Source organism: Centroberyx affinis, unplaced genomic scaffold, assembly GCF_046629955.1.
Source record: "Centroberyx affinis isolate AG114_WGS23_722 - 3 ecotype Tasmania unplaced genomic scaffold, CSIRO-AGI_Caff_v1 ptg000612l_1, whole genome shotgun sequence".
Lineage (NCBI taxonomy): Eukaryota > Metazoa > Chordata > Actinopteri > Beryciformes > Berycidae > Centroberyx > Centroberyx affinis.
In genome coordinates, this window is record NW_027279242.1 from 224,710 (window position 1) to 296,798 (window position 72,089).

The 72,089-nt window shown below is 43.4% G+C and overlaps 6 protein-coding genes across 6 annotated transcripts in view; all 6 read left to right on the forward strand.

Moving 5' to 3' along the window:
- Positions 1-6,109: 6,109 nt before the first annotated feature.
- On the forward strand, positions 6,110-9,475 carry LOC139643454 (odorant receptor 131-2-like). The gene is made up of 2 exons (XM_071518601.1): positions 6,110-6,130; positions 8,540-9,475. The coding sequence occupies exons 1-2, from the start codon at positions 6,110-6,112 to the stop codon at positions 9,473-9,475; spliced, it is 957 nt and encodes a 318-aa protein (XP_071374702.1).
- Positions 9,476-16,971: 7,496 nt separating this feature from the next.
- On the forward strand, positions 16,972-17,925 carry LOC139643455 (odorant receptor 131-2-like). Its single transcript, XM_071518602.1, has one exon. The coding sequence runs from the start codon at positions 16,972-16,974 to the stop codon at positions 17,923-17,925; it is 954 nt and encodes a 317-aa protein (XP_071374703.1).
- A 12,346-nt stretch (positions 17,926-30,271) lies between these two features.
- LOC139643457 (odorant receptor 131-2-like) lies at positions 30,272-31,225 on the forward strand. Its single transcript, XM_071518603.1, has one exon. It carries the CDS (start codon positions 30,272-30,274, stop codon positions 31,223-31,225), a length of 954 nt encoding a protein of 317 aa, XP_071374704.1.
- A 7,465-nt stretch (positions 31,226-38,690) lies between these two features.
- Positions 38,691-39,644, forward strand: LOC139643458 (odorant receptor 131-2-like). The gene has a single exon (XM_071518604.1). The coding sequence runs from the start codon at positions 38,691-38,693 to the stop codon at positions 39,642-39,644; it is 954 nt and encodes a 317-aa protein (XP_071374705.1).
- A 13,008-nt stretch (positions 39,645-52,652) lies between these two features.
- On the forward strand, positions 52,653-53,606 carry LOC139643459 (odorant receptor 131-2-like). The gene has a single exon (XM_071518605.1). The coding sequence runs from the start codon at positions 52,653-52,655 to the stop codon at positions 53,604-53,606; it is 954 nt and encodes a 317-aa protein (XP_071374706.1).
- A 7,544-nt stretch (positions 53,607-61,150) lies between these two features.
- LOC139643462 (NACHT, LRR and PYD domains-containing protein 12-like) overlaps positions 61,151-72,089 on the forward strand; it is a 66,875-nt gene continuing 55,936 nt past the window's right edge. The window contains 6 exon segments of the mRNA XM_071518612.1: positions 61,151-61,311; positions 63,515-63,634; positions 67,257-67,293; positions 67,295-67,451; positions 67,549-69,355; positions 70,808-70,981. Coding sequence (XP_071374713.1) covers positions 61,181-61,311; positions 63,515-63,634; positions 67,257-67,293; positions 67,295-67,451; positions 67,549-69,355; positions 70,808-70,981 — 2,426 coding nt within the window. The 5' untranslated portion in view covers positions 61,151-61,180.

Genomic DNA, 72,089 nt, shown 5'->3' on the forward strand with positions numbered 1-72,089 from the left:
TTCCTGGATATGTTCCCATTGTGCCTTGTGTGAATGATGTTTTTGTTTGTAATAAACAAATTACTTCTTCCATAAAGAGCCTATTCCTACCACCCTGACTGCTGATTGCTCTCTGTCCTCCTCCCACGAGGGACACCGGCCAGAGCGACGATCGCAGTCATCATTTTGCTCTCTGCTCTCTTCCCACATCGGAAGTGCGTCGGACCAGCGATCAGTTCGGTGGTTCAGTAACCCCCTTCCCCCCCGGTCTTCGGGCTGAAATGGGGCGGCTGATGGTCTCAGTATCACCAACTCACCTTGCTGTCCCACGGAACAACATGAAGGAAGCCGGAAGGCTTTTACTGCTCTGCCTGTCTTCCACACGGAAAACACAGCAGAGCGGTGTGCGACTGATACGTTGCGTAACCACTCCCCGCTCTCCGGTCTTGTGAGTCGGTGAGCGTTGGAGGCTGGTATTGGCAATGTTGACCCACTCGATTGTGCTTCAGGACAACGGGATGCATCGGCAGGAGTTGCTCGGGTCTCTCCACCTTTTTTCCATGAAAGAACGGTGGATAAACAACAGACCGGCACGCCGTTTCTTCGGCCCACCTCACTTTGATGACGGCAGAGCGGCCTCTCAACCATTTGGCCAGATGGCAGATCCTTCGTGAAGCACGGGGAATCAGTCGCCCCCCCGCCTCTCGTCTCCGACGGCAGGTTTGATTTCTCCTAGACGCTAATACTCCGCTCCCCCCCTCATTGGACCGTTCTGCTGACGTCATCGTTGCCTCCCCTCATAGGCAAGCAGACGTGTGTGAGGACAGTCTTTCTCACACAGCGTTGTCACCGCCGTTTTCCCTCTCCGCCGCCTACTCCACCTCGAAGCAAATAGTGGATGTCAAAGGGGACTGTGTATTACAGTCTGTGGCGAGAACGCCGTCTGCTGATTCTAATGCCGTTTTTGTCACTGAGCAAATAGTGGCAGCATCAGACAACTGCTATGCGAGTGTGGAGGCGGGGCTTCAGATGCCGGCGGGCCATTCATTGGCTGCTGAGCCTCTCCAGCCCTTTTGCCTCCAGCCCCCCATGGACTGTTCTGCCCCTACCGGGCAGCTCGATGGCGGTGAGGGCCGAGGCTGCATACAGAGAATTTCTCTCCTCTGCTCCACAGCTGTCTGCTCGCCCCCTGACAGATTTTTAGCAGGAATGGCGAACCCAGTGTGTGTTGACAGAATGGATGGACAGGACGTTACAATTGGGCTATTCACTCCATTTTCATTGCATACCGCCCCCATTCACAGGAGTGAGATAGTCCATCATAACTTCTCAGGAAGGCATGAGCACCCTCTCCAGGGAGATACAGGAACTACTCCACAAGAGAGCAGTTTTTGTGAGGCCGCTCCCTTCAGGAACTACTCCAGAGGGAGTAGTTTCTGTGGTTCCCCAAGAAGACAGAGAGAGAGGTCTCTATTCCGGTTATTTCCTGGTCCCCAAGAAAACCGGAGATATGAGACCTATACTGGATCTCCGTCCGCTCAACACATGCATCACCCAGAGACCATTTCGCATGCTTACTGTGAAAAAGATGCTGGAATTGGTGCAGCCGGGCGATTGGTTCACCACAGTGGATTTGAAAAATGCTCACTTTCATGTCTCAGTGGTGCCAAGACACAGGAAATTCCTGCGTTTTCCCTTACAGGGGGTAGCTTACGGAAATACAACAGACCACTGTTCAGCTACTCCCTGGCCCCCCACACTTTTTCGAAGTGTGTGGACACAGCGCTCGCACCCTGCGCCGCCAGGGAATACGGGTCTTCTTTTATCTAGACGACCTGATTCTCATGGCCCACTTGAAAGAATGGGCTATTTTCCACACAGTGCAATTGGTGCGGCACTTAACCAGGTTAGGTATTGCCATCAATTGGAAAAAGAGCACACCCATACCAAGCCAACAGGCGGTGTATTTGGGAGTACAGCTGTACTCTGCCATACTACGGGCGTGTCTGTCAGATCCCAAACAGACGGCCGTGTTGGAGGCGGTTCGGCAGGCGAGACGGGGCGGAACAGTGACGGCTTTGACCATTATGCAGCTCCTGAGTCTCATGGCGGCGGCTCACCCTGTGATTCCACTGGGGCTGCTCCATATGAGACACCTTCAGAGATGGTTTGCCAGATTGCGTTTGGATCCACAACATCACAAACGTCACATGGTAACCATCCCCCCAACAGCCAGGGAGGACCTGGCATACTGGGGGACCCCCCAAATACTGGCAGAGGGAACACCACTGGGGAGAGTGACCTCCTACGTGTCGGTGTTCACAGACGCCTCCCTGACGGGTTGGGGAGGAACCTGCCTGGGGCAGTCAGGTGGTGTGTGGCCTTCAGGGACAAATCAGCACATCAGCCTACTACAATTACAATTACAATTTCACATTTGGCAGACGCTTTTATCCAAAGTGACTTACACATGAGATTTTCATACAACACAAGCAAGGTTCTAGTTAGGAGAGAGCAATGAGAGTAAGTGCTATAAAGCTAAGTTCTGGTCCAACAGGACATAGGTGCTATGAGGCAGTGCTATAAAGCTAAGTTCTGGTCCAACAGGACATAGGTACTACGAGGCAGTGCTACAAGGCAGTGCTATGAGGCAATGCATAGAGTGCATAGAAGCAATTTTTTTTTTTTTTTTTTTTGGTTACCCGGGCCATTAGGTGAGAAGGTATTCGCTAAAGAGCTGGGTCTTTAGCCTTTTCTTAAGGATAGAGAGGGGATAGAGAGTTTGGTAACTCGTTCCACCACCGGGGAACCACAGGAGAGAAGAGTCTGGCTAGAGACTTAGGGCCTTGCTGTGGTGGCAGCATCAGGCGCCGCTCCTTGGCAGAGCGTAGTGAGTGGGAGGGAGCATAGATCTGAATGAGGGAGTTCAGGTAGGTCGGAGCCATTTTGGTTATTGTTTTGTAGGCGAGCATCAAGGACTTGACATGTGCTCTTTTGGGCTGGTTGAAGACCAGACGCGCCGCCGCGTTCTGCATCATCTGCAAAGGTTTGAACGTACATACCGGGAGCCCTGCCAGTAAGGAGTTGCAGTAGTCAAGGCGTGATATTACAAGAGCCTGTACCAGGAGTTGTGCTGCATGCTCAGACAGGTAGGGTCTGATCTTCCTGATATTGTACAGAGCAAATCAGCATGACCGAGCAACAGAAGCCACATGCTCCTTGAAGGTTAGCTGGTCATCAATCATGACACCCAAGTTTCTGGCAGACTTTGTGGGCATGAGCTGAGTTGATTCGAGCTGGATACTGATCTGTTGTTGTACAGAGGGACTGGCTGGGATGACAAGGAACTCACTGCACCCAGTGAGGTGGTGTATATTGAAAAAGAGAAGGGGTCCAAGCACTGACCCTTGAGGTACCCCTGTGGACAAGCAGTGGGATTTAGACACTTCCCCTCTCCTAGACACTCTAAAGGATCTCCCTGAGAGGTAGGACTCAAACCAGCAGAGAGCAGATCCTGAGAAGCCAAGCTCAGTGAGTGTGGAGAGGAGGATTTGGTGGTTAACCGTGTTAAAGGCGGCCGATAGGTCAAGTAGCAGTAGGACAGAGGACTGACCGGCAGCTCTAGCTGATCGCAGTGTTTCCACTACAGACAAGAGCGCAGTCTCCGTAGAGTGTCTGCGTTTGAAGCCAGACTGGTTAGGATGACTGCAGTCATGCTGGTCCTACAGCACTTCCTGCCTCTTTTACAGGGGAAGGATGTGCTAGTGAGGACCGACAACCGTTCAACGGTGGCCTACATCAACAGACAGGGTGGAGTGCAATCCACACCGTTGTTGAAGGCTGCCAAAAACCTGTAGCGCTGGGCCACAGAGCACCTCCGTTCTCTCAAGGCACTGCATATTCCAGGCCTGGAGAACATGGGGGCCGACCTCATGTCGAGGGGCGGGCCCCTGAAGGATGAATGGAGATTACATCCCGACATAGTGGACCAGATTTGGTCCTGATTTGGGAGGGCGGAAGTGGACCTGTTCGCCACCCGGCAGAATGGCCACTGTCCCCTGTGGTTCTCTCTGTTTCCCCCGAGACGCTCCCCCATTGGTTGGGTGGACGCGTTCAGACACGCGCCATGGCCAGGAAAGCTGCTGTATGCGTTTTCTCCCCTCCGTCTCATTCCTCCCCTACTGGCGAGAAAGTGGAGAGACTGTCACTCATTCTGGTGGCCCCGGACTGTACAACGGCACCGTGGTACGCGGAGATGAGACAGCTGCTGGTGGCTCCGCCCTGGACAGTTCCCCAGTTTTGGGGGCATTGTGTCAGGCGAATGGAGCGATAGGCGCGATGCCCAGCCTGGGACAGCCTCTCAGGGTTTGGTTCCTGAGAGGGACAGACTGATGCGCACTGGACTGGCTGCGGATGTGGTGCAGACCATCCAGGGCGTGAGGGCTCAATCCACCATTGATAGCTACAAGGCTAAATGATTGGGCTTTCAGAAATGGTGCGGGGAGCGGAACATCGATCCTTTGAACTGTTCAATTGGATCTGTTCTCTCTTTCCTCCAGTGCCTGCTGGAAAGGGGGCTGGCGCACTCCACTATTAAAGTGTATGCGTCGGCAATCTCTTCCTTCCATGAGGGGTTTGGAGAGAGGTCGGTTTTCGGCCACCCCATCATGAAGCATTTTTTGCAGGGGGCTAGGAGAAAATGCCCAGTGGTGCGTTCCACCGCCCCCCAGTGGGAACTGCCTTTGGTCTTGGAGGCTCTGTCTGAGGACCTTTTGAACCAATTAGGCAGACTTCTCTTAAGCTGTTGTCGGTCAAGACGGCTCTGCTGCTTGCTTTGACCTCAGCTAAAAGAGTGAGTGACTTGTGCGCTCTTTCGGTCCATCCCAGCTGTTTGCTGATACAGGGGGACCTGAGTGGCACCACACTCAGACACCCAAGAACATCAATAGTTATTTTTGGTCTAGGACGATTCAGCTGGAGGCTTTCTATCCTCCTCCTCATGGTGAGGAGAGAGAGGAGAGGCTGCACCGTTTATGCCCCATGCGCCCGTTGGCATGTTATGTGGAACGCACAGCCATGGTGAGGAGCACACAGCAGTTTTTTGTGTGCTATGCAGACAGTGTGGCTGGCAAGCCCCTGTCAAAGCAGAGACTCGTCCACTGGCTCTGTGAGGGAATATCACAGGCTTATGTGCTGGCGGGTAGGGACCCTCCTGCAGTCATCCGCGTGCACTCAACATGGAGTGTAGCTGCGTCGACGGCACTTTTCAGGTTCTATCTGTTGGATGTGTCTGGGTCTTTCTCCAGTTCTGTACTCAGTACTGGTACATGAGACCTGTGAAGAAATGACCTACTAGGCCTAAGTCTCTCGTGTTGAAGCTTGATGGAGACCGGCCACTAGGTTGGCCAGTGTTACACCTTACTGTTTGTCAACATGATTAAGTGTAGCGTTGGTTTTTCACGCCCCCCATTCTATAGACATGGGTGTGAGCGGAACCATATCTGGCTGACCTATTGAATTGTTACAGTCTATCCAGGCTATGACACAGCATGTTGTTTGTGTTAGTGTCTTGGCAGGGAGTGAAGTCATCGGGCTTCGCCCCCTAAGCCAATAGAGCCTTGTTAGAGGGCGAAGCCTGTGTGAAATAGAACGATGGGTAAGTGTTGTAACTCTAGTTCTATGATCACAGGCGGAGCCCTCTAACAGCTCACCCTGCCGCTCCACGAGTCGCTGAAGACTTAGTGGATGCTGAATGAGGGGCCGCTCACCATTTATAGCGCAAGGCCCCATAGAGGGTGTATAGGCTCATCCTGATTGGCTGAGCACGTGCATGCAATTTCAGTGCGGTGAGGTGACTAGATGATCCACTGTGATCATAGAACTAGAGTTACAATATTTAACTATCGTTTTGTCTAGTGGTCTATAATCAAGTAAATGAATACCTCAAGGAAAACAAGGCTGGCTTCCAGTCTGGTTTCAGAGTGAACCACAGTACTGAGACCACACTGGTTAAAATAATTAACGACCTTAGACTTAGCGTTGATGCAGGTAATGTAGCAATCTTCATTCTGTTAGACTTAAGTGCCGCCTTCAACATAGAAGATTCAAACCTTGCCTTCCATCAGTGGTCATGGGGAACGTGAGATCGCTGGCCAAGAAGACGGACGGACTCTCAGCCCTGGTGAGCAGTCAACATCAGTACCGGGAGAGCAGTGTGTTGTGCTACCCGGAGACATGGCTGAATGGGAATATTCTGTTCTGGACAGTTCGGTCGAACTAGCCAGCTTCACACTGTGCGGGCAGACAGGGAGAAACAAAGCGGTAAGAAGAAAGGAGGAGGTCTAGCCATCTTTTTTAACTCCAGGTGGTGTAACCCAGGACACATTACCGTGAAGACACGTACTCCCGATATCGAGCTGTTGGCTGTGGGTCTGAGGTCATATTACTTGGCCCGGGAGTTTTCGTTGTTGTTGTTTACATCCCACTGTCAGCAGTGGTGGCGGAGGCAAGTGACATCATCCACTCTACAGTTGCGGGATTACAGACAAATCACACCAGTGCCTTCATGACAGTTAATAGAGATGTCAACCATGTCCCACTCTCCAGAATCCTGACCATCTTTACACAGTATGTGACCTGCAAAACAAGGGAGAACAAGACCTTGGACCTGCTGTATGCTAATGTGAAGGAAGCATACAGCTCCACTGCCCTCCCCCCTCTTGGAAGATCAGGTCACAACCTGATACACCTTGTACCGACATACAAGCCTTTTGTCAGGCAGCTGTCCGCCACCACCAGGACTGTGTTGGTGTGGTCTGAGGAAGCTGAGGAGGCCTTCCAGGACTGTTTCCAGACCACGCACTGGGAGCTGCTCCAGGAGGACTATAGGGAGGCCATCGAGGGTCTCTCCCATTGCATCACAGACTACAGCCGCTTCTATGAGAGCAGCGTCATTTCCTCCAAGAGGGTGCGCTGCTTTCCAAACAACCAGCCGAGGATTACAAAGGACATTAAAGCTCTCCTCAACAGGAAGAAGAGGGCTTTCATGGCTGGAGACAGGGAGGAAGTCAAGTCTGTCCAGAGGGAGCTGAAGACGGAACTGAGGGAGGCTAGGAACAGCTACAGGGAGAGATTGGAAGGAAAACTCCAGCAGAACAATGCTAAGAGAGTGTGGAAGGAAAATGATTACTGGCTACAAACAATCAGGTCCAGCCATGGTGGGGAACCAGGAATGTGCAAATGAGCTTAACCTGTTTTTGTAACCGGTTGATGTAGCAAAGACAGACATTTTATTTGTATTAAGGCAGAAATTAGTATTCCATTTCTCATGGTAACAAAAATCTAGCTGCTTTTTATTAGGTGTCTCTGAAAGCTGCATGGCTTTGAGTAAAGAACAAGACTAGGTCAAAACCGAGTATATGGCTGGACCATCTATGGGTATGCCACGTACCACGGCCGACCAATGGTGTAACTAACTCCGCTGTAGACTGTTATTATACAGAATAATAGTCCATACATCCATACTGATCTCCATTCCAGCGCATCCTGTCTCCTCTCTCCGCCACTGTCCTCTCCACCGCGCCCACGGCCCGCATTGATCCTCTCGATCCAAGCCCCAGTCGCTCTGGTACCCATCGGTGCCGAAAACGCCTTTTGCCGGACACCTGGTGACGCATTGACGTCGGGGCCCCCGCTGAAATCTCGGCTATATGGGAAATTCCAGGAAGCGTTGGCAGTAAGCCCTCGGCGCGCCAAAACCTCCATGCTTGTCTGTGTCTCTCCACCGACAGAACAGAGGGCTGTCAGCTGGACTGAGCTGATACAAGATATAATTGTATAGATTCTACTTTAGCTTCAGTTAGCTTCAGTTAGCTTCAGCTTACATGCATGATATTGGTCAGCCTGCTTACTGTGTGGGAGAAACGGGCTCCCGATCTCAGCAGAGAAACAAGATGGCGGAGAAAACGAAACTTACATGTCTGGCTCTGTGATTCTATGATGTGCCACATGCCACGGCCGCCCAATGGTGTAACTTCATCACTCAGTCAGTCAGTGAGTGACAGACATTTGCGTTTATAGGGCTGGCCCCGCTGTTGAGCTCCAGCCAAAAAAGAGATACCACATTCCTAAAAGTTCCTCAAAGTTGGAAGTTGCTGATCAATTCCCATGCTCACCATGGAAGAGATGATAACATCATTAACATATAAATTGGAGACATGTTGGTAGAGACATTACATCACCCATTTCTAATGTGGTGATCATGCTGACACATGATGGTGTCACGTGAAGGAGGCGTGAGGACAAAGCTCATATACAGGATGGGAGCTCAGGCAAACCCTCCAGACCAGCTCTGCCCTTCATCAGCTCAACCTCAAACCTACTAACTGTCTGCACTGGGAAAATCAATGGATGATTTTGTATTCTACAAAGATGATGGATCTTGACTGTTTTGGAAATACACACTGGAGAGGATTCTTTGTGCTTTGTGCTCCAATTACATCAATAGTTTAATATTTTTTTGTGTCTTTTCTGCTTCTCCAACATGTCAAATCAATCTCAGACCAACATCACTTTTGGAGCACAGTATCAAGGGTCATTGGAGAGAGCGTTGTTTTCCACTCTGACTACGTTGCCATGCTGCTTTTTCCTCTACATTAATGGGGTCATGCTGTACACCCTGAGGAGTAAGCCGGCGTTTCGTGAAACCTCCCGTTACATTCTGCTGTATAATCTCCTTTTTGCAGACACCCTTCAGCTGGCACTGAGCCAGTTACTTTACATACTGGCTGCTTGTAGAATAACAATGACATTTCCTGTGTGTGGTATTCTCATAATGCTCAACAATCTCATGACTCAAATCTCCCCTCTCACCCTGGTGGTGATGTCACTGGAGAGATATGTAGCTGTGTGCTACCCACTGAGGCACGCAGTCATCATCACCATCAGAAGCACAGGCATGTCCATCGCTGTGGTGTGGGCCTTCAGTTCTCTCGACATCCTCATTCGAGTTCTTATGATGTTAACTTTCCCCTTTGAAGACCTGGAGAGCCTGCAGATGAATGACTTTTGCTCCAAAGTAGCCATGTTTCTTGTGCCAATGTCTGATCATTATGACAAAGCGTATACTTGTTTTGTCTTTCTATCAGCTGGTGTGGTAATCATTTGCTCCTATATTGGTGTGACCATAGCAGCCAGGTCTGCCTCCACAGACAAAGTCTCTGCCAGCAAGGCTCGTAACACAGTGCTGCTGCATCTGATACAGCTGGGCCTGACTCTCTCCTCAACAATGCACTCCTTACTCCTCTTAGCTCTTGTGAGAATATTAAAGAGAATAGTATTTGTGCGCATCCAGACTGTTCTCTTTGTGTTTGTTTTCATCCTCCCCAGGTGTCTAAGCGCTCTCATCTATGGCCTCAGAGACCAAACCATCAGACCCATCCTCATGTATCACCTATGCTGCCGGCTGAAACTCTCAGTCGTGCCCGGCCGAAGCTGAGGTCTGGCCATAGGCTACATGGAATGTTTCAAGCATGTACATATGTGACATTTCAATAATAACAATAATAATAATAATAATAAAATGTATTTGTATAACACCTTTCATACAAGAAATGCAGCTCAAAGTGCTTTACAACAAAGATATTAAATGCACCAAGTGCTTCACATAAAACTTTATAATAATAATAAAAATAAGATAAAGATGAGAATAGAATACATACAATGCATCATCACATGAAAAAAGACATAGAATGAGCATAAAAACAGGGATATAATTAATGTAAAATAAGATGGAGAATAAAACCCACTTGATAATAATAGTAAAAATAAGATAAAAATGAGGAATGCATAACATAAAATGGAAAATAAAACCCACTGAATAATAATAATAAAAATAATGTAAAAAAAATAGAGTACATAGAATGCATAAAATCAAGTAAAATACAACATTTTAAAAGAAGTGCAGCAGCGCATGAGTGCGAAGCAAAGTGCAAAAAAAAGTCTAAGGCCTGTATCAGGAAAGTCATAGCTAGTTAAAGACTTAAGTGAGGAGATACGTTTTTAGCTTTCTTTTAAAAATATTTAGCGAGCTGGCTTCCCTGATATCTATAGGTAGTGTGTTCCATAGCTTTGGCGCGTAATTGACAAAGGCTGCATCCCCGACTTTAAAAAATTATTGCTCATCCATTTATTTATTGCCAAAAGACAGGTAGTAATGGAGTTTATAGCTGCAGCATCATTTGGTCCAGCAGAGATGTACAGTTGCGTGTCATCCGCATAACTATGGAAACATACATTGTGCTCTCTAATGATGTCACCAAGTGGCAGCATGTATAGTGAGAATAATAATGGACCAAGGCAACTCCCTTGTGCAACCCCAAAACAGATGTCATGTTTCTCAGACACATGATCTCCAAGACTGACGTAAAACTTTCTCCCTTTGATGTATGTTTTGAACCAGTTTAACACACAGTCAGAAAGACCAACCAACTTTTCAAGACGATTGATTAAGATATCATCGTCAATCGTATCAAACACTGCACTTAGGTCTAAGAGGACAAGAACTGAGACCTTATTTTCATCAGAATTTAGTCTGAGGTCGCTGATTATTTTAGTAAGAGCAGATTCAGTGCTGTGGTATGTTCTAAAGCCTGATTGAAATTTTTCCAGGATATTATTTTCTTTAAGAAAGGAGTTTATTTGCACTGAAACTACCTTTTCAAGTATCTTACTAATGAATGGAAGGTTATAGGCCTATAGCTGGTCAGTGCATTACCATCTATGTTGGGTTTCTTTAGTAAGGGTTTTACAACAGCTGTTTTCAAAACCCATGCAATTATCAGGCAGGCCTTAATAAGCAAGCACATCCAGTTTTACTGACTGAATGAGAAATACATTTCCAAAACAATGATAAACTCATCTGTAGTCAATATTCCTGAAATCCAGACTATAACCAGCCTATAAAACTGTTCTAATTTTGTCCACCAAGGACATAACTTAGCTACTAATTTGGAGAGTATGGAAATTTGATTTAATTTCATGCTATGTATAATTTTGTCAGAGTAGCTGTCACTTCTCCTCACTAGATGGATACATCAATTTGGAAGAAAACTCTTTATTTGTTTCAGTTTCAGGGAATGTAGAGGCAGAGCTAATGGGCTACTGCATTTCAGTTAAATTCAAGCTGGGTTTGCTGCACTTAATGATATGCATGATCATAGATATACATATATATATATATATATATGTGTGTGTATATATATATATACAGTATATATATATATATATATATATATCAATAAAATAACATAATGCGGCTTACTATTGGAGAAGTGACAGCTACTCCACAAGACTTGGGAACCTGAATCCCTGGATCAAATCGGAAGTAACAAGCCTGGGTGTTATCTTAAATTCTGATCTGAAGTTTTAATTCCCATATAAACAAGGTGACCAGAACAGCATTCTTTCATCTTAGAAATATTGTCAAGGTGCGGCCCTTCCAAACCCAGAAAGATGCTGAAAAGCTAACTCACGCGTTTGTTACAAGTAGACTGGACTACTGCAACGCCCTTTTTACCGGCCATCCTAAAAAGTCTGTTGAGAGGCTTCAGCTTATCCAGAACTCTGCAGCTAGACTTTTAACAAAAACAAGGAAGCGAGAGCATATCACTCTGTTTTTAGCTACATTGCACTGGCTCCCAGTGTCCTTTAGAATTTATTTTAAAGTTCTTTTACTTGTATACTAAGCTCTTAATGGCTTAGGACCGGCCTACATTACAGAATCCCTGCTGTTCTATATCCCATCAAGAGCCTCAGGTCTTCTACTGCTGGTTTGTTAGAAGTACAAAACTTCTTAATGCAATGCGTTGTGCTTGTTCTTTTATATGAATTTTATCTTTTTATCTGCCCTCTATTGATGTAAAGCACTTTGAGCTGCATGTTGTGTATGAAAGGTGCTATACAAATAAAGGTTATTATTATTATTATTATTGTAAATGTGCTATTGTACATTCCTGAATTATATATGGTCTAGTCTAGTCTTGTTTATTTATATATGGTCCTCACATACTTAAAATTGGTGCAACAGTAGAATAAGCTTCAATTCCCAGATCACCAACATTACAGGCAACCAATAGTTAGGAAGACCTGATCTGCAAACTTGTAACACAAATGCGCAAACTCTACTATGGTTTCAATTAGACCTACAAGAAATATGACCCCCGTCGACCTGCTGGTGGCGCTATAATTAAAAGTCAAAAATAAAAAGTTTAAAGGGGTGTATCTCCCACACCGTTTATCCGATTTACATGAAACTTGGTACACATGTCCAGCTGACCATACTCTACAAATTTGCCATAAGGACCCTCAAGGTTCGTCTGGAAAATCTTTGAGATATTTTGAATTTGAAAAACACATTTTTAACATCTCCTCCTACACCGTTTGACCAATTACCACCAAAATTGGTGGTAAATTTTGATCATAGATTGTTGCTATCTACTGTAGTTTTGAAGATATTAACTCTCAAAGTTGTGAAGGAGGCGTGGCCTATATGCTAAATTGTTATAACTTTGTGATAGATGGTCCAATCATCATGAAACCTGGACAACATGTTCACATATAATGAATGAACATGTGTGCAAAGCCATTCAAATATTGGCCACAAAGGCCAGAAAACTGTATCTCCTAATCCAATAGGTGAAATTGCATGAAATTAAGTACACATGCTCTAGGACCATGTCCTTGTCAAAATCTAAAGTTTGGTCATCATTAGTGAAAGTGGGCATGGCCTATGACATTTTGCTTAGAACTCAAACAGAATTTCACCAATCGCTATGAAACTTGGCAGTCATGTTCCAACCTTTATGTGGAACATGCACACCCATTTCCCTACAGATCCAACCAGATTTTGCCCAACAGCAGCATTTTGAGTGTACAGCTAAACACAGTAAATCCAATATGAAGTTGGATATTGACACCTTTTAACTTGCTATTACATTGTTCAGTATCAGAACTTGATAGCTTGGGGCCTGATGGCTCAACAGCCTAATATGACAAAACTGACAGTAATCTTAATGCAAACTTCCACGTTTCAGCTCTGGCTGCTGTACTGGCATGAACCCAGCCATCGCCGTTAGCGGCTATATTTAATTAGTTGAATATATTATTGAGTGTTAAAAAAATAGTTAAGGTACACACCCTTTATTATTGGGGAGACCATCCCTAGAGGATTATATCCATTCATTTTGGAGTGTTTAGGAGTAATAATAATATAATTAACTTTAGATTAGCCCAGAAGGATTTTTCTTTACTATTTGGCGAAATAAAAATAGTTGGGACATACAACCAATATAATTGGTAAGATTAACCCTGGAGTCTCACTGTGTGATTATTGAATGGTTATTTAATTACATTTGCCTTAATGGGGCCTTCGAGGATCGGGGAATTTCGGGGATATACCCTTGCTGTCGGCCCCCGACTGCATCCTAGTTTAGAAGATCTAGCCACACCCTTCTCTGTAACTAGTTCTGAGAAGGATACAAATCTGTTATTTTTAAGAAGATCTTGAATTGTTGTAATACCTTTTGCTTTCCAGCTAGTCCAATTCAGGGTTTTCTTATTAATTGATATATTTGGGTTGTTCCATAATGGTTGCCGTCCTGATGTCATCGGGCTAATAGATTTTCTGACTTGTTTTAATTATTTGAAACAATGTTTCAATTGGACTATTAGCAACTTCCTTTGCATTTGTTGATGTGAAATATAAACTGTTTGGCCCCATTTTCAAGCTTTCCATTACAGTATTTTCTGTTTGAATCCAATCTTTCTCAGGTGTTGCTTGATTAAGAAAATTCTGAGCTTGTAAACACCCAAAGGCTAGAAAATAATGATAAAAGACCAGCACCCCTCAGTGTTGACCTTGATAGTCTAGCATAGGAACACCTTGCCTTTTTTCCACTCCAGATAAATTTGGTTATTGTTTTATGAAGATGGTCAAACCAATTCTTAGGAATAAATAAGGACAACATTCTCAGGATATATTTTTGGCAGATTGTCATCTTAATAGCATTTATTCGTCCCCATGTCAGATTGGTAGGCATGATCATCTTGTGAGGTCACTCTTATTCATAATTTGTTTGAGATTGATATCTCTAGTTTGAATGGAATTGGGTGTTATTTTTAATCCTAAATAAGTAACTTCTGTTTGCTTCCATTTTATTTTAGTATTCTTTAAACACTGGCTGTTACAGGAATCATTTAAAGGCATAAGCTCTGACTTGGTCCAATTTACCTTATCCTGAGAATGTGCTAAAAGATGTTAAAGTACTACTCAAACAAGCAAGGGATGATGCAACATCTGTTAAATAAAGAATAATATCATCTGCATAGAGCGATAATTAATATGTATAATCTCCAATTGCCACACCCTTTATTTTAGTTGTTGATCGTATTTTCTGTTCTAAGGGTTCTATTGCTAAGTTGAATAATAAAGGAGAAAGAGGGCATCCTTGTTCCACGATGAAGTGTAAAGGACTTGGAAACCAAACCATTCGTTTTGACAGTTGTTTGGGGATGACAGTATAACATGCGTATCTATTGCCAATACCATATTCATTGAGTATGTTAGATAGTGCCATTTGACCCTATCGAATGCCTTTTCGGTATCTAATGTACATATACAGTAGCTGCAGATGGGTTGATATTCTTTGCCCATTTAATAATGTTAAATAATTTCCTGATATTGTCAGATGAATTATGTTTTTTCATAAAACCTGTTTGGTATATGTGGATCACCTTATTAAGGACTTGTGCTAGCCTTGATGCTAAGACTTTGGCAATAATTTCATTATCAAGGTTGGCTAAGGAAATTGGTTGATAATTACTGCATAAAAGAGGGTCTTTGTCTTTTTTATGAATTAATGTCATTTGTGATTGATTAAATTGGGGAGAGAAAGACCGACTAACAAATTATGTCTGATATGTTTCCAACAGTATTGGGGCAATAACTGGGCAAAACATTGGTAAAATTTGGCACTATAGCCATCTGGACCTGGAGATTTGTTTTTAGAAAAGGAAAGAATGGCACTTTATTTAACTCACTGTTATTGGTTTATCTAATTCAGCCTTTTACCGATCTGAGATAGCTGGTAATTTAGTGTCTACTAAAAAATCTTCTAATTGCAATGTAGTGTATGTATTATTGGAATTATAAAGATTCCCATAGAAAGATGCAAAGGTTGATCTCCTTATTAATTTGTTCCCAGTTATATTGTTTTGCGTCATTTGCTGTTTTAATCTTGCTGCCAGGAGCTTCCCTGATTTTTCCCTACCTTCATAAAAGATTATCCTTGCTTTATTTAACTCGTATTGAACTCTTCCCCTAATTATATAATCATATCTAATTTTCAATAAGCATAATTTATTCCATTGTTCATCTTCAAAATGCCTAGAAAGAGTTCTTTGGTTTGTATGAATTTCACTGGATAATACTTCAAGTTCTTCATTTTGTTTTTTCTTGTGATGACTAGCAATTTTAATAATTTCCACTCTAAGGGAGCATTTTAAAGCTTCCCAAACGGTTGAGAAATTAGACACAGAATCCCTGTTTAAGGCTATGAAATTCTTTATATATTCTGATATTTGTTCTCAGATTTTTTCATCGTCAAATAGAGAGTTATTGACTCTCCATTGTTTGGATCTAATGGATGGTGATGGTAAACTGAAAATGATTTGAATTGGGCTATGATCAGCAACTAATATTGGATGTATTGTACATTCCAGCATATTTTGAGTTAAATCTTGATCTACAAAAAATAATCTATCCTTGAATAAGTTTGATGTCTGTTTGAATAAAAAGTGTAATCCCTCACTGTGAAATATCCACCACACATCTACTAAATTATATGTCTGCATTAATTTTAACAAAGCAATTGCAGCTTATAAAATCCAAAGTGGGCACACTTGAGGTTTTAGACGTTTGGTGGTGCATACTATATATTTGTTTTTCTCTGTCGTTTGACATTCTGATATTTCACATTCTCTGTTTGACAACAATGAGGGAAAAAGTTTCTCTCTGCTTGAGTGAGGGACGGGAGGAGCCGCCTCCCTCCTCACAGACTGACAGGCAGTGGGCAGGGAAAAACAAGCCAAGAAAGGGAGAGAAACACACCGTGCAAAACGAAATTAATTCAGTAGCCTGCTACAATAATATTTTCTGAGATACGCATCGTATAGGGCTTTACCGATACAGAAACGCCCGTATTAATTTGTGATTTGCTCTCAACTTTTGACCGATACAAGCTGTTTGAATTGATGTACCCGTATCTTAAACATTTAGATTGGTGCATTGGTTGAAATCTGTGACGTGTTACACCCCTAGGAAAATACAAAGTCCAATGAAAGGTAGCGAAGCTAGCCTAAAATCAGCGAGCACAGCAGAGCTGTCAAACAGACACCTTCACAAGCAGGAGGAAGTGATGTGACAGCCCAGGTATAGTCTAATTGTGAAACTCTCAAAGAACTATGAGTAAAGAAAAAAAGATATCGCATTCTTAAAAGTTGCTCAAAGTTGGGAAGTTGCTGTTCCATTCCCATGCCCACCAGGGAAGAACTGATAACATCATAAACGTAGAAATTGGAGAGATGGTAGTAGAGACATTACATCACCCATTTCTAAAGTGGTGATCATGCTGACACATAATGGTGTCACGTGAAGGAGGCGTGAGGACAAAGCTCATATACAGGATGGGAGCTCAGGCAAACCCTCCAGACCAGCTCTGACCTTCATCAGCCCAACCTCAAACCTACTAACTGTCTGCACTGGGAAAATCAATGGATGATTTTGTATTCTACATGTGAATTCAATAGGTGTCACCTCTCGAAAGATGATGGATCTTGACTGTTTTGGAAATACACACTGGAGAGGATTCTTTGTGCTTTGTGCTCCAATTACATCAATAGTTTAATATTTTTTTGCGTCTTTTCTGCTTCTCCAACATGTCAAATCAATCTCAGACCAACATCACTTTTGGAGCACAGTATCAAGGGTCATTGGAGAGAGCGTTGTTTTCCACTCTGACTACGTTGCCATGCTGCTTTTTCCTCTACATTAATGGGGTCATGCTGTACACCCTGAGGAGTAAGCCGGCGTTTCGTGAAACCTCCCGTTACATTCTGCTGTATAATCTCCTTTTCGCAGACACCCTTCAGCTGGCACTGAGCCAGTTACTTTACATACTGGCTGCTTGTAGAATAACAATGACATTTCCTGTGTGTGGTATTCTCACTATGCTCACCAATCTTACAAATGAAATCTCCCCTCTCACCCTGGTGGTGATGTCACTGGAGAGATATGTAGCTGTGTGCTACCCACTGAGGCACGCAGCCATCATCACCATCAGAAGCACAGGCGTGTCCATCGCTGTGGTGTGGGCCTTCAGTTCTCTCAACATCCTCATTCGAGTTCTTATGATGTTAACTTTCCCCTTTGAAGACCTGGAGAGCCTGCAGATGAATGACTTTTGCACTAAAGTAGCTCTGTTTCTCGTGCCAATGTCTGATTATTATGACAGAGCCTATATTTGTTTTGTCTTTCTATCAGCTGGTGTGGCAATAATTTGCTCCTATATTGGTGTGACCGTAGCAGCCAGGTCTGCCTCCACAGACAAAGTCTCTGCCAGCAAGGCTCGTAACACAGTGCTGCTGCATCTGATACAGCTGGGCCTGACTCTCTCCTCAACAATGCACTCCTTACTCCTCTTAGCTCTCGTGAGAATATTAAAGAGAATAGTAATTGTGCGCATCCAGACTGTTCTCTTTGTGTTTGTTTTCATCCTCCCCAGGTGTCTAAGCGCTCTCATCTATGGCCTCAGAGACCAAACCATCAGACCCATCCTCATGTATCACCTATGCTGCCAGCTGAAACTCTCAGTCGTGCCCATCCGAAGCTGAGGTCTGGCCATAGGCTACATGGAATGTTTCAAGCATGTACATATGTGACATTTCAAAACCCATTCAATTATCAGGCATGCTTTAATAAGCAAGCACATACAGTTTTACTGACTGAATGAGAACTCAATTTCCAAAGCACTGATAAACTCATCTGTAGTTTACAGACTATAACCAGCCTATAAAAGTGTTTTAATTTTGTCAACCAAGGACATAAGTTAGCTACTCATTTGAAGAGTATGGAAAATTGTTTTAATTTCATGCTATATATAATGTAAGAGTCAATTGATGGATACATCAACTTGGAAGAAAACGTCATTTGTTTCAATTTCAGGGAATGTGGAGGGTGAGCAAATGGGCTACTGCATTTCAATTAAATTCGGTCAATAAAATAACTATTGTATATACAGTATATATAGCTTACTATTGTAAATGTGCTATTGTATATTCCTGCATTATATATGGTCCTCACATATTACATTTTTACTTAATGACACAGTAAAATATGCTTCAATTCCCAGATCACCAACATTACAGGCAACAAATAGTTAGGAAGGCCAGATCTGCAAACGTGTGATAGAAATGCACAATTGGGTGTGCTACTCCATCCACTCGATATAGTTTGCAAACCTTGATGCCTTCTGTAGTTGCAGCTATTTGTAACAGCTAGATGTTATGAGCTCTATATTTCCTTCTGTGAATCATTTAAAAAACAGAACAAAAAGCTGGCCCACTCAATTAAAAATTTAAGACATAATGGACATAATGAGTAAAAAAAGTTATGTCCCCACATGCTTATTAAAAGGGGAATGCCACCCTTTTTGAGAATTCACAGATGTTATTCTTGTGCCCCAGGACAGTTCATTCAATACTTGTGAACATGGAAAATTCTTTCCTAAAGCTAAAAACTGGAGAACTGACCATAGACCTCTACTCCATAGACAATGAGCAACTGCAGTGGCTTTAGTGCACCTCTTAACTGCACATAGGGCGACGCAAGACCTCAAGAACTGTGATTGGGAGCTTGGGTCGCTTCGTATTTCCTCCTATGTGTATGAGTTGATGTCCACCAATAGTGAAGACAAAATGGAGCAGATCGAAGAGAAACGAGCTTAGGAGATTCAGATATGTTCATTTGTACGACACCTCATCTCTGAATTATAAAGACTACTGATGTCACTGAATTTGTGGTGAAAAATATTCAGAACACGAGTTTCAGATAATAATAACTAGTTATACAGGAACTGAAAGTTTTGAGATACCCCAACCTTGGTAGAACAAAGACCAGCCCAAGTGGCCAAAACCACAGGTGAATTTTGAAGCCAATAAGGAAGTGGTTGAATGCTGCAATTCCTCTAACATCTGCTAGGGTCAGCTCCAAAAAGACTCTAAATCCCACCCAACTCCATTCATGCCGATGGGACCACAGCTCAACTCACTCAAAATATAAAGTCAATAATTTATTTCAACAAAAGATTATGGTCTCAGTAGCTAATTTCACTTCTTCTAATATGTGTCCGTATGGCGAGATAACAGGATATAACGGTTATAAAACGGGGTAGTTTTCCAAGTGATTGACAGGTCGCCTGTCCAGTGATCACGCAGGTCGCCGATCATGGACCAATAGCAGGCGGCGCCGAGGGAAACCCCCGGCTTCGCTCTGGCTGCTCCGTCTCCAAAAAATGTCAACATGGTGGCGCTCGTGAACCCCAACTTTTGGCTAAAAAACGGCCCTTCAGAAACCTATGGGTGACGTCACACTCACTACGTCCATCTTTTTTACAGTCTATGGACCAGCCATGATTTTCTACATCTGTGAAGTGTCCCCTTTAAGGTAAAGGATGAACAAAGTGGCACACCACAAAATTCTGAGGCTGCTCAAAACAATTGGAGGCAAGAGATAAGTTAGGACTGGATGCTTAGAACTGAATACAATTTGCACTCTACACTGTAGCGTCTATTGTGCATACTCTGAAAACACCACATTGTTACCTTTTTACAGTTATGAGTACAATTATAGTATTTATAGTAGTAGTAGTATTTTTTTGAGGATTTCTTGCATTACTAAATCTGACAATCTTGTTATTGGCCCTGAATTCAAGACAAATTCAGCTATCTTTTGGTTCTTTAACAAATACCACCAAGGCAGCATCTAAAAATGTAGGCATCGTTTTCAATCCAAGTTTAAAACCTTGAGTAACATTCCAAAAACCACTTGACCACGTCTAACCAAAGGGACCACATTATTAACAAATTATTAAATTAAGTGTCTGTCAGTTTTACAAATGTTCTGAGATGCTCCTAGCTACATCTCAGAACATGTAACCCTGTATGAGCCAGAGCGCAGCTTTAAGCTGTTCCCAAGTCTAGCCTACAGAGGAAAGATGACTGAACTGTCACTGTCAGGGTCTGATTGATCTAATGTAGTGTTGTGTTGCAAATTTAAACGGTGGTTTAGCGACACTGTGGGCTGTGTCTCCTTCACGTAACCGCATCCTGCTGGGAAAATGTAAAGTTAACATTCCACCAGCAATTTACTGTTAACAAGTCGTGTTCATTTGACGTTTTTGTGTGAGATCAGTCTGGGCTAGCGAAACAAAACTTACGTGATACTGGTGTGGGCCTATTCAGGCTTATTCTTAGTTATTGGTTGTGACAATTAAAGTGGATACAGACAACTTTTCAACTTTCCCTCCGTTGTCCCCCCTTAACGTTTCCAAGTGGTATTGTTGTTTGCGCCCCTGTCGCAAAGACAACCGGATCGCTTTCCATTAGAGCCTAGCTCAGTGCAACAGAACAAACCATCTGTCTGCTTATCAACTCTTTGATCATAACACAATATAGTAACTTTCACCACTGCTCATTTTAGAAAGGCCACTGCAAGGAAACGTGTTCTCTGTTTAGATTATCAAATGGACAATGGATCATTTGTTTGTTTCTGGCTGTCATTATTATTATGTCATTATTCTATAGCCATTACACTGTGCAATCAACATTTACTTCATAATGATAAGTTAAAGCAAAAAAGTTGTCTATAGGGTCTTTAAATACAAATAAATTGGTTTAAATCGATTTCTACATGTTTAAACTTTTGCAATTCTTTCAGAATTATGAGATCTTTTCTCAGAATTATGAGAAAAGATGTTATTAATTTGAAAAAAAAAAAACGGGCTGCATTTTCAGATGAATGCAATACATAAGAGACAGACATTTGGAGTTCAGACATCTGCTGCATGTCACTGCTGAGTTTGACCATGCACTGGATCAATTTCAGCTTTACTTGACATGTGCAGCATTGAGAAATATTCAATTTAAGAATGAAAATGACAAATAAAAAAAAATAAAAAAACTTGGTCGACCATGCAGGAGGAAGGAGCACTTTGAAGAAAAACGTGAAATGAACACAACTTGTTAAGCAAATTACGTGTTGGTCAGACATAAAGTGTTAAAGTTACGTATTCCCAGCACGAAATGGCTACGTGAAGGAGACATGACTATAAAAACGAAGTAGTGTCACATTGAAGTAGCATGGTGGACGGGCGTATGCGTTTGCCTTCGATGTGGCCAACCAGTGTTCTATTCCTAGCTTTTCAAAGGACATTTCACACGTAAATCAAGTTTTAATTTTTAACAAACATTTTTCTTATTTAACCATGACCGAGCCCTTTCCCTTCCCTTAACCAAGTTGTTTTAGTTGCCTAACCATAACCTTTGCCCTAACCTTAACCATGTTGTTTTACTTGTCTAAACTTAACCAAAGTTGTTTCACTTGCCTAAACTTAACCGTTAACCAATCTTTGGGATGTATTTAAATTTGTGGCAGAGGAACGTATTTAAATTTGTGGCAGAGGAACATATTTCAATTTGTTGCAGGGGAATGTAATTCAGTTTGTGGCAGAGAAACTTATTTTTGCAGAATACGTGTCCACAGCAGGTAAATCGGTGTGAGATCATGTTGCAATAGACACACCCTCTGAACAGGAGGCACAGCTGGAAGATTTTGGGTGGTCAGAGTCCATGTCCTTGGCAGAGGTCAGAAACCTCCTCAGTGGGAGTAATTCATCCTGAAATGCTGAAGGCTCTGGATATTGATGGGCTGTAGTGGCTGACACGTCTCTTTAATGTTGCGTAGACTTCGGGATTGGTGCGCTTGGATTGGCAGACAGGTGGAGAGCTGTGGTCGCATTCTTCACATTAAGTCAAGCACCTTCAAGGTGGGCTTTGTTCTCTCCGCTGTTTATGATATTTATGGACAGGATATCAAGGTGCAACCAAGGTCTGGAGAGAGTCCAGTTCTGTAACATTAGGGTGGCACATCTGCTGTTTGTGGATGATGTCGTCCTTCTGGCTTCATCAGATCATCATCATCTCTGATGTGCACTGAGTGTGATGTGGTCGGGATGAAGATCAGCAGATCCTGAGGCCATGGATCTCTCCCAGAAAAAGGTGGCCTGTCCTATCCAGATGAGGGAGGAGCAACTGTCCCAATTGGAGGTGTTCAGCTCTTATTCACAAGTGAAGGTAAGGAGGATTGTAAGATTGAGAGTGAACTACGCGCATGAACCAGGTCTGCACTCTTCTCTCACCACCAGTCTCCGCTCTAATGACCACCACCATTCCTCCAGCTGTTATTCTCACTACAGCCGTTGCTGTTCCTGCAGCCCACCTCCAGGACAGTGCTTCTGTTGCTTCCTCCATTCGTGCTCCTGAGACCAAATTCCTCCCCTGAGAAGTATACGGGTAACCCTGAGACCTGGCAACACTTCCTGGTACAGTGTAAACTAGCCTTTTCTGCCCAGCTGTCTTCGTTTTAGTCCTGAGACAAACAAGCAAAACTTTCACCTCAAAAACATCGCCTGTCTCTGTCCATCCCTCTCCTTCTCAGCCGCGGCCTGATTCATGCATTCATCACCTCTAGACTGGATTATTGCAACAGCATCCTTTATGGCACATCCTCAGAAAACTTCAACACATCCAGAACTCTGCAGCTCATCATCTCAGACACTCCTGTACCCGGGACCACATCACCCCCGTCCTGCAAAACTTCCACTGGCTCCCCGCTCCACAGCAAATTCATTTCAAACTCCTCCTCATCACCTAAAGCTCTCCACAACCTGGCTCCCCCTATCTGACTGAGCTCCTTCACCGGCACACTCCCACCCGCAGCCTCCGGGTCTGCCGACAGCAACCTCCTGGCCACCCCCATCAGGACCAAGTACCGGACCTGGAAACTCTCTTCCAAAGGACATCAGAGACTCATCCTCACTCTCCACATTAAAAAAATCCCTTAAAACACACCTTTTTAAAACTGCTTTTAATCTCTAGCTTTCTTTCGGCCCCCTGGCCTTTTTAACTTTCTTGTCTTTCTCCCTATCTGAAATGTTCTATTCTGTCTTATTCATTGATATTATCTGTTATGTGTTTTGTATCTCCTTTACTATGTAAAGCGTCTTTGAGTATTTAGAAAAGCGCTATACAAATAAAATGTATTATTATTATTATTATTATTATTATTATTATTGTTAAGATAGGGTTAATCATGAACCTCCTCATTGGCCAGCCCCTGGCCTGGGCAGTGGCTTATCTGGATTCCATTCCTCCAGACTCCCAGTCCTATTCTGCCTTCGCTGCCAAGTTTCTGACAGGATTTTCAGTATTGGACCCAAGCGCAGAGAACAGACAAGAGGCAGTGGAGCGGTTCAACAGGTTTATTAGAACCACAGGATGCACTGGAACAGGCAGGTAAGTTGAATACCTACCTAAACTAACAAAAATACTCAAAGAAAATAAAACTAAACCTGTAAACTTACCTATCTCTAACTGCCGTGATGGATGACAGTAAAAATAACCCCAGTGTCGGCTCCTAGTCCACGAAGAGAGGTGGCTGAAACCCCATCTGGCACTCAAAAGGAGACATACCTGTGGAGAAAGACTGGGGTGGTTATGGGATATCTCAGCCCATACCAGCTGGGAGCTCCAAGTAGTGGGGTTAGACTCAACGAGGCAGCGTAGTGTGGTCTCCAGCTCCTGGTTCACCTTCTTGGCCTGACTATTGGATTGTGGATGGAACCCTGACGAGAGGCTGGCGCAGGCGCCAATGAGGGAGCAGAACAACAAAAACGGGACATTAACTGGGGACCCCTGTCAGAAACCACATCCTGGGGGAAGCCATGGAGACGAAACACGTCCTGCAGTCGTAAAGCCACAGTGTCACGGGGTAACGCTTAGGCAGGGCGATGAAGTGAGCGGCTATTGAGAAGCAATCTACCACCACCAGGGTAGCAGTATTTCCCTCAGATGGGGGCAGGCCAATGACAAAGTCAATGGACACATGAGACCAGGGGCGGTGGGGCATCGGCAATGGGCAGAGTAGACCAGCTAGTTGGTGTGGGGACATGTCCGTGCACATCCTGGGCCATGGAAGGTCACCAGAACTGCCACTTGACAAATTCCAGTGTCCTCCGTATCCCTGGATGACCCATTAACCGGGAGGCACATGAGCACACAGGAGCGCAGTGGTGCTGGGACATAGAGATGATTGGGACGAGCACCATCAGGACCAGGATCCAGCTGCACTCCCCAAGACACAGAGGCGATGCAGGAAGAAGGCATCGATGGGCTCAGGATCCACATTCTCCTCGGAGATGTCAAACTGGGGGGAGAGCGTGTCAGCGTTGACATTCTTGCTGCCAGGTTGGTAGGAGACGTTGAAGTTAAACCTGGTGAAGAAGAGGGCCAATTGCCCTTGGCGGGAGTTGAGACATTTGGCCTCCGAGATGTAAGAGAGGTTTTTGTGGTCCGTCCATACCACAAAAGAATGCTCAGCCCCCTCCAACCAGTGACGCCATGCCTCCAATGCCTCCTTCACAGCCAGGAGTTCACAATTGCCCACATCATAATTGCGCTCGACCGGTGTCAAATGTCAGCAGAGGAAAACACAGGGCTGAAGACGAGCAGCCAGGAAGGGCTGGGAGTCCTCATGCCAACGTCCCGCTAGGGTGCTTGGCCCATTGCCGATACCCCACACAACCCTGGTCTCACCTCTCAGTTGACTTCATCACTGGCCTGCTCCCATCTGAGGGAAACACTGCTATCCTGGTGGTGGTAGATCGCTTCTCCAAGGCGACTCACTTCATCGCCCTGCCTAAGCTTCCCTCTGCCTGTGTGTCACGGATCTGAGAAGACTCATACGCAGAAACAGATGGAGGCAGGAATACAGTCCAAAGAGGTTTGATCAGCAGGCAGTCTCGTAACACAAGCAGGCAGGAGGTCGAACAGGCAGAGTGGACGCCTGTGGACTGGTTTCACTCGTGACACATGGAATGAAGGATGAATCCTTTTCATGGATTGTGGAAGCTGGAGGCAGACAGCGGAGGGACTTATGACCTTGGAGATAGGGAATGGCCCGACAAACCGGGGAGCCAACTCGTGGGATTCTACCCTCAAGGGTAGATCATGGGTGGAGAGCCAGACTCCCTGCCCCAAGCAGTAGTGAGGAGCAGGGGTCCCACGACGATCCGCTGGTGCTTGTTCCTGGCAGCAGAGCTGAGCGGGCCCTCCTCCACGTCATGTGGCAGCGTCGCACAAATGCCTGGGTTGAAGGTACGTTGACCTCCTCTTCCTGAGCCGGAAACAAGGGAGGCTGATACCCAAGGCAGCACTGGAAATGGAGAGATAGAGGAAACAGGCAGAGAGCTGTGTGCGTACTCCACCCAGGCGAGGTGCTGACTCCAGGCAGAGAGGTTCTGTGCAACAAGGCAGCGCAGGGTGGTCTCCAGGTCCTAGTTTGCCCGCTCTGTCTGACCGTTGGACTGAGAATGAAAACCAGACGAGAGACTAACAGAAGCACCGAATAACTTACAGAACTTACCCATGTAGCTTGAACACAGTTCTGAGTGGTCAGTAGCTGAGTGGTCTCTTTAGCAGAAGGAACTGATTTAGAAAATCTATCCACTATGGTGAGAATGATGTTGTTACCGTCAGAAGGAGGAAGACCAGTGACAAAATCAAGGGCAATATGGGACCAGGGTCTTGTGGGAGTTGACAGTGGTTGTAACAAGCTAGCTGGTGGTTGGTTGTAGGACTTGTTCTGGGAACAGGTAGTACAGGTGGTGACGAAGCTCCAGACATCCTCCTTCATGGTGGGCCACCAGAATTGCTGGAGAAGGAAGGTGAGAGTATGGTGAGCCCCGGATGACAGGTCAGCCAAGAAGAGTGTCCCCATTGCAGGACCTGAGAATGGATAGAGTCAGGGATAAAGACACAATTGGACAGACCACTACCTGTATCAGGATGTTGCTGCTGGGCAGTCCGGATCACAGTTTCACTGTCCCACAAAGCAGCAGTGACGAGACATTGGGCTGGCAGTATGTTACCAGGTTCAGGGGTGGACTCTGAGGTGGAGAACTGGTGAGAGAGGGCATCTGGCTTGCTATTCTTGGACCCCGGACGGTAGGACAGAGTGCAGTTGAATCTGGAGAAAAACAGGGCCCATCTAGCTTGATGGGAGTTGGCGCTTGGCGGTACAGATGTACTCCAGGTTTTTGTGATCTGTCCACACCAAGAATGGTTGCTCCGCCCCCTCAAGCCAGTGTCTGGAGGAGTTCCAGAGAGTTCCAGATTGTCGATATCATAGTTGCATTCTGCAGGGGCGAGACAATTTGAATAGTAAGCACAGGGATGCAACTTGTTGTCCTTGGGGAACCGCTGAGAGAGTATCGCTCCCACGTCCACATCAAATGTGTCGACCTCCACGATGAACTGGAGAGAGGGATCAGGAAGGACCAGGACGGGTGCAGTCGTGAATGGTTGTTTCAGGGTCTGGGAAACCTTGTCTGCCGCAGGGGGCCAGATGAAGGACACAGAGGTAGAGGTGAGAAGAGCAGCCGAGAAGCTGTAGTTGCGAAGTTAGCGAACCCCAGGAAGTGTTGCAGTTCCTTGCAGCTGGAGGGTTGCGGCGACTCCAGCACCACCTTGACCTTGGCACTGTCCATCTGAATACTGTCCGATGCAATGATGAACCCCAGAAAGGAAACAGCAGAAGGGGCGATGAAACTCACATTTCTCTGCCTTCACAAAAAGCTGGTTCTCCATGAGGCGTTGCAGAACCCGTCGAACATGCTGAGTGTGTTCCTGGACCGGCTTGGAGAAGATGACGATATCATTGCAGTGGAAGAAGACAAACCGGTTAATCGAGTCCCTCAGAACGTCATTGACGAAGACCGGCTTGAGGTCAAGGTACTCTGGAGGCACAGCGGATAGGTCAGGGAACTCCTCCTGAGAAGCAGACAATGGAGATAGAGAACACTTGGCTGAGAGTAAACAGTAGGAGTGACAGAATGGACTCCATTTTATAATAGTGTTGGTAACCCAGTTAATCTGGGGATTGTGTTTCAACAGCCAGGGGTGCCCCAACACAATAGGCACCTGAGGTAAGTCCATCAAATGCAGGGAAATCTCCTCTCGATGGTTGCCAGAAATCAGGAGACCCACAGTAGCGGTGACACGTGTTACCCAGCAGCTGCCCATTGAGAGGGTTGGCTTCCAGTGGCACCGGCAGCAGGGATGTAGACAGCTGCAGTTGCTCAGCCAGAGAGTGATTCATATATACACAGAGTCATATACATACTACATATACACATCATATACATCCTATACTATGTCATGTAGGTTACATACTTCATATACATCATATACTATGTCATATGCATCATTTTACTAGATTACATACATCATATACCCATTGCCTATGGGCAGTTTTAGAGTCTTCAATCCACCTGACCTGCATGTCTTTGAACTGTGGGAGGAAACCGGAGCACCCGGAGCAACATGGGGAGAACATGCAAACTCCACACAGAAAGGACTGGGTCAAACCCACAACCTTCTTGCTGTGAGGTGACAATACTAGCCATTGAGCCACCGTGCTTTTCCCACTGCTGGGTGGCATGCAACAAGCTGTGGAGAGCTGGAGATTTACAGAGGGGAGTTGCACTCACCACCAGGTCTACTGGTGAGCGTGACTTTTAGCGGACAGAAAGCGATGTAGTGACAGGACTGACCACAATACAGGCATGATTATGGTGAGGTAGTCCGTGATCCAGGCCACAAGGTCCTAGTCTACCTGCTTCTTAGAGAACTTCTCCGCCAGCAGGAGGGGCCGGATGGTATTGAAGGCACTGGAAAAGTCAAAGAACATGACTCTTACAGTGCCCACTGGTCTCTGAAGGTGTGAATAAGCCCTGTGGAGCAGGTAGATGATGGTATCCTCCACTCCAATGTGGGCCTGGTATGCGAACTGCAGGAGGTCCAGGGATCCTCCCACCAAGGGATGCTGCATAACCAATCTCTGAAAGGTCTTCATGACGAGCGAGGCCAAAGCAACTGGCCTGTAGTCATTGAGAGCACTGGGACAGCCATTCTTTGGCGCCAGGACAATGCAAGAGGTCTTCCACAGCTGGGGCACCTTCTTCAGCCTCAGAGGTGCTGAAACACTCCTGCACACTCCAAGGTGTCTGCTGCCCAGCACACACCTTGAGCACACTGGGGTTGATGTTGTTTGGAACCTTAGCTTTGTTTATTTGCAGCTTGGAGAGCTGCCATCTCATCTGGCTGGATGTGATGAATGGGCTGGGGGAGGGAAGGGGGGTTGTTGAACAGGTTTAGCTCATTTGCATGTTTCTGATTCCCCTCCACGGCTGGACCTGACTGTTGCTGTATGCCTCCTTCACATTAACATATATCAGGTCCAAGGTCTTGTTCTCCCTTGTTTATCAAGTTATACTGTGTAAAGTTAGTCAGGGATCTGGAGAGTGGGACATGGTTGAAATCTCCATTGTCATGAAGGCACTGGGGTGTCTGAAATTGCGTGCCAGAAGAATGGATGACATCACTAGCATGTGGCCCCACTGCCGACGGTGGGGTGTAAACAACGATAATGGCATGCAAAAACTCCCGGGGCAGATAGTATGGCCTCAGACCAACAGCCAAAAGCTCGATATCTGGAGTACAGATGAGTGCTTTCACAGTTATGTGTCCTGGGTTCCTCCTTTCTTCTTACCGCTTTGTTTCTCCCTGTCTGCTCACACGAGCGCGAAGCCAGCTAATTCTATATTCCCATTCAGCCATGTCTCCATGAAACACAACACACGCTCTCCCAGTACTCGGGATGGCTGCTCGCCAGGGCTGAGACTTCGTCCGTGTTGTTGGCCTATCACATTCTCACGATCTCATGTTCCCCATGACCAAGGAAGGCAAGGTTTGAATCTCCTGTTCCCCTCCATCTTATTCCTCACCCTCACACCGGGTCTCGTTCCCGATCGATGTCTCCTTAGCTCCGCTGTTATTTCTGCCGGCGGAGTGGCTGCTTTAGCCTGAAATGCAAGGAGCTCCTCCCGTGTATAGGCATTGTCTGTCCCGTCTGCTGGCCAGCTAAAACGTTACAGGTAAATCACGTACTAGCACTAAGCATAGAGCTAGAATGTTGTAAAATATTGTAAAAGTTGAGTAGTGCAGAAGTTATTCAAAGGAAGTGCAAAAAAGTAGCAAAAATATAGAAAAAATAGAAAGAGAAGAGAAAAAGTGGGAGCTGCTGTGACCGGCTGCTACTCACGACTACGGCGCCTCTGACCTCTGGCCTCTGATATTAGAGATAGGCATATGGCCTTCAATCACACTTTGTCTTCAGAGGATGCAATCACAGTAGTAGAAGTTTGTTAAGACAGATAGGATGCATAAAAGACCAATGTGATAAGATATGTGAAAAAAGGAAGTCCAATAAAGCTAGAAGAACTAAAATCAGTGAGCAGAGCAGAGCTGTCAAACAGACACCTTCACAAGCAGGAGGAAGTGATGTGACAGCCCAGGTATAGTCTAATTGTGAAACTCTCAAAGAACTATTAGTAAAGAAAAAAAGATATCACGTTCTTAAAAGTTCCTCAAAGTTGGGAAGTTGCTGTTCCATTCTCATGCCCACCAGGGAAGAACTGATAACATCATAAACGTAGAAATTGGAGAGATGGTAGTAGAGACATTACATCACCCATTTCTGAAGTGGTGATCATGCTGACACATGATGGTGTCACGTGAAGGAGGTGTGAGGACAAAGCTCATATACAGGATGGGAGCTCAGGCAAACCCTCCAGAGCGTGGCTTCGAACCTGCTAACTGTCTGCACTGGGAAAATCGATGGATGATTTTGTATTCTACATGTGAATTCAATAGGTGTCACCTCTCGAAAGATGATGGAATCTTGACTGTTTTGGAAATGCACACTGGAGAGGATTCTTTGTGCTTTGTGCTCCAGTTACATTAATAGTTTAATATTTTTTTGTGTCTTTTCTGCTTCTCCAACATGTCAAATCAATCTCAGACCAACATCACTTTTGGAGCGCAGTATCAAGGGTCACTGGAGAGAGCGTTGTTTTCCACTCTGACTACGTTGCCATGCTGCATTTTCCTCTACATTAATGGGGTCATGCTGTACACCCTGAGGAGTAAGCCGGTGTTTCGTGAAACCTCCCGTTACATTCTGCTGTATAATCTCCTTTTCGCAGACACCCTTCAGCTGGCACTGAGCCAGTTACTTTACATACTGGCTGCTTGTAGAATAACAATGACATTTCCTGTGTGTGGTATTCTCATAATGCTCAACAATCTCATGACTCAAATCTCCCCTCTCACCCTGGTGGTGATGTCACTGGAGAGATATGTAGCTGTGTGCTACCCACTGAGGCACGCAGTCATCATCACCATCAGAAGCACAGGCGTGTCCATCGCTGTGGTGTGGGCCTTCAGTTCTCTCAACATCCTCATTAGAGTTCTTATGATGTTAACTTTCCCCTTTGAAGACCTGGAGAGCCTGCAGATGAATGACTTTTGCTCCAAAGTAGCCATGTTTCTTGTGCCAATGTCTGATCATTATGACAAAGCGTATACTTGTTTTGTCTTTCTATCAGCTGGTGTGGTAATCATTTGCTCCTATATTGGTGTGACCATAGCAGCCAGGTCTGCCTCCACAGACAAAGTCTCTGCCAGCAAGGCTCGTAACACAGTGCTGCTGCATCTGATACAGCTGGGCCTGACTCTCTCCTCAACAATGCACTCCTTACTCCTCTTAGCTCTCATGAGAATATTAAAGAGAATAGTATTTGTGCGCATCCAGACTGTTCTCTTTGTGTTTGTTTTCATCCTCCCCAGGTGTCTAAGCGCTCTCATCTATGGCCTCAGAGACCAAACCATCAGACCCATCCTCATGTATCACCTATGCTGCCGGCTGAAACTCTCAGCCGTGCCCGGCCGAAGCTGAGGTCTGGCCATAGGCTACATGGAATGTTTCAAGCATGTACATATGTGACATTTCAATAATAACAATAATAATAATAATAATAAAATGTATTTGTATAACACCTTTCATACAAGAAATGCAGCTCAAAGTGCTTTACAACAAAGAAATTAAATGCACCAAGTGCTTCACATAAAACTTTATAATAATAATAAAAATAAGATAAAGATGAGAATAGAATACATACAATGCATCTTCACATGAAAAAAGACATAGAATGAGCATAAAAACAGGGATATAATTAATGTAAAATAAGATGGAGAATAAAACCCACTTGATAATAATAGTAAAAATAAGATAAAAATGAGGAATGCATAACATAAAATGGAAAATAAAACCCACTGAATAATAATAACAAAAATAATGTAAAAAAAATTGAGTACATAGAATGCATAAAATCAAGTAAAATACAACATTTTAAAAGAAGTGCAGCAGCGCATGAGTGCGAAGCAAAGTGCAAAAAAAAGTCTAAGGCCTGTATCAGGAAAGTCATAGCTAGTTAAAGACTTAAGTGAGGAGATACGTTTTTAGCTTTCTTTTAAAAATATTTAGCGAGCTGGCTTCCCTGATATCTATAGGTAGTGTGTTCCATAGCTTTGGGGCGTAATTGACAAAGGCTGCATCCCCGACTTTAAAAGATTATTGCTCATCCATTTATTTATTGCCAAAAGACAGGTAGTAATGGAGTTTATAGCTGCAGCATCATTTGGTCCAGCAGAGATGTACAGTTGCGTGCCATCCGCATAACTATGGAAACATACATTGTGCTCTCTAATGATGTCACCAAGTGGCAGCATGTATAGTGAGAATAATAATGGACCAAGGCAACTCCCTTGTGCAACCCCAAAACAGATGTCATGTTTCTCAGACACATGATCTCCAAGACTGACGTAAAACTTTCTCCCTTTGATGTATGTTTTGAACCAGTTTAACACACAGTCAGAAAGACCAACCAACTTTTCAAGACGATTGATTAAGATATCATCGTCAATCGTATCAAACACTGCACTTAGGTCTAAAAGGACAAGAACTGAGACCTTATTTTCATCAGAATTTAGTCTGAGGTCGCTGATTATTTTAGTAAGAGCAGATTCAGTGCTGTGGTATGTTCTAAAGCCTGATTGAAATTCTTCCAGGATATTATTTTCTTTAAGAAAGGAGTTTATTTGCACTGAAACTACCTTTTCAAGTATCTTACTAATGAATGGAAGGTTGGATATCGGCCTATAGCTGGTCAGTGCATTACCATCTATGTTGGGTTTCTTTAGTAAGGGTTTTACAACAGCTGTTTTCAAAACCCATGCAATTATCAGGCGCCTGCCTGATAATTAATAAGCAAGCACATCCAGTTTTACTGACTGAATGAGAAATACATTTCCAAAACAATGATAAACTCATCTGTAGTCAATATTCCTGAAATCCAGACTATAACCAGCCTATAAAACTGTTCTAATTTTGTCCACCAAGGACATAACTTAGCTACTAATTTGGAGAGTATGGAAATTTGATTTAATTTCATGATATGTATAATTTTGTCAGAGTAGCTGTCACTTCTCCTCACTAGATGGATACATCAATTTGGAAGAAAACTCTTTATTTGTTTCAGTTTCAGGGAATGTAGAGGCAGAGCTAATGGGCTACTGCATTTCAATTAAATTCAAGCTGGGTTTGCTGCACTTAATGATATGCATGATCATAGATATACATATATATATATATATATATATGTGTGTATATATATATATATACAGTATATATATATATAAATAAAATAACATAATGCGGCTTACTATTGGAGAAGTGACCGCTACTCCACAAGACTTGGGAACCTGAATCCCTGGATCAAATCGGAAGTAACAAGCCTGGGTGTTATCTTAAATTCTGATCTGAAGTTTTAATTCCCATATAAACAAGGTGACCAGAACAGCATTCTTTCATCTTAGAAATATTGTCAAGGTGCGGCCCTTCCAAACCCAGAAAGATGCTGAAAAGCTAACTCACGCGTTTGTTACAAGTAGACTGGACTACTGCAACGCCCTTTTTACCGGCCATCCTAAAAAGTCTGTTGAGAGGCTTCAGCTTATTCAGCTTTAACAAAAACAAGGAAGCGAGAGCATATCACTCTGTTTTTAGCTACATTGCACTGGCTCCCAGTGTCCTTTAGAATTTATTTTAAAGTTCTTTTACTTGTATACTAAGCTCTTAATGGCTTAGGACCGGCCTACATTACAGAATCCCTGCTGTTCTATATCCCATCAAGAGCCTCAGGTCTTCTACTGCTGGTTTGTTAGAAGTACAAAACTTCTTAATGCAATGCGTTGTGCTTGTTCTTTTATATGAATTTTATCTTTTTATCTGCCCTCTATTGATGTAAAGCACTTTGAGCTGCATGTTGTGTATGAAAGGTGCTATACAAATAAAGGTTATTATTATTATTATTATTGTAAATGTGCTATTGTACATTCCTGAATTATATATGGTCTAGTCTAGTCTTGTTTATTTATATATGGTCCTCACATACTTAAAATTGGTGCAACAGTAGAATAAGCTTCAATTCCCAGATCAGCAACATTACAGGCAACCAATAGTTAGGAAGACCTGATCTGCAAACTTGTAACACAAATGCGCAAACTCTACTATGGTTTCAATTAGACCTACAAGAAATATGACCCCCGTCGACCTGCTGGTGGCGCTATAATTAAAAGTCAAAAATAAAAAGTTTAAAGGGGTGTATCTCCCACACCGTTTATCCGATTTACATGAAACTTGGTACACATGTCCAGCTGACCATACTCTACAAATTTGCCATAAGGACCCTCAAGGTTCGTCTGGAAAATCTTTGAGATATTTTGAATTTGAAAAACACATTTTTAACATCTCCTCCTACACCGTTTGACCAATTACCACCAAAATGGGTGGTAAATTTTGATCATAGATTGATGCTATCTACTGTAGTTTTGAAGATATTAACTCTCAAAGTTGTGAAGGAGGCATGGCCTATATGCTAAATTGTTATAACTTTGTGATAGATGGTCCAATCATCATGAAACCTGGACAACATGTTCACATATAATGAATGAACATGTGTGCAAAGCCATTCAAATATTGGCCACAAAGGCCAGAAAACTGTATCTCCTAATCCAATAGGTGAAATTGCATGAAATTAAGTACACATGCTCTAGGACCATGTCCTTGTCAAAATCTGAAGTTTGGTCATCATTAGTGAAAGTGGGCATGGCCTATGACATTTTGCTTAGAACTCAAACAGAATTTCACCAATCGCTATGAAACTTGGCAGTCATGTTCCAACCTTTATGTGGAACATGCACACCCATTTCCCTACAGATCCAACCAGATTTTGCCCAACAGCAGCATTTTGAGTGTACAGCTAAACACAGTAAATCCAATATGAAGTTGGATATTGACACCTTTTAACTTGCTATTACATTGTTCAGTATCAGAACTTGATAGCTTGGGGCCTGATGGCTCAACAGCCTAATATGACAAAACTGACAGTAATCTTAATGCAAACTTCCACGTTTCAGCTCTGGCTGCTGTACTGGCATGAACCCAGCCATCGCCGTTAGCGGCTATATTTAATTAGTTGAATATATTATTGAGTGTTAAAAAAATAGTTAAGGTACACACCCTTTATTATTGGGGAGACCATCCCTAGAGGATTATATCCATTCATTTTGGAGTGTTTAGGAGTAATAATAATATAATTAACTTTAGATTAGCCCAGAAGGATTTTTCTTTACTATTTGGCGAAATAAAAATAGTTGGGACATACAACCAATATAATTGGTAAGATTAACCCTGGAGTCTCACTGTGTGATTATTGAATGGTTATTTAATTACATTTGCCTTAATGGGGCCTTCGAGGATCGGGGAATTTCGGGGATATACCCTTGCTGTCGGCCCCCGACTGCATCCTAGTTTAGAAGATCTAGCCACACCCTTCTCTGTAACTAGTTCTGAGAAGGATACAAATCTGTTATTTTTAAGAAGATCTTGAATTGTTGTAATACCTTTTGCTTTCCAGCTAGTCCAATTCAGGGTTTTCTTATTAATTGATATATTTGGGTTGTTCCATAATGGTTGCCGTCCTGATGTCATCGGGCTAATAGATTTTCTGACTTGTTTTAATTATTTGAAACAATGTTTCAATTGGACTATTAGCAACTTCCTTTGCATTTGTTGATGTGAAATATAAACTGTTTGGCCCCATTTTCAAGCTTTCCATTACAGTATTTTCTGTTTGAATCCAATCTTTCTCAGGTGTTGCTTGATTAAGAAAATTCTGAGCTTGTAAACACCCAAAGGCTAGAAAATAATGATAAAAGACCAGCACCCCTCAGTGTTGACCTTGATAGTCTAGCATAGGAACACCTTGCCTTTTTTCCACTCCAGATAAATTTGGTTATTGTTTTATGAAGATGGTCAAACCAATTCTTAGGAATAAATAAGGACAACATTCTCAGGATATATTTTTGGCAGATTGTCATCTTAATAGCATTTATTCGTCCCCATGTCAGATTGGTAGGCATGATCATCTTGTGAGGTCACTCTTATTCATAATTTGTTTGAGATTGATATCTCTAGTTTGAATGGAATTGGGTGTTATTTTTAATCCTAAATAAGTAACTTCTGTTTGCTTCCATTTTATTTTAGTATTCTTTAAACACTGGCTGTTACAGGAATCATTTAAAGGCATAAGCTCTGACTTGGTCCAATTTACCTTATCCTGAGAATGTGCTAAAAGATGTTAAAGTACTACTCAAACAAGCAAGGGATGATGCAACATCTGTTAAATAAAGAATAATATCATCTGCATAGAGCGATAATTAATATGTATAATCTCCAATTGCCACACCCTTTATTTTAGTTGTTGATCGTATTTTCTGTTCTAAGGGTTCTATTGCTAAGTTGAATAATAAAGGAGAAAGAGGGCATCCTTGTTCCACGATGAAGTGAAAAGGACTTGGAAACCAAACCATTCGTTTTGACAGTTGTTTGGGGATGACAGTATAACATGCGTATCTATTGCCAATACCATATTCATTGAGAATGTTAGATAGTGCCATTTGACCCTATCGAATGCCTTTTCGGTATCTAATGTACATATACAGTAGCTGCAGATGGGTTGATATTCTTTGCCCATTTAATAATGTTAAATAATTTCCTGATATTGTCAGATGAATTATGTTTTTTCATAAAACCTGTTTGGTATATGTGGATCACCTTATTAAGGACTTGTGCTAGCCTTGATGCTAAGACTTTGGCAATAATTTCATTATCAAGGTTGGCTAAGGAAATTGGTTAATAATTACTGCATAAAAGAGGGTCTTTGTCTTTTTTATGAATAAATGTCATTTGTGATTGATTAAATTGGGGAGAGAAAGACCGACTAACAAATTATGTCTGATATGTTTCCAACAGTATTGGGGCAATAACTGGGCAAAACATTGGTAAAATTTGGCACTATAGCCATCTGGACCTGGAGATTTGTTTTTAGAAAAGGAAAGAATGGCACTTTATTTAACTCACTGTTATTGGTTTATCTAATTCAGCCTTTTACCGATCTGAGATAGCTGGTAATTTAGTGTCTACTAAAAAATCTTCTAATTGCAATGTAGTGTATGTATTATTGGAATTATAAAGATTCCCATAGAAAGATGCAAAGGTTGATCTCCTTATTAATTTGTTCCCAGTTATATTGTTTTGCGTCATTTGCTGTTTTAATCTTGCTGCCAGGAGCTTCCCTGATTTTTCCCTACCTTCATAAAAGATTATCCTTGCTTTATTTAACTCGTATTGAACTCTTCCCCTAATTATATAATCATATCTAATTTTCAATAAGCATAATTTATTCCATTGTTCATCTTCAAAATGCCTAGAAAGAGTTCTTTGGTTTGTATGAATTTCATTGGATAATACTTCAAGTTCTTCATTTTGTTTTTTCTTGTGATGACTAGCAATTTTAATAATTTCCACTCTAAGGGAGCATTTTAAAGCTTCCCAAACGGTTGAGAAATTAGACACAGAATCCCTGTTTAAGGCTATGAAATTCTTTATATATTCTGATATTTGTTCTCAGATTTTTTCATCGTCAAATAGAGAGTTATTGACTCTCCGTTGTTTGGATCTAATGGATGGTGATGGTAAACTGAAAATGATTTGAATTGGGCTATGATCAGCAACTAATATTGGATGTATTGTACATTCCAGCATATTTTGAGTTAAATCTTGATCTACAAAAAATAATCTATCCTTGAATAAGTTTGATGTCTGTTTGAATAAAAAGTGTAATCCCTCACTGTGAAATATCCACCACACATCTACTAAATTATATGTCTGCATTAATTTTAACAAAGCAATTGCAGCTTATAAAATCCAAAGTGGGCACACTTGAGGTTTATAGACGTTTGGTGGTGCATACTATATATTTGTTTTTCTCTGTCGTTTGACATTCTGATATTTCACATTCTCTGTTTGACAACAATGAGGGAAAAAGTTTCTCTCTGCTTGAGTGAGGGACGGGAGGAGCCGCCTCCCTCCTCACAGACTGACAGGCAGTGGGCAGGGAAAAACAAGCCAAGAAAGGGAGAGAAACACACCGTGCAAAACGAAATCAATTCAGTAGCCTGCTACAATAATATTTTCTGAGATACGCATCGTATAGGGCTTTACCGATACAGAAACGCCCGTATTAATTTGTGATTTGCTCTCAACTTTTGACCGATACAAGCTGTTTGAATTGATGTACCCGTATCTTAAACATTTAGATTGGTGCATTGGTTGAAATCTGTGAAGTGTTACACCCCTAGGAAAATAGAAAGTCCAATGAAAGGTAGCGAAGCTAGCCTAAAATCAGCGAGCACAGCAGAGCTGTCAAACAGACACCTTCACAAGCAGCAGGAAGTGATGTGACAGCCCAGGTATAGTCTAATTGTGAAACTCTCAAAGAACTATTAGTAAAGAAAAAAAGATATCACATTCTTAAAAGTTCCTCAAAGTTGGGAAGTTGCTGTTCCATTCTCATGCCCACCAGGGAAGAACTGATAACATCATAAACGTAGAAATTGGAGAGATGGTAGTAGAGACATTACATCACCCATTTCTGAAGTGGTGATCATGCTGACACATGATGGTGTCACGTGAAGGAGGTGTGAGGACAAAGCTCATATACAGGATGGGAGCTCAGGCAAACCCTCCAGAGCGTGGCTTCGAACCTGCTAACTGTCTGCACTGGGAAAATCGATGGATGATTTTGTATTCTACATGTGAATTCAATAGGTGTCACCTCTCGAAAGATGATGGAATCTTGACTGTTTTGGAAATGCACACTGGAGAGGATTCTTTGTGCTTTGTGCTCCAGTTACATTAATAGTTTAATATTTTTTTGTGTCTTTTCTGCTTCTCCAACATGTCAAATCAATCTCAGACCAACATCACTTTTGGAGCGCAGTATCAAGGGTCACTGGAGAGAGCGTTGTTTTCCACTCTGACTACGTTGCCATGCTGCATTTTCCTCTACATTAATGGGGTCATGCTGTACACCCTGAGGAGTAAGCCGGTGTTTCGTGAAACCTCCCGTTACATTCTGCTGTATAATCTCCTTTTCGCAGACACCCTTCAGCTGGCACTGAGCCAGTTACTTTACATACTGGCTGCTTGTAGAATAACAATGACATTTCCTGTGTGTGGTATTCTCACTATGCTCGCCAATCTCACAAATGAAATCTCCCCTCTCACCCTGGTGGTGATGTCACTGGAGAGATATGTAGCTGTGTGCTACCCACTGAGGCACGCAGCCATCATCACCATCAGAAGCACAGGCGTGTCCATCGCTGTGGTGTGGGCCTTCAGTTCTCTCAACATCCTCATTCGAGTTCTTATGATGTTAACTTTCCCCTTTGAAGACCTGGAGAGCCTGCAGATGAATGACTTTTGCACTAAAGTAGCTCTGTTTCTCGTGCCAATGTCTGATTATTATGACAGAGCCTATACTTGTTTTGTCTTTCTATCAGCTGGTGTGGCAATAATTTGCTCCTATATTGGTGTTATGGTAGCAGCCAGGTCTGCTTCCACAGACAAAGTCTCTGCCAGCAAGGCTCGTAACACAGTGCTGCTGCATCTGATACAGCTGGGCCTGACTCTCTCCTCAACAATGCACTCCTTACTCCTCTTAGCTCTCGTGAGAATATTAAAGAGAATAGTAATTGTGCGCATCCAGACTGTTCTCTTTGTGTTTATTTTCATCCTCCCCAGGTGTCTAAGTGCTCTCATCTATGGCCTCAGAGACCAAACCATCAGACCCATCCTCATGTATCACCTATGCTGCCGGCTGAAACTCTCAGTCGTGCCCATCCGAAGCTGAGGTCTGGCCATAGGCTACATGGAATGTTTCAAGCATGTACATATGTGACATTTCAAAACCCATTCAATTATCAGGCATGCTTTAATAAGCAAGCACATACGGTTTTACTGACTGAATGAGAACTCAATTTCCAAAGCACTGATAAACTCATCTGTAGTTTACAGACTATAACCAGCCTATAAAAGTGTTTTAATTTTGTTAACCAAGGACGTAAGTTAGCTACTCATTTAAAGAGTATGGAAAATTGTTTTAATTTCATGCTATATATAATGTAAGAGTCACTTGATGGATACATCAACTTGGAAGAAAACGTCATTTGTTTCAATTTCAGGGAATGTGGAGGGTGAGCAAATGGGCTACTGCATTTCAATTAAATTCGGTCAATAAAATAACTATTGTATATACAGTATATATAGCTTACTATTGTAAATGTGCTATTGTATATTCTTGCATTATATATGGTCCTCACATATTACATTTTTACTTAATGACACAGCAAAATATGCTTCAATTCTCAGATCACCAACATTACAGGCAACAAATAGTTAGGAAGGCCAGATCTGCAAACTTGTGATAGAAATGCGCAATTGGGTGTGCTACTCCATCCACTCGATATAGTTTGCAAACCTTGATGCCTTCTGTAGTTGCAGCTATTTGTAAACAGCTAGATGTTATGAGCTCTATATTTCCTTCTGTGAATCATTTAAAAAACAGAACAAAAAGCTGGCCCACTCAATTCAAAACTTAAGATATAATGGACATAATGAGTAAAAAAAGTTATGTCCCCACATGCTTATTAAAAGGGGAATGCCACCCTTTTTGAGAATTCACAGATGTTATTCTTGTGCCCCAGGACAGTTCATTCAATACTTGTGAACATGGAAAACTCTTTCCTAAAGCTAAAAACTGGAGAACTGACCATAGACCTCTACTCCATAGACAATGAGCAACTGCAGTGGCTTTAGTGCGCCTCTTAACTGCACATAGGGCGACGTAAGACCTCAAGAACTGTGATTGGGAGCTTGGGTCGCTTTGTATTTCCTCCTATGTGTATGAGTTGATGTCCACCAATAGGGAAGACAAAATGGAGCAGATCGAAGAGAAACGAGCTGAGGAGTTTCAGATATGTTCATTTGTACGACACCTCATCTCCGAATTATAAAGACTACTGATGTCACTGAATTTGTGGTGAAAAATATCCACAACATGAGTTTCAGAGAATGTAAAGACTACTACTTCCATGCTAACAAAGCACGCTACTGCCATCTAGTGTTTTGGTGGTCTCCGCACAGAATCACCAACGCAGAACTATAAATACTCATACTGCCGTAACAGCATACCCACAGTGGCACTTAAATGCAGAAGTATAACTTGGCCTTCAGGGTGTGGGCAGAAACGGGCCTAGTGGTGAGGCTTTAAAGGCCTTCTAAGGGGTGTATAACTAGGTGTATAACTACACCCCCTAGGGTTCCTGTATAACTAGTAGTTATACAGGAACTGAAAGTTTTGAGATACCCCTAACCCACCACCTGGATGGGGAGCAGCACCAAGCAGGACTACTTAGCCCTTAGGAGGGTGGTTCGCTCGGCTGAGCGAACCATCAGAACCACCCTCCCTAACCTCCAGGACACTTATAACAGGCGATGCAGATCGAAGGCCAGGAAGATTGTTGGGGAGCCCAGTCACCCCAACAACAGATTGTTCTCTCTGCTGCCATCAGGGAGGTGCTACCGCTGCCTGAGGGCCAACACAGAGAGGATGAGGAGGAGCTTCTTCCCTCAGGCCATCCGACTCCTCAACGAGAACTTGTGCCTAGCCCCCCCCCCGACCCCCAAGTTACATTTGTTTTTACCTCTATTTATTTATTAAAGTATGTCTCTATTTTAATTGCTCTTTTAAATTTTGTTTACACACTATCTGAGCCGGACAGGTACCTAAAGCATTTCACTGCGCATTGTACTGTGTATGATTGTGTATGTGACAAATAAAATTTGAATTTGAATTTGAATTTGAATTTGAACCTTGGTAGAACAAAGACCAGCCCAAGTGGCCAAAACCACAGGTGAATTTTGAAGCCAATAAGGAAGTGGTTGAATGCTGCAATTCCTCTAACATCTGCTAGGGTCAGCTCCAAAAAGACTCTAAATCCCACCCAACTCCATTCATGCCTATGGGACCACAGCTCAACTTCTCACTCAAAATATAACGTCAATAATTTATTTCAACAAAAGATTATGGTCTCAGTAGCTAATTTCACTTCTTCTAATATGTGTCCGTATGGCGGGATAGTAGTGGCGGGGTAGTTTTCCAAGTGATTGACAGGTCGCTTTGCACTCTACACTGTGGCGTCTATTGTGCATACTCTGAAAACACCAGATTGTAACCTCTTTACAGTTATGAGTACAATTATAGTATTTATAGTAGTAGTATTATCTTTTGAGGATTTCTTGCATTACTAAATCTGACAATCTTGTTATTGACCCTGAATTCAAGACAAATTCAGCTATCTTTTGGTTCTTTAACAAATACCACCAAGGCAGCATCTAAAAATGTAGGCATCGTTTTCAATCCAAGTTTAAAACCTTGAGTAACATTCCAAAAACCACTTGACCACGTCTAACCAAAGGGACCACATCACTAACAAATTATTCAATTGAGTGTCTGTCAGTTTTACAAATGTTCTGAGATGCTCCTAGCTACATCTCAGAACATGTAACCCTGTATGAGCCAGAGCGCAGCTTTAAGCTGTTCCCAAGTCTAGCCTACAGAGGAAAGATGACTGAACTGTCACTGTCAGGGCCTGATTGATCTTATGTAGTGTTGTGTTGCAAATTTAAACACAATGGCTTAGCGACAATGTGGGCTGTGTCTCCTTCACGTAACCGCATCCTGCTGGGAAAATGTAAAGTTAACATTCCACCAGCAATTTACTGTTAACAAGTCGTGTTCATTTGATGTTTTTGTGTGAGATCAGTCTGGGCTAGCGAAACAAAACTTACGTGATACTGGTGTGGGCCTATTCAGGCTTATTCTTGGTTATTGGGTGCGACAATTAAAGTGGATACAGACAACTTTTCAACTTTCCCCCCTTTGTCCCCCCTTAACGTTTCCAAGTGGTATTGTTGTTTGCGCCGCTGTCGCAAAGACAACCGGATCGCTTTCCATTAGAGCCTAGCTCCGTGCAACAGAACAAACCATCTGTCTGCTTATCAACTCTTTGATCATAACACAATATAGTAACTTTCACCACTGCTCATTTTAGAAAGGCCACTGCAAGAAAACGTGTTCTTTGTTTAGATTATCAAATGGACAATGGATCATTTGTTTGTTTCTGGCTGTTAGCGTTAGCGTTACAGAAACAAACATAGTTAGATGTTTGTTCCTTTTGGTCCTAGCTTCCTTGTAGCTCCTGGTTCGTTTTCTGGCTGCTAGCGGTAGTGTTAGCAACATGGCTAACGCTACCGATAGCTATCGGGGAAAACCTATCCTATTCCTCTTTTGGTTGCGCAATGGATGACGCACTTCCTTTGTGCCGTAAATCGAGCCTTCATTCTCCCGGGAGATCGTACCCGGTGGCAGACAGAATTGCATAGTGAAAGCGAGGCTTATAGGGAACCAATCTAAACGCAGATGGTGTCATTATTCCACTGTGTAATCAACATTTACTTCATAATGATAAGTTAAAGCAAAAAAGTTGTCTGTAGGGTCTTTAAATACAAATAAATTGGTTTAAATCTATTTCTACATGTTTAAACTTTTGCAATTCTTTCAGAATTATGAGATCTCTCATAATTGTTAGATATTATCTCAGAATTATGAGATCTTTTCTCAGAATTATGAGAAAAGATGTTATTAATTTGAAAAAAGAAATGGGCTGAATTTTCAGATGAATGCAATACATTTCCATAAGAGACAGACATTTAGAGTTCAGACATCTGCTGCATGTCACTGCTGAGTTTGACCATGCACTGGATCAATTTCAGCTTTACTTGACATGTGCAGCATTGAGAAATATTCAATTTAAGAATGAAAATGACAAATAAAAAAACTAAAAAAAAAGACATAAAGTGTTAAAGTTATGTATTCCCAGCACGAAATGGCTACGTGAAGGAGACATGACTATAAAAAGGAAGTAGTGTCACACTGAAGTAGCATGGTGGACGGGCGTATGCGTTTGCCTTCGATGTGGCCAACCAGGGTTCTATTCCTAGCTTTTCAAAGGACATTTCACACGTGAATCAAGTTTTAATTTTTAACAAACATTTTTCTTATTTAACCATGACCAAGCCCTTTCCCTTCCCTTAACCAAGTTGTTTTAGTTGCCTAACCATAACCTTTGCCCTAACCTTAACCATGTTGTTTTACTTGTCTAAACTTAACCAAAGTTGTTTCACTTGCCTAAACTTAACCGTTAACCAATCTTTGGGATGTATTTAAATTTGTGGCAGAGGAACGTATTTAAATTCGTGGCAGAGGAACATATTTCAATTTGTTGCAGGGGAATGTAATTCAGTTTGTGGCAGAGAAACTTATTTTCCCAGAATACGTGTCCACAGCAGATAAATCGGTGTGAGATCATGTTGCAATAGACACACCCTCTGAACAGGAGGCACAGCTGGAAGATTTTGGGTGGTCAGAGTCCATGTCCTTGGCAGAGGTCAGAAACCTCCTCAGTGGGAGTAATTCATCCTGAAATGCTGAAGGCTCTGGATATTGATGGGCTGTAGTGGCTGACACGTCTCTTTAATGTTGCGTAGACTTCGGGATTGGTGCGCTTGGATTGGCAGACAGGTGGAGAGCTGTGGTCGCATTCTTAAGTCACATTAAGTCAAGCACCTTCAAGGTGGGCTTTGTTCTCTCTGCTGTTTATGATATTTATGGACCGGATATCAAGGTGCAACCAAGGTCTGGAGAGAGTCCAGTTCTGTAACATTAGGGTGGCACATCTGCTGTTTGTGGATGATGTCGTCCTTCTGGCTTCATCAGATCGTCATCATCTCTGATGTGCACTGAGTGTGATGTGGTCGGGATGAAGATCAGCAGATCCTGAGGCCATGGATCTCTCCCAGAAAAAGGTGGCCTGTCCTATCCAGATGAGGGAGGAGCAACTGTCCCAATTGGAGGTGTTCAGCTCTTATTCACAAGTGAAGGTAAGGAGGATTGTAAGATTGAGAGTGAACTACACGCATGAACCAGGTCTGCACTCTTCTCTCACCACCAGTCTCCGCTCTAATGACCACCACCATTCCTCCAGCTGTTATTCTCACTACAGCCGTTGCTGTTCCTGCAGCCCACCTCCAGGACAGTGCTTCTGTTGCTTCCTCCATTCGTGCTCCTGAGACCAAATTCCTCCCCTGAGAAGTATACGGGTAACCCTGAGACCTGGCAACACTTCCTGGTACAGTGCAAACTAGCCTTTTCTGCCCAGCTGTCTTCGTTTTAGTCCTGAGACAAACAAGCAAAACTTTCACCTCAAAAACATCGCCTGTCTCTGTCCATCCCTCTCCTTCTCAGCCGCGGCCTGATTCATGCATTCATCACCTCTAGACTGGATTATTGCAACAGCATCCTTTATGGCACATCCTCAGAAAACTTCAACACATCCAGAACTCTGCAGCTCATCAGCTCAGACACTCCTGTACCCGGGACCACATCACCCCCGTCCTGCAAAACTTCCACTGGCTCCCCGCTCCACAGCAAATTCATTTCAAACTCCTCCTCATCACCTAAAGCTCTCCACAACCTGGCTCCCCCTATCTGACTGAGCTCCTTCACCGGCACACTCCCACCCGCAGCCTCCGGGTCTGCCGACAGCAACCTCCTGGCCACCCCCATCAGGACCAAGTACCGGACCTGGGGTGACAGGGCTTTCTTGATTGCCGCTCCCTCCCTCTGAAACTCTCTTCCAAAGGACATCAGAGACTCATCCTCACTCTCCTCATTAAAAAAATCCCTTAAAACACACCTTTTTAAAACTGCTTTTAATCTCTAGCTTTCTTTCAGCCCCCTGGCCTTTTTAACTTTCTTGTCTTTCTCCCTATCTGAAATGTTCTATTCTGTTTTATTCATTGATATTATCTGTTATGTGTTTTGTATCTCCTTTACTATGTAAAGCGTCTTTGAGTATTTAGAAAAGCGCTATACAAATAAAATGTATTATTATTATTATTATTATTATTATTGTTAAGATAGGGTTAATCATGAACCTCCTCATTGGCCAGTCCCTGGCCTGGGCAGTGGCTTATCTGGATTCCATTCCTCCAGACTCCCAGTCCTATTCTGCCTTCGCTGCCAAGTTTCTGACAGGATTTTCAGTATTGGACCCAAGCGCAGAGAACAGACAAGAGGCAGTGGAGCGGTTTAACAGGTTTATTAGAACCACAGGATGCACTGGAACAGGCAGGTAAGTTGAATACCTACCTAAACTAACAAAAATACTCAAAGAAAATAAAACTAAACCTGTAAACTTACCTATCTCTAACTGCCGTGATGGATGACAGTAAAAATAACCCCAGTGTCGGCTCCTAGTCCACGAAGAGAGGTGGCTGAAACCCCATCTGGCACTCAAAAGGAGACATACCTGTGGAGAAAGACTGGGGTGGTTATGGGATATCTCAGCCCATACCAGCTGGGAGCTCCAAGTAGTGGGGTTAGACTCAACGAGGCAGCGTAGTGTGGTCTCCAGCTCCTGGTTCACCTTCTTGGCCTGACTATTGGATTGTGGATGGAACCCTGACGAGAGGCTGGCGCAGGCGCCAATGAGGGAGCAGAACAACAAAAACGGGACATTAACTGGGGACCCCTGTCAGAAACCACATCCTGGGGGAAGCCATGGAGACGAAACACGTCCTGCAGTCGTAAAGCCACAGTGTCACGGGGTAACGCTTAGGCAGGGCGATGAAGTGAGCGGCTATTGAGAAGCAATCTACCACCACCAGGGTAGCAGTATTTCCCTCAGATGGGGGCAGGCCAATGACAAAGTCAATGGACACATGAGACCAGGGGCGGTGGGGCATCGGCAATGGGCAGAGTAGACCAGCTAGTTGGTGTGGGGACATGTCCGTGCACATCCTGGGCCATGGAAGGTCACCAGAACTGCCACTTGACAAATTCCAGTGTCCTCCGTATCCCTGGATGACCCATTAACCGGGAGGCACATGAGCACACAGGAGCGCAGTGGTGCTGGGACATAGAGATGATTGGGACGAGCACCATCAGGACCAGGATCCAGCTGCACTCCCCAAGACACAGAGGCGATGCAGGAAGAAGGCATCGATGGGCTCAGGATCCACATTCTCCTCGGAGATGTCAAACTGGGGGGAGAGCGTGTCAGCGTTGACATTCTTGCTGCCAGGTTGGTAGGAGACGTTGAAGTTAAACCTGGTGAAGAAGAGGGCCAATTGCCCTTGGCGGGAGTTGAGACATTTGGCCTCCGAGATGTAAGAGAGGTTTTTGTGGTCCGTCCATACCACAAAAGAATGCTCAGCCCCCTCCAACCAGTGACGCCATGCCTCCAATGCCTCCTTCACAGCCAGGAGTTCACAATTGCCCACATCATAATTGTGCTCGACCGGTGTCAAATGTCAGCAGAGGAAAACACAGGGCTGAAGACGAGCAGCCAGGAAGGGCTGGGAGTCCTCATGCCAACGTCCCGCTAGGGTGCTTGGCCCATTGCCGATACCCCACACAACCCTGGTCTCACCTCTCAGTTGACTTCATCACTGGCCTGCTCCCATCTGAGGGAAACACTGCTATCCTGGTGGTGGTAGATCGCTTCTCCAAGGCGACTCACTTCATCGCCCTGCCTAAGCTTCCCTCTGCCTGTGTGTCACGGATCTGAGAAGACTCATACGCAGAAACAGATGGAGGCAGGAATACAGTCCAAAGAGGTTTGATCAGCAGGCAGTCTCGTAACACAAGCAGGCAGGAGGTCGAACAGGCAGAGTGGACGCCTGTGGACTGGTTTCACTCGTGACACATGGAATGAAGGATGAATCCTTTTCATGGATTGTGGAAGCTGGAGGCAGACAGCGGAGGGACTTATGACCTTGGAGATAGGGAATGGCCCGACAAACCGGGGAGCCAACTCGTGGGATTCTACCCTCAAGGGTAGATCATGGGTGGAGAGCCAGACTCCCTGCCCCAAGCAGTAGTGAGGAGCAGGGGTCCCACGACGATCCGCTTGGTGCTTGTTCCTGGCAGCAGAGCTGAGCGGGCCCTCCTCCACGTCATGTGGCAGCGTCGCACAAATGCCTGGGTTGAAGGTACATTGACCTCCTCTTCCTGAGCCGGAAACAAGGGAGGCTGATACCCAAGGCAGCACTGGAAATGGAGAGATAGAGGAAACAGGCAGAGAGCTGTGTGCGTACTCCACCCAGGCGAGGTGCTGACTCCAGGCAGAGAGGTTCTGTGCAACAAGGCAGCGCAGGGTGGTCTCCAGGTCCTAGTTTGCCCGCTCTGTCTGACCGTTGGACTGAGAATGAAAACCAGACGAGAGACTAACAGAAGCACCGAATAACTTACAGAACTTACCCATGTAGCTTGAACACAGTTCTGAGTGGTCAGTAGCTGAGTGGTCTCTTTAGCAGAAGGAACTGATTTAGAAAATCTATCCACTATGGTGAGAATGATGTTGTTACCGTCAGAAGGAGGAAGACCAGTGACAAAATCAAGGGCAATATGGGACCAGGGTCTTGTGGGAGTTGACAGTGGTTGTAACAAGCTAGCTAGTGCTTGGTTGGAGGACTTGTTCTGGGAACAGGTAGTACAGGTGGTGACGAAGCTCCAGACATCCTCCTTCATGGTGGGCTACCAGAATCGCTGGAGAAGGAAGGTGAGAGTATGGTGAGACCCGGATGACAGGTCAGCCAAGAAGAGTGTCCCCATTGCAGGACCTGAGAATGGATAGAGTCAGGGATAAAGACACAATTGGACAGACCACTACCTGTATCAGGATGTTGCTGCTGGGCAGTCCGGATCACAGTTTCACTGTCCCACAAAGCAGCAGTGACGAGACATTGGGCTGGCAGTATGTTACCGGGTTCAGGGGTGGACTCTGAGGTGGAGAACTGGTGAGAGAGGGCATCTGGCTTGCTATTCTTGGACCCCGGACGGTAGGACAGAGTGCAGTTGAATCTGGAGAAAAACAGGGCCCATCTAGCTTGATGGGAGTTGAGGCGCTTGGCGGTACGGATGTACTCCAGGTTTTTGTGATCTGTCCACACCAAGAATGGTTGCTCCGCCCCCTCAAGCCAGTGTCTGGAGGAGTTCCCAAGAGTTCCAGATTGTCGATATCATAGTTGCATTCTGCAGGGGCGAGACAATTTGAATAGTAAGCACAGGGATGCAACTTGTTGTCCTTGGGGAACCGCTGAGAGAGTATCGCTCCCACGTCCACATCAAATGTGTCGACCTCCACGATGAACTGGAGAGAGGGATCAGGAAGGACCAGGACGGGTGCAGTAGTGAATGGTTGTTTCAGGCTCTGGGAAACCTTGTCTGCCGCAGGGGGCCAGATGAAGGACACAGAGGTAGAGGTGAGAAGAGCAGCCGAGAAGCTGTAGTTGCGAAGTTAGCGAACCCCAGGAAGTGTTGCCGTTCCTTGCAGCTGGAGGGTTGCGGCGACTCCAGCACCACCTTGACCTTGGCACTGTCCATCTGAATACTGTCCGATGCAATGATGAACCCCAGAAAGGAAACAGCAGAAGGGGCGATGAAACTCACATTTCTCTGCCTTCACAAAAAGCTGGTTCTCCAAGAGGCGTTGCAGAACCCGTCGAACATGCTGAGTGTGTTCCTGGACCGGCTTGGAGAAGATGACGATATCATCGCAGTGGAAGAAGACAAACCGGTTAATCGAGTCCCTCAGAACGTCATTGACGAAGACCGGCTTGAGGTCAAGGTACTCTGGAGGCACAGCGGATAGGTCAGGGAACTCCTCCTGAGAAGCAGACAATGGAGATAGAGAACACTTGGCTGAGAGTAAACAGTAGGAGTGACAGAATGGACTCCATTTTATAATAGTGTTGGTAACCCAGTTAATCTGGGGATTGTGTTTCAACAGCCAGGGGTGCCCCAACACAATAGGCACCTGAGGTAAGTCCATCAAATGCAGGGAAATCTCCTCTCGATGGTTGCCAGAAATCAGGAGACCCACAGTAGCGGTGACACGTGTTACCCAGCAGCTGCCCATTGAGAGGGTTGGCTTCCAGTGGCACCGGCAGCAGGGATGTAGACAGCTGCAGTTGCTCAGCCAGAGAGTGATTCATATATACACAGAGTCATATACATACTACATATACACATCATATACATCCTATACTATGTCATGTAGGTTACATACTTCATATACATCATATACTATGTCATATGCATCATTTTACTAGATTACATACATCATATACCCATTGCCTATGGGCAGTTTTAGAGTCTTCAATCCACCTGACCTGCATGTCTTTGAACTGTGGGAGGAAACCGGAGCACCCGGAGGAACATGGGGAGAACATGCAAACTCCACACAGAAAGGCCTGGGTCAAACCCACAACCTTCTTGCTGTGAGGTGACAATACTAGCCATTGAGCCACCGTGCTTTTCCCACTGCTGGGTGGCATGCAACAAGCTGTGGAGAGCTGGAGATTTACAGAGGGGAGTTGCACTCACCACCAGGTCTACTGGTGAGCGTGACTTTTAGCGGACAGAAAGCAATGTAGTGACAGGACTGACCACAATACAGGCATGATTATGGTGAGGTAGTCCGTGATCCAGGCCACAAGGTCCTAGTCTACCTGCTTCTTAGAGAACTTCTCCGCCAGCAGGAGGGGCCGGATGGTATTGAAGGCACTGGAAAAGTCAAAGAACATGACTCTTACAGTGCCCACTGGTCTCTGAAGGTGTGAATAAGCCCTGTGGAGCAGGTAGATGATGGTATCCTCCACTCCAATGTGGGCCTGGTATGCGAACTGCAGGAGGTCCAGGGATCCTCCCACCAAGGGATGCTGCATAACCAATCTCTGAAAGGTCTTCATGACGAGCGAGGCCAAAGCAACTGGCCTGTAGTCATTGAGAGCACTGGGACAGCCATTCTTTGGCGCCGGGACAATGCAAGAGGTCTTCCACAGCTGGGGCACCTTCTTCAGCCTCAGAGGTGCTGAAACACTCCTGCACACTCCAAGGTGTCTGCTGCCCAGCACACACCTTGAGCACACTGGGGTTGATGTTGTTTGGACCCTTAGCTTTGTTTATTTGCAGCTTGGAGAGCTGCCATCTCATCTGGCTGGATGTGATGAATGAGCTGGGGGAGGGAAGGGGGGTTGTTGAACAGGTTTAGCTCATTTGCGTGTTTCTGATTCCCCTCCACGGCTGGACCTGACTGTTGCTGTATGCCTCCTTCACATTAACATATATCAGGTCCAAGGTCTTGTTCTCCCTTGTTTATCAAGTTATACTGTGTAAAGTTAGTCAGGGATCTGGAGAGTGGGACATGGTTGAAATCTCCATTGTCATGAAGGCACTGGGGTGTCTGAAATTGCGTTCCAGAAGAATGGATGACATCACTAGCATGTGGCCCCACTGCCGACGGTGGGGTGTAAACAACGATAATGGCGTGCAAAAACTCCCGGGGCAGATAGTATGGCCTCAGACCAACAGCCAAAAGCTTGATATCTGGAGTACAGATGAGTGCTTTCACAGTTATGTGTCCTGGGTTCCTCCTTTCTTCTTACCGCTTTGTTTCTCCCTGTCTGCTCACACGAGCGTGAAGCCAGCTAGTTCTATATTCCCATTCAGCCATGTCTCCATGAAACACAACACACGCTCTCCCAGTACTCGGGATGGCTGCTCGCCAGGGCTGAGACTTCGTCCGTGTTGTTGGCCTATCACGTTCTCACGATCTCATGTTCCCCATGACCAAGGAAGGCAAGATTTGAATCTCCTGTTCCCCTCCATCTTATTCCTCACCCTCACACCGGGTCTCGTTCCCGATCGATGTCTCCTTAGCTCCACTGTTATTTCTGCCGGCGGAGCGGCTGCTTTAGCCTGAAATGCAAGGAGCTCCTCCCGTGTATAGGCATTGTCTGTCCCGTCTGCTGGCCAGCTAAAATGTTACAGGTAAATCACGTACTAGCACTAAGCATAGAGCTAGAATGTAAAATATTGTAAAAGTTGAGTAGTGCAGAAGTTATTCAAAGGAAGTGCAAAAAAGTAGCAAAAATATAGAAAAAATAGAAAGAGAAGAGAAAAAGTGGGAGCTGCTGTGACCGGCTGCTACTCACGACTACGGCGCCTCTGACCTCTGGCCTCTGGCCTCTGATATTAGAGATAGGCATATGGCCTTCAATCACACTTTGTATTCAATCAGAGTAGTAGAAGTTTGTTAAGACAGACAGGATGCATAAAAGACCAATGTGATAAGATATGTGAAAAAAGGAAGTCCAATAAAGCTAGAAGAACTAAAATCAGTGAGCAGAGCAGAGCTGTCAAACAGACACCTTCACAAGCAGCAGGAAGTGATGTGACAGCCCAGGTATAGTCTAATTGTGAAACTCTCAAAGAACTATTAGTAAAGAAAAAAAGATATCACATTCTTAAAAGTTCCTCAAAGTTGGGAAGTTGCTGTTCCATTCCCATGCCCACCAGGGAAGAACTGATAACATCATAAACGTAGAAATTGGAGAGATGGTAGTAGAGACATTACATCACCTATTTCTGAAGTGGTGATCATGCTGACACATGAGGGTGTCACGTGAAGGAGGTGTGAGGACAAAGCTCATATACAGGATGGGAGCTCAGGCAAACCCTCCAGAGCGTGGCTTCGAACCTGCTAACTGTCTGCACTGGGAAAATCGATGGATGATTTTGTATTCTACATGTGAATTCAATAGGTGTCCCCTCTCGAAAGATGATGGAATCTTGACTGTTTTGGAAATGCACACTGGAGAGGATTCTTTGTGCTTTGTGCTCCAGTTACATTAATAGTTTAATATTTTTTTGTGTCTTTTCTGCTTCTCCAACATGTCAAATCAATCTCAGACCAACATCACTTTTGGAGCGCAGTATCAAGGGTCATTGGAGAGAGCGTTGTTTTCCACTCTGACTACGTTGCCATGCTGCATTTTCCTCTACATTAATGGGGTCATGCTGTACACCCTGAGGAGTAAGCCGGTGTTTCGTGAAACCTCCCGTTACATTCTGCTGTATAATCTCCTTTTCGCAGACACCCTTCAGCTGGCACTGAGCCAGTTACTTTACATATTGGCTGCTTGTAGAATAACACTGACATTTCCTGTGTGTGGTATTCTCACTATGCTCTCCAATCTCACAAATGATATCTCCCCTCTCACCCTGGTGGTGATGTCACTGGAGAGATATGTAGCTGTGTGCTACCCACTGAGGCACGCAGTCATCATCACCATCAGAAGCACAGGCGTGTCCATCGCTGTGGTGTGGGCCTTCAGTTCTCTCAACACCCTCATTCGAGTTCTTATGATGTTAACTTTCCCCTTTGAAGACCTGGAGAGCCTGCAGATGAATGACTTCTGCACTAAAGTAGCTCTGTTTCTCGTGCCAATGTCTGATTATTATGACAGAGGCTATACTTGTTTTGTCTTTCTATCAGCTGGTGTGGTAATCATTTGCTCCTATATTGGTGTTATGGTAGCAGCCAGGTCTGCCTCCACAGACAAAGTCTCTGCCAGCAAGGCTCGTAACACAGTGCTGCTGCATCTGATACAGCTGGGCCTGACTCTCTCCTCAACAATGCACTCCTTACTCCTCTTAGCTCTCGTGAGAATATTAAAGAGAATAGTAATTGTGCGCATCCAGACTGTTCTCTTTGTGTTTATTTTCATCCTCCCCAGGTGTCTAAGCGCTCTCATCTATGGCCTCAGAGACCAAACCATCAGACCCATCCTCATGTATCACCTATGCTGCCGGCTGAAACTCTCAGTCGTGCCCATCCGAAGCTGAGGTCTGGCCATAGGCTACATGGAATGTTTCAAGCATGTACATATGTGACATTTCAAAACCCATTCAATTATCAGGCATGCTTTAATAAGCAAGCACATACGGTTTTACTGACTGAATGAGAACTCAATTTCCAAAGCACTGATAAACTCATCTGTAGTTTACAGACTATAACCAGCCTATAAAAGTGTTTTAATTTTGTTAACCAAGGACGTAAGTTAGCTACTCATTTAAAGAGTATGGAAAATTGTTTTAATTTCATGTTATATATAATGTAAGAGTCACTTGATGGATACATCAACTTGGAAGAAAACGTCATTTGTTTCAATTTCAGGGAATGTGGAGGGTGAGCAAATGGGCTACTGCATTTCAATTAAATTCGGTCAATAAAATAACTATTGTATATACAGTATATATAGCTTACTATTGTAAATGTGCTATTGTATATTCTTGCATTATATATGGTCCTCACATATTACATTTTTACTTAATGACACAGCAAAATATGCTTCAATTCTCAGATCACCAACATTACAGGCAACAAATAGTTAGGAAGGCCAGATCTGCAAACTTGTGATAGAAATGCGCAATTGGGTGTGCTACTCCATCCACTCGATATAGTTTGCAAACCTTGATGCCTTCTGTAGTTGCAGCTATTTGTAAACAGCTAGATGTTATGAGCTCTATATTTCCTTCTGTGAATCATTTAAAAAACAGAACAAAAAGCTGGCCCACTCAATTCAAAACTTAAGATATAATGGACATAATGAGTAAAAAAAGTTATGTCCCCACATGCTTATTAAAAGGGGAATGCCACCCTTTTTGAGAATTCACAGATGTTATTCTTGTGCCCCAGGACAGTTCATTCAATACTTGTGAACATGGAAAACTCTTTCCTAAAGCTAAAAACTGGAGAACTGACCATAGACCTCTACTCCATAGACAATGAGCAACTGCAGTGGCTTTAGTGCGCCTCTTAACTGCACATAGGGCGACGTAAGACCTCAAGAACTGTGATTGGGAGCTTGGGTCGCTTTGTATTTCCTCCTATGTGTATGAGTTGATGTCCACCAATAGGGAAGACAAAATGGAGCAGATCGAAGAGAAACGAGCTGAGGAGTTTCAGATATGTTCATTTGTACGACACCTCATCTCCGAATTATAAAGACTACTGATGTCACTGAATTTGTGGTGAAAAATATCCACAACATGAGTTTCAGAGAATGTAAAGACTACTACTTCCATGCTAACAAAGCACGCTACTGCCATCTAGTGTTTTGGTGGTCTCCGCACAGAATCACCAACGCAGAACTATAAATACTCATACTGCCGTAACAGCATACCCACAGTGGCACTTAAATGCAGAAGTATAACTTGGCCTTCAGGGTGTGGGCAGAAACGGGCCTAGTGGTGAGGCTTTAAAGGCCTTCTAAGGGGTGTATAACTAGGTGTATAACTACACCCCCTAGGGTTCCTGTATAACTAGTAGTTATACAGGAACTGAAAGTTTTGAGATACCCCTAACCCACCACCTGGATGGGGAGCAGCACCAAGCAGGACTACTTAGCCCTTAGGAGGGTGGTTCGCTCGGCTGAGCGAACCATCAGAACCACCCTCCCTAACCTCCAGGACACTTATAACAGGCGATGCAGATCGAAGGCCAGGAAGATTGTTGGGGAGCCCAGTCACCCCAACAACAGATTGTTCTCTCTGCTGCCATCAGGGAGGTGCTACCGCTGCCTGAGGGCCAACACAGAGAGGATGAGGAGGAGCTTCTTCCCTCAGGCCATCCGACTCCTCAACGAGAACTTGTGCCTAGCCCCCCCCCCGACCCCCAAGTTACATTTGTTTTTACCTCTATTTATTTATTAAAGTATGTCTCTATTTTAATTGCTCTTTTAAATTTTGTTTACACACTATCTGAGCCGGACAGGTACCTAAAGCATTTCACTGCGCATTGTACTGTGTATGATTGTGTATGTGACAAATAAAATTTGAATTTGAATTTGAATTTGAATTTGAACCTTGGTAGAACAAAGACCAGCCCAAGTGGCCAAAACCACAGGTGAATTTTGAAGCCAATAAGGAAGTGGTTGAATGCTGCAATTCCTCTAACATCTGCTAGGGTCAGCTCCAAAAAGACTCTAAATCCCACCCAACTCCATTCATGCCTATGGGACCACAGCTCAACTTCTCACTCAAAATATAAAGTCAATAATTTCTTTCAACAAAAGATTATGGTCTCAGTAGCTAATTTCACTTCTTCTAATATGTGTCCGTATGGCGGGATAGTAGTGGCGGGGTAGTTTTCCAAGTGATTGACAGGTCGCTTTGCACTCTACACTGTGGCGTCTATTGTGCATACTCTGAAAACACCAGATTGTAACCTCTTTACAGTTATGAGTACAATTATAGTATTTATAGTAGTAGTATTATCTTTTGAGGATTTCTTGCATTACTAAATCTGACAATCTTGTTATTGACCCTGAATTCAAGACAAATTCAGCTATCTTTTGGTTCTTTAACAAATACCACCAAGGCAGCATCTAAAAATGTAGGCATCGTTTTCAATCCAAGTTTAAAACCTTGAGTAACATTCCAAAAACCACTTGACCACGTCTAACCAAAGGGACCACATCACTAACAAATTATTCAATTGAGTGTCTGTCAGTTTTACAAATGTTCTGAGATGCTCCTAGCTACATCTCAGAACATGTAACCCTGTATGAGCCAGAGCGCAGCTTTAAGCTGTTCCCAAGTCTAGCCTACAGAGGAAAGATGACTGAACTGTCACTGTCAGGGCCTGATTGATCTTATGTAGTGTTGTGTTGCAAATTTAAACACAATGGCTTAGCGACAATGTGGGCTGTGTCTCCTTCACGTAACCGCATCCTGCTGGGAAAATGTAAAGTTAACATTCCACCAGCAATTTACTGTTAACAAGTCGTGTTCATTTGATGTTTTTGTGTGAGATCAGTCTGGGCTAGCGAAACAAAACTTACGTGATACTGGTGTGGGCCTATTCAGGCTTATTCTTGGTTATTGGGTGTGACAATTAAAGTGGATACAGACAACTTTTCAACTTTCCCCCCTTTGTCCCCCCTTAGCGTTTCCAAATGGTATTGTTGTTTGCGCCGCTGTCGCAAAGACAACCGGATCGCTTTCCATTAGAGCCTAGCTCCGTGCAATAGAACAAATCTGTCTGCTTATCAACTCTTTGGTCATAACACAATATAGTAACTTTCACCACTGCTCATTTTGGGCCACTGCAAAAAAACGTGTTCTTTGTTTAGATTATCAAATGGACAATGGATCATTTGTTTGTTTCTGGCTGTTAGCGTTAGCGTTACAGAAACAAACATAGTTAGATGTTTGTTCCTTTTGGTCCTAGCTTCCTTGTAGCTCCTGGTTCGTTTTCTGGCTGCTAGCGGTAGTGTTAGCAACATGGCTAACGCTACCGATAGCTATCGGGGAAAACCTATCCTATTCCTCTTTTGGTTGCGCAATGGATGACACACTTCCTTTGTGCCGTAAATCGAGCCTTCATTCTCCCGGGAGATCGTACCCGGTGGCAGACAGAATTGCATAGTGAAAGCGAGGCTTATAGGGAACCAATCTAAACGCAGATGGTGTCATTATTCCACTGTGTAATCAACATTTACTTCATAATGATAAGTTAAAGCAAAAAAGTTGTCTGTAGGGTCTTTAAATACAAATAAATTGGTTTAAATCTATTTCTACATGTTTAAACTTTTGCAATTCTTTCAGAATTATGAGATCTCTCATAATTGTTAGATATTATCTCAGAATTATGAGATCTTTTCTCAGAATTATGAGAAAAGATGTTATTAATTTGAAAAAAGAAATGGGCTGAATTTTCAGATGAATGCAATACATTTCCATAAGAGACAGACATTTAGAGTTCAGACATCTGCTGCATGTCACTGCTGAGTTTGACCATGCACTGGATCAATTTCAGCTTTACTTGACATGTGCAGCATTGAGAAATATTCAATTTAAGAATGAAAATGACAAATAAAAAAACTAAAAAAAAAGACATAAAGTGTTAAAGTTATGTATTCCCAGCACGAAATGGCTACGTGAAGGAGACATGACTATAAAAAGGAAGTAGTGTCACACTGAAGTAGCATGGTGGACGGGCGTATGCGTTTGCCTTCGATGTGGCCAACCAGGGTTCTATTCCCAGCTTTTCAAAGGACATTTCACACTATCCCTAGGAAAAAACGCCTAAAATAATATACCCCAAATGAATCAGGAATAGCTCCTCAACCATAAGGCCTATATGCATATTTCTGGTCTCCTTTGATAGGTAAGAAGCTAAGGAATATTAGTTCAGTGTAAGTAAACCTATATCTGTTACCATTCCAGAGTAAATGGAGATGCAATAAAGGAAAAAGTAAGATTTTCATCCTCGCCTAGTATATAATTCTAAATTTTAAGGCAATATCACCATTATAACCAAGATCCCATGGATAATAATGCAACTGAATGTCTTCTCATAGTCTTTGACTACAACTGTAACTGTAAATTTGATGGAAATACACCAAAATACAACATTTATGTACAATTCCTAAAAATATACTCAGGCGGTCTCCAGGTTTTGGTCAAGTTTACAATTTACATTATGCCTGTTTACTGGGAGTTTTACTTCAAAACACTACTCATTTCCATATAGCCATGTTACAAATAACATACATCTCCCAAAAACATTGAAATAGTAATGAACACAATGATTAGGAATCAATATTCATATATGTCTGAAGAGATCCATGCTATTCAGGCAGATTAATAGAGAATGCAAGGGTCCTCAGTGCTGTATGAGGTATCCCCAGTTTCGCCTGAGGCAGACGAAGAGAATGATATATGGCTCATTGGTGTCAGTGCTTCGATGCGGCCACCAGAGGGCGACGAAGAGCCACTGCACCCTCCATAGGGATTCAGTCTGGCTGGACTAAAATGGCTGGGGAATCCCCCCTGACGATCGCTTTAAGGCCTGATGTCATCTGTAGGAAATTAGTTTCACTAGGTTTTCATTGCGCTTAATTATGAAATAAATTACTTCTGGGTGAAAGTCCTTGCTGGATGTCATCACTTTCACCCTCATTTCTTGGAAGTATCCCACTTATGGACGCTTTCTTCATGATACACCTCTAGGCAAACGTATTTCCTCATATAGAGAAATGGGGGCGTGGCAGTATGCTGATTGCAAATAGCGGGCATGCGCCTGTCAATTTAGAATGATTCTGATTCACTAACATACGCACGGTGGTAGGAACAAAATTGGCCGGTGTGCACGTGTCATGAATCCGACGGTAATTTTGCATGCGCACTTATTTTGTGCGCAAAGTAAGAACAATTCTACGCACATATTAGTGAATGAGGCCCAATGTGTTTTGAATGTCAGCAGGGTTTGAGAGGTAAATTCAAAATCTTATCAAAGTATTTGGCGGCACCCCTAGACTGTCGTCACGGCACCCACTTTGGGAAAGCCTGCCCTAGAGAGGGCACATTGTAGGGGAGACTGTAGGGCACTGCATCTCATTTTCTTCACTGGGATTTTTTTCTCTCCATTGCAAGGGCACTTCATCATGTTTTGTCACTTGGAAGGGCATCTAAGAGGGCACTTGTAGGGAACCTCAAGTTTATCCCATTGTAAGGGCACCTATATGGCACCACATCACATTTTCTCCACTGGAGGGGCATCCATTAGGAAACTTCCCCACATTCTCACGCATGTAGGGACATCCTTTACAGCACTGCATCACATTTTATCCACTGGAGGGGCACTTCTCCATTAGAGGAGCACCTAATTGGGCACTTCATCATGTTTTCCCACCTGTAGGAGTACCCTATACAGCACTACATCCCATTTTCTCTACTGGAATGGGCACCCTCTGGGACACTGTCATGTAGGGGTGGCATAGAGGGCACTTCATAACGGCACCCTTTTCCATTGGAAGGGCACCCATAGGGAATGTCAAGTTTAGACCATTGTAAGAGCACCTTATATGCTCTAGAGGGCACATCATCATAATTTATTGCATGAAGGGGCACCCTAGAGGGCACTCAATCATTTTTTTCCCATGTGAAGGGCAGCCAATAGGTCACTTCCTCTCGTTTTCACAACTCTAGAGGGCACTTTAGCGACACTTTTTCAACCATGGGGGCACCAGCCCCCCCAAGTCCACCAGTGCAACGGATAGATGCCCTGCTCGCGTGGCTGTTTCGCCATGTCAAATTTTATGAGAGGCAAGGATAACAGGTTGCAACTGTCCTGTAAACACATAACATCCAAAATCATGAGAATGACATGCAAAATAAGTTGGACTTTTTTATATATGCATGCATACCTTTTTCTGTATGTTAGCTGTCTGACTGTAGCTCACGATCTGACTTCCGGTCGCTTACTTCTTCTTCGGGTGTTATGAGGCTCAGGAACCAAATGGCTACATTAGCGCCCTCTGTGGCGACTGTCAATATAACTCCATATAAAACATGGCCACCGGTCTGGCGGCTGTCCTGGAACAAGCGGCCGTTCTGGACTTTTCCAGAACTTCCAGAGGGCCGATCCGTCTCTGAGTCAAGGTTTACACATCAACAGGCAAAAAAGGGGAATGAAGCTCATTGTTTGTGGTTAAGAAGGCTGATCTCCCCAAAAGAACAGTCCAAGCCACACTTCTTTGTTGAAAAGATTAAAAAGCCTTTAATATATGGGCTATGCCAATGTGTTTCAACTATAGTCTTCATCGGACCATATATACTATAATAACTTGAAAAATATACTCTTGTATTGAAAACAACATACTCAGAAATGAAGTATCTTGTAAAATTTCCCCACCCCACATTTTTCACAAACCTCCTTTCAATCAGAGCTATTCAATACAAGAGAGTTTCTCATAAACAAATCTCAACAAAAAGTACACACACAAACAAACACACACACACACACACACACACACACACACACACACACACACACACACACACAGATGTGACTTCAGCCTAATCAGAAGACATTTACAGGAAATGGAGCAGGGAGGAGCAACACTGACCAGATGATCCAAGTACATGACAAGAGGAAGGAACAGTGGAAGTGAAAGTGTGAAGCAAGTTAGTTCAGACTCCATTTTGAGACACAGAGCAGAAGGAGGGAAACAGGAAGACAGAGGCAGGGTGAGTGTTATTACAATATTATTATTATTATTTTACTGTAAAAGTCTGAGTTGGTGTTATTACAACATTATTATTATTATTTTACTGTAAAAGTCTGAGTTGGTGTTATTAGAACATTATTATTATTTTACTGTAAAAGTCTCTGAGTCAGTTGCCACCCTGTGGACTGTAGAGGGAATAAGAGTCAGAATGAACTGAACAGTTTATCACTGATTCGTCTGTGGATACAAAGTCCTGATTGGCTGTTTAATACACACTGTTTTAATTAGACATATTTAAAGAAAACAAGGTGATACTAACTGGATATCTGTGTGTGTGTGTGTGTGTGTGTGTGTGTGTGTCTCCAGTGTTACTGGTTTACCTCTCAGACTGAAGTCCAGAAGATGAGTGTTTGTGTGGAGGAAGAGGAGGGCAGAGCAGAGTCTCCAGTACCCAGCTGTCTGTCTATGAAGAGTGACTGTTCTAAAGAGTCTCCTCTAAACTTCAGTAATGAACCTGGACCCTCAGACACAAAGTAAGAGGACTGGTTAAACTGTAATGAGGAAATGTTATTTGATAACCTACACTATTGTACTGAAAACTATGGAGCCCAGGAGTGGCCATAGGGAGAGAAAAAACGTTTTATGGAGATCAAGATATACAACGTGCGCATGAGATACATTTTTTTTTGTTCCTACTAATTCAGAATTTGTGCGCACAAAATAATTATGTTCCCACAATTAAAACGGCACATCAGTTATTCCAACAAGCCGAGCCGTTGAGTTCAACCACCTCTGAAAACATGTTGCCTTTTCTTTTGATTCACTGTCAACACAGCCAGGGCAACGCCACATTTCAAATGAAATGATGTGCTCTGACTCTTTAGAAGCTTGTGACTTGCACACCTTTTATATATCCAGAGCACCATTTCACTATTTCAACGGCATATTTTGGTAACTTGTGCGCACATTTTACATGTCGAGCGCACGTCAAAATTGAGGGAACGAACGCACGAATAAACCAAAATGAGGGCTCATATTAACCAAATGGAGAGAATGAATGAATACAACAAAGCTAGGGTTCAAATTGCATATTGTGCTCAAGTCACAGTAAATTGTGACCACGACATGAATTATTTTTCTCCCGATGGCCACTCCCAGGCTCCATAGAAAACCCATCTGCTGTTACAGCCATTTAATGAATCAAATAAAACTCACTTAAAGGAATAGTTCACCCAAAAATGAAAATTCAGTCATTATCTACTCACCCCCATGCCGATGGAAAGTCAGGTGAAGTTTCTTAGTCCTCAAAACAGTCCTGGAGCTTCACAGCAAAACAGCGTTGCAGCATTCTCCTAAACAACCGAGGTTGCTGGGGACTTGTCTTAAAACGTAAAAAAAAACAACTGAAAAAAAACATAAAATGGCTCCATACAGCTCGTTACAGCTTGCTAATCCAAGTCTCCGGAAGCCCTGAGATCCCAAGTTGACTTGAGAAGACGTCACCCTTTTTTTAGCCGAAATCTTCACTGTAGCAGCTGAGCTCAAAGCTGTGTTCACGTTAGCGCGCACCTCGTCTGAAATGGGTGCACAAGCTCAAAGGCGCGTACATGCGCCGCTAGACGAGATCTACGAGAACACGCGATCTCTCCATACCTCTGTGTTTACACTGCTACCCAGAAGCTAGCGTCACACACAACAGAGACAGCTCTGCTGAAGTTGCAGCAACAAGTGCCTAAATGACGTCTTTTCAAGTCAATTTGGGATCTTGGGGCTTCCGGAGACTTGGATTATGCCAGACGAGCTGTATGGAGCCATTTTATGTTTTTTTTCGGTTGTTTTTTTACGTTTTAAGACAAGTCCCCAGCAACTTCGGTTGTTTAGGAGAATGCTGCAACGCTTTTTTGCTGTGAAGCTCCAGGACTGTTTTGTAGACTAAGAAACTTCACCCGACTTTCCATCGGCATGGGGGTGAGTAGATAATGACTGAATTTTCATTTTTGGGTGAACTATTCCTTTAATTTCAACTGTAATTCTACTTAATTTCTTCATGTGGTCCCTCCTTGAAACCTTCTCACTACTGGAATCACTGATTAACCCACTGAACTGCTACTAATAATTGGATCTTAGCCCAGTTAAGGCAATACTAAAACTGAAAGTGTCATGTTAAGGCCTTCATCTGATTCTCTTGATCAGACTAAGTTCATAATTAGAGTAAGCAGAACCTGGTTAACACAGCTAGATTTCTGCTCAATCTTTCCATCTATTGAGGCATGTAAACACCTTAGATTTCTTTAGGCTTTTTCAAACTGAACAGGTCAAAGGTCACCAGACGCAGTAACCTGGATGTTGTATTTACAAAGCAAACAACATGGAGCAGTGCAGTCACATCCTTAAGAAACAGTTAAAATCTGTCTTTTTCTTTTGAATCACTTTTGAGTCACTGTTAGCGGTCTTGATGAAAGCCTGACTGACTGACTCTGCAGAGTCCGTACAGAGTGCTGGACCCGACACGATCAGCCAGAACCTTTGGGACAGAGGTGATCAGTACAAACAAAAGTCTGGCACAGAGCAGATTGTGAAAGTGCAGATTAGGATATGAACATAACCAGCTGTTCACCTTAGCGAAAACTCCAGATGGAGGAACGAGATGGACAGAAAAAGTGACAATATGCAACGTCACATGCATTGTTGTCTGTCTTAGAACTAATGATATGTATAAAACGTTTCTGTTTCCAGAGGTCAGTACCACAGACAGAGAGCAGAGTCTCCGGTACCCAGCTGTCTGTCTATGAAGAGTGACTGGTCTAGAGCGTCTCCTCTAAACTTCAGTAATGAACCTGGACCCTCAGACACAAAGTAAGAGGACTGGTTATACTGTAAGCCTACCTGATAAAACTTGATTAATAATGATGAAGGAAAAATTATGTTTTGTCATTTAGAATTGTTTCCCTTCACTGTTGCATTACACACTATGAGAGGATTGTATTCATGAAGCAAAGCTTTTAGTGAGGATATGAAGGAAAGACACTGGAAAGAGAAAAATAACTGCTCACGGCTCTGCAATACAGCTGTTCAACCAAAATGGATCTTCATCTGGATTATGTTAGCCAGAAAATATAAATATGTTTTTTCAGCTAAATACTTTGCAACTTCCATGTTGGAATTTACACTCAAAGAAAATATTCACACACCTGTGATCTAAATTTAAATTCACAATAAAGATTCTGAATGAATATAATAGAAGCTGTAAACTTTATTAACAATATTTTATCATATTTTTGTCTTGTATATGTTTTTCTAGTACAACTCTGGAGAATAAATGATTTGTAGATACTAAAATCCAACAAAGTAAACTTCCACTATGGTTCGGAGCACAGAAAACCAGCTATAGTTGTGATCGCACCCTTAGTCCCGCCCTCCTCCCCCACAGTTGCTCAAGTTCCCTCATCCTGCTAGCCTGTGGTTAGTGGTTAGTGGCTGCAGCCAAGAGACCACAATATGAAGGAAATAAACACAACCCATACAAAAATATATATCCAGATAATCATAGATTAAGAATAGATCAAACATTGTTATACTATCTACTAAGAAGAAATAGGTTGGCTTATAGAAGAATGTCAGATACAATTCACATACAAGACTTACTCCATGAATACATATTACATAGGCAGCTATACAAATATACAAAATAATCTATGACAAATCCACAAGGATGGAGGGCACAGCCACAGAATAAGGCCCTGGGGAGAGAGAGAGAGATAGTCAAGGGGTTACAGAAAGCATGAGAGAGACAACTCTTCATTAAGACCCTCTGGATGTAGTGTCTTCATATAGAAAATCCATTTACATTCAGATTTAAGCAGTCTCTGATCAACATCACCCCCTCTATGTGTTTTAGAAATCTGTTGAATGACACAAAATGAGAGTGTTGAGACAGGATGACTGGCTTCATGAAAATGTCTAGCAACGGATGATTTAACATCAATTCTCCGTATAGGTAAAATACATGCAAACCCTGAGTTTGTGCATTTATCCTATCTAACACGTGGGATGGCTATTTGGTGTTAACAGACCAACAGTTGGTAAATGCAATGCATTTCAACAATTTAACATTAGCAAACAGTTTACATTCACTTGATTGAATATATATCTGTTATTTTCCTAATGCTGTTGCTATGCTATATGCCCAGTTGTTACAGTCTTATTTGGAGTCCTTTGTCTCGTTGTGAGCGGTTCAAAGCTTGCGGTTTCAAACTCTGGTTTCCCAGGGAAAAGGATTGTTCTGTTACGTCCTGAGGTCTGGGTTGGTGATCCAGCTGTATTTCTCTCTGTTGGCCACATCTGTCGCGTGTTGAGGGAACGAGAGAGAGTTTCGTGTGCTCCTCAGCACGTTGTGGGCTTCTGGTGTAGGCCTCTGGTTCTGTCCTGGTTCTGGTCACTCTGCTTTCTTAGCAAGGAAAGTTCCTTTCACATCCGCAGTTTGCTTCTGCAGGGAAGAGAGGGTAGGCTGCGTGTATTCACTCCATTTTGGAGCAGGCAGGAGACAGTACAGGCCTTGGCCCTGCAGGAGAAGGGACACCAGTCCCTCTGGGCAGCCACCAGAAAAAAAAAGAAGAGAGCCCAAGAGAGAGAGGGGAGCCCCAGAGAGAGAACAATGGCAGCACTTGGTTTTTAAGACTGGCAGCCTATCAGGGCATGGTTTTGGGTGTTCAGGGGGGTTACCACAGGAAAGAGTTGTAGTTCTTTTCATAGGGAACTGTAGTTTTCAGGACGGCTGAAGTATTGTACCTACACGACCATCGTATCTTCTTTTTATTGTCAGACACCCTAACTGCTTTGATCAATCTCTGTGCCCTGCTAACACTATCTGTAGTCAGAGGTTATCAGCAATGGAACAGACTTGGAATGGAACTTATTTATTTACCAATGACTACCAGGCAATATCTGTGCTCTTTAAAGGAATAGTTCACCCAAAAATGAAAATTCAGTCATCATCTACTCACCCCCATGCCGATGGAAAGTCAGGTGAAGTTTCTTAGTCCACAAAACAGTCCTGGAGCTTCACAGCAAAACAGCGTTGCAGCATTCTCCTAAACAACCAAAGTTGCTGGGGACTTGTTTTAAAACGTAAAAAAAACCAACCGAACAAAAACATAAAATGGCTCCATACAGGTCGTCCGGCATAATCCACATCTCCGGAAGCCCCGAGATCCCAAGTTGACTTGAAAAGACGTCATTTACACCCTTTTTTTTAGCCGAAATCTTCAAATCTTTGTAGCCCAAGCCTGAGCTCAAAGCCGCGTTCATGTTAGTGCGCACCCTGTCTGAAGTAGGTGCATGAGCTCAAAGTTCACTAGTATTGAACCAGTCCCAGACGTAATACTATATAACAATATAAAAACGTATGGTGCAATGTAGCAAAATACATAGTCCATGAGATATCAAGATCCTCCAGCGGTGGCATGAACAAATCCCATTCAATGCAGCAAAGGCTCTCTTCTTCTGTTGGCATTGGTTTACATTTCCTACAACTACACCACCAGGTTCCCAATGCCCTCTCTCTGTAGTCCGCTGTTGGCTGTGGGTCTTGTTGAGCTGCTGTTCCGGCTGCTTCGCCCATCTGTCTGAGTTCCTCGTCTGTATATTCTGGCTCAAGCAAATAAGGCTCAGCAAAGAAATGATGTTCCTCTTCTATATCGAAGTCGAGCTTGTGCACCCACTTCAGACGGGGTGCGCGCCAACGTGAACGCGGCTTTGAGCTCAGCGGCTGCAGTGAAGATTTTGGCTAAAAAGACGGTGTAAATGACATCTTTTCAAGTCAACTTGGGATCTCGGGGCTTCTGGAGACTTGGATTACTCCGGACTAGCTGTATGGAGCCATTTTATGTTTTTTTTGTTGTTGTTTTTTTTTGTTTTTATAACAAGTCCCCAGCAACTTCAGTTGTTTAGGAGAATGCTGCAATGCTGTTTTGCTGTGAAGCTCCAAGACTGTTTTGTGGAGTAGGAAACTTCACCCAACTTTCCATCGGCATGGGGGTGAGTAGATAATGACTGAATTTTCATTTTTGGGTGAACTATTCCTTTAACAAGTTTCATTAAAATTGATATAATAGGACTGCATGTTTTTTGTATTGAGCCAAGCATTCATTAATCACAATTACATATGGAGCAAACCAGAAAAATTGCTACAATGCATTACATTCATCCATGATTGCCAGTTACATTTATCCATGATGGGTGAGTAGATGAGTGTGCAGTGTTGACTGATGAAACTACAACTATGGTGACAGATGAAAATGTGAAAATAAACTTTACATGTTGTGGCAGTGTGATGCTATCTGAACATCTATGTAGATAGTATGGGCAAAATCTTGATATTTAGTTTACAACAAATGATAGTTCAAACTTTTATTTTAGATTTTTTAGTTAAATCTTCATGTTTTCTAATCAGTCATAATAAATTGCCTTCATCCTACAGAGAGAAGAAGAGGACTCTAGGTTGTGTGAAGCAGCAGCTGTCCCTGCTGCTCATTGTGTCAGGAGGTCCTGAGGGATCCAGTCTCATACTGGGACCAGTTTGGTTCATCAGAAGACTCCACCTGTCCCCAGTGTGGAAAACGGTCCAGAACAAGACCTGGACTGCAGACACCCAGTCAAACCAGCATTGCACAATGTAAGACTGGGAGTCTGTCTACTGTTGTGACCATTTCTAAAACCAGGAAACAATAGCATATTTGTTAAACACTTGCTTATTCTTTCTTCTCTTCCAGCGGACGGCAGTTTGCAGGAGGTTTTAGATGACCATAAGATCAGTCTGAGGAACAGATGTGAAATTGTGATAGAAGGAATTGCTGAAGCAGGAACTGGAACCCCCCTCAATAGGATCTACACTGAACTCTACATCACAGAGGGACAGAGTGAAGAGGTCAATACCCAACATGAGGTGTGGCAGCTTGAGACAGCCTCCAAGATGGAGACCCTCCATGACACTCCAATCAAGTGCCACGACATCTTTAAACCCTTATCTGACCAAAAGACACACATCAGACTAGTTCTGACGAAGGGCGTTGCTGGCATTGGAAAAACCTTCTCAGTGCAGAAGTTCACTCTGGACTGGGCAGAGGGCTTGGAAAATCAAGATGTCAGTCTTGTGATTCTGCTTTCGTTCCGGGAGCTGAACTTGATCAAAGATGAGCAGTACAGTCTTCTCATGCTGCTCCATGTTTTCCATCCAACATTACAGACGGTCACAGCAGAGAAGCTCACTGTCTGTAAAGTTGTGTTCATCTTTGACGGCCTGGATGAAAGCAGACTGTTATTGGATTTCCACAACAATGAGGTTGTGTCTGATGTCACACAGATATCATCAGTAGATGTGCTATTGACAAACCTCATCAAGGGGAATCTGCTTCCCATGGCTCTCCTTTGGATTACTTCCCGACCTGCAGCAGCCAATCAGATCCCTTCTACGTGTGTTGACAGGGTAACAGAAGTACAAGGTTTCACTGACCCCCAGAAGGAGGAATACTTCAGGAGGAGATCCACTGATGAAGAGCTGTCCAGCAGAATCATCTCACACATCAAGGCATCCAGGAGCCTCCACATCATGTGCCACATCCCAGTCTTCTGTTGGATCACTGCTACAGTTCTGGAGCACATGTTGACTACAGACCAGAGAGAAGAGCTGCCCAAGACCCTGACTGAGATGTACTCACACTTCCTGCTGGTTCAGACAAAGAGGAAGAAGCAGAAGTATGATGTAAGATATGAGATGAGTCAACAGCAGCTGATGGAGACTGATAGGGAAGTTCTTCTGAAGCTGGGGAGGCTGGCGTTTGAACATCTGGAGAAAGGCAACCTCATGTTCTACCAAGAAGACCTGGAGGAGTGTGGTCTTGATGTCAGAGAGGCCTTGGTGTACTCAGGAGTGTGCACAGAGATCTTCAAAAGAGAGTGTGTGCTCTTCCAGAAGACGGTCTACTGCTTTGTTCATCTGAGCATTCAGGAGTTTCTCGCTGCAGTCTACATGTTCCACTGTTACACAGACAGGGATCAGAAGGTACTGGAAACATTCCTGGGAAAAGACTGGGCTAAATATGACAGCAGTGACCAATCACTGGATGCCTTCCTGAAGACAGCCATGTCCAAAGCCCTGAAGAGTAAAAATGGCCACCTGGACCTCTTTGTCCGCTTCATTCATGGTCTCTCACTGGAGTCCAGCCAGAGTCTCTTAGGAGGCCTGCTGGGTCAGACAGAGAGCAGTCCAGACAGGATCCAGAGAGCCATCAGCAATCTGAAGAAGATGAACACCTCCAATACTTCTCCTGACAGAAGCATCAACATCTTCCACTGTTTGATGGAGATGAACGACCACTCAGTACATCAAGAGATCCAAGAGTTCCTGAAGTCAGAGAACAATTCAAAGAAGAAACTCTCTATGGTCCACTGCTCAGCTCTGGCCTACATGCTGCAGATGTCAGAGGAGGTTCTGGATGTGTTGGACCTGAAGGCGTACAACACATCAAATGAGGGACGAAGCAGACTGATCCCAGCTGTGAGGAACTGCAGAGAGGCTCGGTTAGTCCTGATGTGAATATTAAGATTATCTACAGTGTAGAGCGACTTTCACATCTGGCGCCATAAGAATTACAATAAAGATATATAGTTCATCAAACATACACACTATAAAAGTGTTGTTCTACATAGCAGTGGCACACAGTGTTGGGCGTAAGACGTTACAAAGTGATGTGTTACTGTAATCATATGACTTTTTCCTGTAACGGAGTAAAGTAAGGTATTACTGTTACAGTTTCAGTAATCACATTACAGTTTCCGGTCTAACGGATCGGTTCTTACCTGTGTTTCATTCTTTAGCCTCTTTAACCTCTTTATTGGTGTAATATCTATGAAAGATTCCCCTTGTCTTATCCTGCCTTTAAGTCATGTTGGAAATATTGGAATTAAAATAGAGCGCACATGAATGAGCCAACAAAGTGGGAAATACATCCCGGAAAGTCTGAATTTAATGCTGTAGGCTAAAAACCTTAAGAAGATTTTGTGTCTGTCATTATTTAGATACTTCTGCTGGTAATGTGGCTTAGGTCGACAATATTTATTGGCCCAATGAATGCAAGTAAGCCTAGCACAATCCTTTTAGGGTGCAATGCAAAAACAATGAGTAGGGTAACTAATTATTTTTCTCAGGGAATAATAAGTAAAGTAATGCATTACTTTTAAGAAAAGTAACAAGTAATGTGTAATTCATTACTTTTTTCCAGTAACGACTCCTACACTGGTGTTACAGCTGTTTATTCCAAAGATTACAACTCAGTTGTGATAAGCTAAAAATATTCTTGAATTGTTGCAAAATTGTTGTGGGTGTTTATAGCTTTCATGTTAGTTAGTGAACAGTTATTCTGTTTAGCTGTAATGCTTGCTCTGACTTTACAGTTAAGTGTTGTTTTTATAGTTATCTTCCTTGGGATGAAGGTGGCTTAATACAAACCAGCCAAGGAGCTTCAGGAGTTAAGAGGCTGTGGTTAAAAAGTTTTGAAAACTGACATTTTCTCACAACAGAAAGTGTCTACATTGCAGTTAGTATTAGTTGTTGTTGTTTTTTAATCTACAGGAGTGTCATGTTAATCCTGTGGTGTTGTACCAGAATTTGAAATGACCTGCCTGTGACGCTTAGGCTAAAATCTCTATCATTTTTTAAATCAGTTTTTTTAAACCGTTTTTACAGAATTGCTGTCATGTAACTGCATGTATGTATTCTTTTCTGCTTGGTTTCTACTTATATTACATGTTCAGCACTTATTGAAACTTTTCAAATTCTATAATACAAATGATTGTTATTATTATTATTATTATTATTATTATTATTATTATTATTATTATTATTATTAGTGGTAGTAGTAGTAGTAGTCGTAGCAGTAGTAGTAGTCGTATGTTGTGTACGTTTTGATTGGTATGCTTAGTCTCAACTCTGTTTTCATAATAACTAATCTTACATTAAATCTGTGATCACAGACTTTCTGGCTGTGAACTCTCAGAGACTCACTGTGAAGTCCTGACCTCAGCTCTGAAGTCCAACCCCTCCCATCTGAGAGAGCTGGACCTGAGGAACAACAAGCTGCAGGATTCAGGAGTGAAGCTGCTGTCTGCTGGACTGGAGAGTACACACTGTAGACTGGAGACTCTCAGGTCAGACTACATATTTTATTTCTGTGCTGACATCAATATTATATGAATATTGTAGTGACACTTAATTTGAGGACGTCAATATAGAGTTGTTTGATTTGAAATCAGACAGGAGTTTTCAGGCACCGCTTATTTTAGAAATGAATTTTATTCTGCACCTATACCTTCACAAACCAAGCTGTAGGTAATACATGGTGATATCTTTGTACATTTGGCCTGATTTAAATATAAATTGTGTTATTATTATTGTAATTAAAATGAAAAAGTCAATGAAAATTTTCTAGATGAGCTTTGACAGCCAGTGTATCGTTACGCACTGCCATTACGCACTGGTAGGCATACATATAGTGAGCCATAATAGCCCATTGATTGATCACATGAGTAGGTCTAATTTATGATCCGATGTGTGTTATTCTTATTCCCACATTACTGTACAATTTGGTGACAGTATGAAACCTATATACCGTAAAACTTCAATTAATAGCCCAGGCTTATATTTGCTTCAAACACTGAACTCAACCGGCCTATATTTGGGACAGGCGTCTATATGGGACAGGCCTTTAATTCCTTTCGCACAAAACTCTTGCTCAGCAAAGATGGGAAATACTATCAAATTGTTTATTTAAACCAGTATGAATATTACTTGTATAGAAATTAGGCTATCGAGTAACATATCAATTACGAATCATTCATTTGATCTCACTCCTAGAGAGAGAGAGAGAGAGAGAGAGAGGGAGAGAGAGAGAGAGAGAGAGAGAAGCGGTGGTCGAGCGAGCTAGAAAGTGAATGAAGAGAGGGAGTGGTGGTAGCGAGAAAGCCGGTGAATCAGAGAAATAAAACGTTATTTTCTGATTGTTTCACAGCGGTTACGTTCTAAAGCACAGAGAGCAGAGAGAGCGAGAGAGAGAGAGAGAGAGCGAGAGAGAGAGAGACCCATATCAAAATACCAGTAGCCTGCCTTAGAAAGGATGAAAGACGAAAAAAGATCAATGGAGAAATGTCTTGCTGCTGCTTCTCCTGAGTTTTGTTCAGCAAATTTGCAGCTTGAATTTAAGGTCGTAGTCTACTTTTTTCTCTGTGCCGCCATGGCGATCAACAAATGTGACTGACG

Excerpts from the sequence above, each read along its gene's own strand:
- LOC139643457 (XM_071518603.1), top strand. The coding sequence starts at position 30,272 with ATGTCAAATCAATCTCAGACCAACATCACTTTTGGAGCGCAGTATCAA.
- LOC139643459 (XM_071518605.1), top strand. The coding sequence starts at position 52,653 with ATGTCAAATCAATCTCAGACCAACATCACTTTTGGAGCGCAGTATCAA.
- LOC139643455 (XM_071518602.1), top strand. The coding sequence starts at position 16,972 with ATGTCAAATCAATCTCAGACCAACATCACTTTTGGAGCACAGTATCAA.
- LOC139643454 (XM_071518601.1), top strand. The coding sequence starts at position 6,110 with ATGGGGAACGTGAGATCGCTG. Across the intron at positions 6,131-8,539 it reads TGGGGAACGTGAGATCGCTG|ACCAACATCACTTTTGGAGC; the intron begins GCCAAGAAGACG and ends AATCAATCTCAG.
- LOC139643458 (XM_071518604.1), top strand. The coding sequence starts at position 38,691 with ATGTCAAATCAATCTCAGACCAACATCACTTTTGGAGCGCAGTATCAA.